We start from the raw sequence: 71,399 nt of genomic DNA, 5'->3' as shown, positions 1-71,399 counted from the left end.
TATCCCCAGTTTATTCCTAATCCGTTTTTCACCCCATGGCTTCCCTATACAATTCCATTTCCCTACAATTCCTCTCCGATGCTGAGGGGGGGATGAAAAGAGGGAGGGAAGAAATTAAACCCTCTCCTGCCTCAGTTTCCCCACAAAGCATGCCTGGAGAGTTCTGTCTCCCTTCTGTCAGCCCTAAGATGTTCCAGAGAATCTGTTTGGACATTTAAAGACTCAGGAGGGTGGCTTGTTTTGTCTTGAAACTGTTCTTGTTATCCAGTCATTTTCATTCTCCTTTTATTAAAATACAACGGGTGAGATGTTGGGGTCCCTCCCCCCTGCCATGGAGCCCTGGGAGATGGGCCCTGGGGGGGAGACACAGGGTTTCCCTTCCCCTGGTCAGCTTCATTCCCCATTGGTTGGTTTGGGTTCCCTGGTGTGGCCAAGGACCCTCGGGTCCCGTGACTGCAGAGTTCCTGGGCAGAGTCCCGGCCATGCGGCAGGAGAAATAAACATCTCTGAAACATCTGCCACGAATCTGTCTATAAATATTTCCTTTCCACGTGACTCCTGGTTTGAAATATGCTTGTTGCAGTAATCCCTGCTGCAACAGTAGATCAGGCTGTGAAAATAGAGGTGTCCCAGATAGACTTGGATTGGAAACATGAAGGAGAGTTGTTCTTAGCTCGATGGGCCCATGATGCCTCAGGCCATCAGGGCAGAGATGCCACCTATAGGTGGGCACGAGACCAAGGGGTGGATATAACCATGGACAGTATCTCCCAGGTTATCCATGATTGTGAGACATGCACTGTGATCAAGCAGGCCAAGCGGGTGAAGCCCCTGTGGTATGGTGGGCGATGGTCCAAATACAAGTATGGGGAGGCCTGGCAGATTGATTATATCACACTGCCTCAAACATGCCAAGGTAAGCGCTATGTGCTCACAATGGTAGAAGCCACCACAGGATGGCTGGAGACTTACCCTGTGCGTCACGCTACTGCCCAGAACACCATCCTGGACCTTGAAAAGCAAGTCCTTTGGAGGCATGGCACCCCTGAGAGAATTGAATCTGACAATGGGACTCATTTCAAGAACAGCCTTATAAACACCTGGGCTAGAGAACATGGCATTGAGTGTGTGTACCACATCCCTTACCATGCACCAGCAGCTGGGAAGGTTGAGCGGTGTAATGGATTGTTGAAAACCACCTTGAAGGCACTGGGTGGGGGGACTTTCAAAAACTGGGAGGTGCATTTAGCAAGAGCCAGCTGGTTAGTTAACACCCAAGGCTCCACCAGCTGAGCAGGCCCCGCCCAGTCCAAACCCCTACAAACAACAGACAGGGATAAGGTTCCAGTGGTACACATGAGAGGTATGCTTGGAAAAACTGTTAATTAAAAGGTTAATTCTGCCTCGAGCAAAGACAAACCCATCCGTGGGGTTGTCTTTGCTCAGGGACCAGGTTGCACCCGGTGGGTGATGCAAATGGATGGAGAGACTCGATGCATACCTCAAGGCGACCTTGGTTTAGGGTGAACTGCCCATAGCTCTGTACTTGTATCAGTATCAGCATGTATATATGTATATAATTCGGGTGATGCATGTATTTATATGGTTAAAAGGGTTAAACTTCATGTAACATGTTAGTATGGGAAAAATTCAGGGAAGATAATGTTGGGGTTTTAGTTCGCCTCCTGTTTTTTTTCTTTTTCTCTTAAAGGAATTTTCCCCATACATGTTGCCAGGGGGACTAATTTCTGGGTGCTTAAGGAAAACAAAGGACTTGGCCACAGAGGGAGGGGTGCATCTCTTTCACCTGGGTCTCTGGGCAGTCAGTTCCCAGCATTTGGACAGAGAGAGAGGCTGCTTCTTCGGCTGCCTTCCTTCTACCAAAGAAACCCCGGGATCCCAAGCCCACCTTCCCTGCCCCACTGGGAGCTGGGCTGCGGCCATCCCGCCCCCGCCGTTGCTTTGAGCCTTCACTACTCTCTAGCCCTGCCGCACCCTGCCTGCCGAGACCTCTGGCGGGTTCCCACCGCAGCTCCTGCGTTTGGATACATCTCGTCTGCCACCCGGGATTTGTGCTCGTCCCTGCTGTTCCAGCCTGCTGTTCCTGAGGGTCCGGCTGGACACCAGGATCGGCTGCCCAGGGGTTTGTGAAGCCTTTGTCCCATCCCTCCCCAGGATCCCTGGCCACCAGTGCCGCGTGCTCCCCAAGCTCACTCCGGAGCGCCCCCTGCAGCCACGGGGAAACCATCGCACCTGCCCTGCTCACCGGGAGCTGCCAGCGCCCCTGCCGGCTGCGACCAGAACTGCACCCAAGGGTAAAGGGCAAGACAGCTGAGAAGGCTGGCACTGGGTTTGTGATTGTTTGCTGTTACTGCCATAGTTATTGTTGTTTGCTTGACTTGTTATACACATATAGATACATAACAGTAAAGAACTGTTATTTCTATTTCCCATATCTTTGCCTGAAAGCCCCGTGATTTCAAAATTATAATAACTCGGAGGGGAGGGGGGTTGCATCTGCCATTCCAATGGAGGCTCCTGCCTTCCTTAGCAGACACCTGTCTTTCAAACCAAGACAGCATGGGAGGTGGAGGTATAAGCCATATCGGACCGCTGTTATTCCTTTATCTGTCACTCCTTTTTTGTCTCTTCCCTCTGGGGATACTGACAAAGCCATGCCATAGGTGTTACCGAAAGCTGTATGTGGAAAAACTCCAAGGTTTCTTTTTCATCGCGCATACCCATGTCAACAGTCACTGTTATAACCCATCCAAATTAGGAAACTGTATACAAAATGGGAAAAAATACTGGATTGTAGAAAATTTAGGAACAAGTGGTAGCAGGTAGGGAAGTTAATGTCCAAAAGGGGAAAGATGGGTTTGTTTCACATATATTTTTGGGAGTAAAGTCTCAAGCTTAGTTAAAGAACAACTGGTAAACAAGAAGGCAAAGCTAGCACAGCAATCTAACTCTATATCAACCCCAATTCAAGACATGTATGTGAAACTCAACAATTAGAAAATGAAAAAGATATCTCAAAATTTGGAAAAAAACTGTTTGTGGAATTAGGGAAAAGGATAAGTAAAGAGCTTAATGTAACCAACTGTTGGGTCTGTGAAGGGCCTCTGATGAGAGAGGAATGGCCATGGAAAGGCAGTAGCATAAGCCCAATAAAACTCCTTAAGTGGAATCGGCCAAGGATAAGGGGAGAAAACATACCAGAAGGGTAGGTACTGAGTTCAACAATGATAGGAGAGGAGTGTCTCTGGTGTACCAGGAACAATTTCCTTAATGAAGTAGGAAATATTCCATGTAAGAGATATAAAGTCAGTAATGGAACTTTTACATGGTGGGTCCCTGAGAAACCAGCTCTGTATTGGACTCAGAGAAAAACAAAGGAAGAGAATTGTAAGTACAGTAATAAGATCAAGTTCTTTCAATGCAATGATACAAACAAAACCCTTATTTTGGGATCCCAGACATATCAAAATTTTGGGAAAATATAAATCAGCAAAAATTTGATTACTGGAGGGCACCAGATGGCCTATTTTGGATATGTGGAAAAAGGGCATATGCAAAGCTGCCCTCTCGGTGGAAAGGGAGTTGTACCCTGGGAATCATACACCCAGGATTCTTTCTTTTACCAGAGTCGGATGGAGATCAATTAAGAATACCAGTGTATGAGGATCTAAAAAGAAATAAAAGAGAATTGATTGGAGGATCTCAAAAATGGGGAGACGAGGAATGGCCCGTTGAGGGCATAATTGAAACATATGGGCCAGCCACCTGGGCACAAGATGGGAGTTGGGGATATCGAACCCCAATTTACATGCTGAATCGGATTATAAGACTCCAAGCAGTTGTAGAAATAATAACGAACCAAACTGGTCTGGCATTGGAATTACTAGCTAGCCAACAAAGTCAAACAGGAGCTGCAGTGTATGAAAATAGGTTGGCTTTAGACTATCTATTGTCTGAAGAAGGAGGTGTTTATGGAAAATTTAATACATCAGATTGTTGTTTGAAGATAGGTGACCATGGGGATACCATCCTAGATATAGCCAAAAATATCAGAAAAGTAGCCCATGTACCGGTCCAAAAGTGGGAATCCGCACTAAAACTTAGCTGGTGGGATAATGTATTGGGAATAAAATGGGGGAAGAAGCTAGGCTTCTTCCTTTTATGTGCCACCGCAGGCTTGATAGTTCTCCTTTGCTTGGTCCCCTGTTTCATTCAATTAATATCTACCGTAGTCCAAGGCATGCAAATAGTACCCATGCCTGTGGAACCAAAATTGGCTACATCTGGAACAGCACAAAAGATCATGGTGTTGAAGAAGCAAAATGATATCAAAGACCCTTTTGAAGAAGCAAGATTGATTTGTGAAAAAAATGAGCAAATAATAAAGGCTAGAAAACAAGGAATACTGCTCAAGCCAAATGATCTGTATAAAAAGGAAAAGTGAGGTATTGTTATGAATGTATTGTGATGTTGGCTTTTCGTATGTTACATAATGTTAGAAAAACTTTACCTAGGTTCTGTAATGTAATACATGATATAGAATGTCTATTGTTTATGTAGTCAATTTAGAAAAGATAGGCAGAGAAAGTCTTCACATTCCTGGAGTATCTTATCAGAGAAGAAGAAAAATCAGAAACCAAAGAGAGAAGAATTTATGGAGGGAGCAGAGCCAAGGGAATGGAGCCAAGGAGGAAGATAAGGCTGATGGGATGATACACAGAAACTCCAAAAATTTATGAATCATGCATGATTGTGATGAATATGCAATAAGAGATGTACTTTTAAAGATGATCTTTTGGATGTATAGGGGTTCCTTTGGCTCTCTGCCAAAGCACCCAGCCGTAGTACCCTTTTTGCTATTGTCTCCTAATTGTCCTCTTTTACTAAACATTTTTAAAATTTTACAAAGAGTGAACCATGTTTATCACAGATTTATTAGTATCTGTACAGGGAACTGGCAGAAACTCAACATAAGCCTAGGCAGAACTCTTTAGTGGGGCTTACTACTACTTAGCCCAAACTGCAGCAATTATTAACCATAAGACTAGTAATAAAATAAGCTTATTTATGGGTTTGTAGCTCAATGCTGGCATGGTCTTAGCAATTTCAAGGCTGAACTGGCTTAAGAAAGAAGCATTTGGAAATCTAAGAGCTTTATAGTGTCTTACTGTTCATAGAGCTGCCAGTAAGCACTGTGGAAATCCTCACTGGGCAGACCTCCCTCCTCAAGTAGCACTGGTGTCACCAAATCTGTTCTCTTGACATCCTCCTGCTGGGAAAACCTGTCTTTGTTTACCTATCAGTCTGTGTTTTCAAGGGCATGTTTGCCCTTTCATCCAGGACATAGTGTATTCCCTCCCCATTCGGAGAGTGGGTTCCTCAGATCGTCAGTGATGCCACAAACTATTTGAGGCTACTATGCCCACCCACTTCCCTGACTTCCAGCCCAGCAATGCTGCTTTAAGCAAACTAAGCTTCCTACCCACCTCTATGCCAAAGTTTGCCAAGGCTGTAGCAGACATCAGCTCCAGCCTCCTATTGAACTCAGAGATACAGGACCATTCCCAGCACCCATCTCCACCTCAGCAGCACCCCCAGATGTGTGTGGTTTGCATCAGGGCCCCCAGTACATCCTTCCAAGATGTTCACAATGGAGGACTGGTCTTAGTGAGATTTTTTCACAAAGAAGGGAAGGAAACAACTAGGCAATTTCATACAGCTAAGCAGGTAAGTTTTGGTTTCATTATACTGCAATGTATCACATGCATGAGGATTCAGAAGTATTGAATTCAAATGCACAGTGTAAATCACATCACTTACACTGCATTAGTATGCTGATTCCAATAGAACTGCACAAAAACTAACCCAGTTTGAAAGAAAAAAAAAGAATGCAAGTGTTCTTGCACAACCATAAATCAAACCAGCTCTCTGCTATTCTTCCCAGCAAAGAGTTGCAGTGTGGACAGATGGTACTGCCACCAATAAATACTAATAAAAGGACAACCCCAGCACCCTAAACTAATTTTAAGCTGTTGCGAATGAAGACATGGGCCCTCTTGCTTCTGAAGAGAATCAAGTTTATTACCATCATGCAAGGCCTTATATATTGTATGACTACGCTAGGCTTTTATACTGTGCAAAAAATACTCTGTCTAAAATTATACTTGTTAGCATTCTTTGTTAACTAAACAAACACACAACTGGCTGCATGCCACTTCCTGCATTGCTGTCCTCGCATTCCTCTGACCAACCAGCACTCTGATCAAGTGTTGTCCACACAAAGCTTACATGACTTGTTTTTGTCTTCATGCCAGCTGTACATTTCCCAAAATGCTTTTCGTGAATTGTCAGAGAGCAAAAGTGAACAACGTGAGCAAAGGCCTTCTACATATTCTATGAGATTTTCTTGTCTCCCACATTAAGCCATCTGTATGAAATTAAGAGCGCTATCCACATTTCAACTTTTCCAGTATATTAGCACACCCAAAGTAATTGGGAATCACCATGATGATAAATATAACAAATATGAAGAGTTGCATACTTGCACCCTGACATTTCAGATGAGCTTTTGCCACAGGGGACTGAGGCAGCAGTGTAATGCAAGAGATGTAAAGTCCTGAAATTGTCAGCAGCAAAAAAACTGGTCTGAGAGGGAACAAGCTCCACCATAAAGGAAAGGATAGTCTAGAAGTGCTTTTTTTTTTTCATGCTTGATAAAACACAGAAGAGAAATATACTTGTCGCGGACCGCGCAGCTTGTCAGCGCCAGAGCAGGAGGTGTCGCGACCTTCCTAAAAGCGTCTCCTTAGCAAAGCCGCTCAGCAGGACCACCACACACACACACGTGCGTACACGCACACATGCATGGATAGCTCCAGTAAACAGATCGATGACAAAGAGCCAGGAAGGATCTTCGTATGGGGTTCCACGGGAGGAGGTTTATTGCAGCCACACTGTGAAGGGTTCCAGGGACAAAGAACAATGGAGGGTCCAGCTTTAAGTACGGGAGCAGATTGAGCATCAGGGACCAATGATCTGAGGGCACAGGGGCAGTACACAGGTGGGACTAGGGTAACGGAACCAACAGGGAAACTCTGGGGGAGTGGCGATGGGGCAAGAGCCAATGGGGGGAATCTGGAGTGGAAAACCTTCTAGGGCAGGAACATATAAGGTAACAAGAGGCAGGGAGGCCAACGGGCCAACCAGGCAAGCAGAACTGGGGAACATTAACATAGCAGAGCAAAGCTTCCTGGGGGAAGCTTCTTCTGTTCACCGTAACTTGGGGAGGATCTTTCGGTACTAGGCACTGTCCCACCAGTGGACTCTCTTTGTCCCTTGTTTTCTCGGCTCACCAACTGTCACATATACTTATTTGCCATATGTATATATGCTGGATATAACTAATTAACTACAAATGTAAGTATCTAAAATTTAAGTCTGGTTCACTTTAAAATGGTAGTTTGTTTCTTTTAAACAATGCAACAGTTTTTTGTTTCCATACACTAGAAGTGGGTCCAAAGAAATAAATGGCTGTGCTTATTGTTTTCCTCAGTGAAGGAGAAAGGCAACTTGGTCAAGAGAACAAGCAACAGTTGTATTAGCCATGATATAATATTTTCCTCTGAAACAGCAATAATAAATAATTTGTTGTGCTAGTGTATTCTTCCCCTGGTTAGTGAAGCTCTCTTGACCAAATTACAGTCTGTCAAGCAGTGTATTAAATAATCAAGAGTATATACTGCCAGTAATAAATGTCAGATGAATGTGCAGAGGTTCTTTCCTTTTAAATCAAGCAACAATACACTCAGACATCTTTTTAGTGATTATGAAACAGCCTTATTAAATGAAGTGCAGTACATTTTCCCCCTTCTGTATCGTGTTTTTGTTTGCCTCCCTCTCTGCTACTGGGTATTTTATTCTCCCCGAAACAGGGTCAGCCAGGTTCTTTTTCTGAGTGGTTGCAATTAATTCAGGTGGTTCGAGTGATGCTTTGCCAAGCGTGTTGCCAAGCTCTTGTCAATACTAAATTTCTCCTGGTTTCACACTGTCCATCCCCTCTGCTTTGTTAGTTTGCAGAGATCACATATGAAGAGCCTGCGAACAAAGATCTGTAAATCCCTGTGCACTCCTCAACTTTGGGCAACAGCAGCTAGTTCAACTGCTCAGCAAATCCTGATTTATAGGGAGCAATTCCTTCCCTTTCACACCTTCCAACTGAATATAGATCACAAAGTTGTTCACCCATCAAAGAACATTTTCTTTCTTAAATGTGAAGCTTCATGTATATTGACTTTGCAAGTGCTCACAGCGCCAGTTTGTACTTGCTAGGGAATTTCCTTATTTCCTGTCACTTTGTTCATTGTCTTTGTCCATGCTCCAATGTTTAGTGATTTTGTATTACCTTCTCCCCGAGACAACAGAACAGAGCAGTCAAAGGTCAGAGCAAAATACTGCAGACAACTCCAGCCATGTCACAAAACATTTGCACTCATGTTCCTTTCTAGCATGTGGGTTTAATTGAGATGAAAATATTTCTATACTGATAAATGAGAGTAAGTTTGCTTATCCCACAGTCTTCCTAAAGGAAATAACAGCCATGAAAACTGTGAAGCATCACTATGTGTGGATCCAGTTAAGGCCATATGGAGGGCACAAAGCAGTGAAGCTTCCACCATACACAGGTCTTGGTTATTTATACCTCAGAGAATTTTGTTGAATTTAGAAAAGGAAGATGAAGAAAAAAGAACCCTTGTTTTTTATTACAGGTTTCATAACAAACAGCAGCAATAACAGTGAAGTGCTGGGTTTCCTTGACATTAAGCAAAGGGCAGGAGAGGGGAAGTGGTGGCTACAAAGATATTTTAAAGAACCCTGTGCCCTTTGTTTCTCCAGAGTTGTTTTTTGGCAACCTCTGATGAAGCAGGTACCTGTCCAAGCTAAAATTGTGTTCCCAGCCCATTATATTGGTGATGAATCATAATTGCTTATTAAGGTGCTGCAGGCACTCTTTCTAAGAAATAGACGTAATTTTTACAATACTTCAAGCATTCAGGGACTTTTAAATAAACAACATAAATGACCATTTTAGTGAATATGGGAGCGCTATACCTCTGTTTGGGGATTAAGGAAACAGAAGTGATTCAAATAAACCTTAGGGAAGTGAGGAGGAAGCCAACCTGAGGAATTAATGTCACTTCTATTGAACAGGCAGGCAGACTGTGAAATCCCATCTGAGGAGCAGGAAAGATGCATTTTTTCTGCTTTATTGCTTTCAAATTCTGCAAGAGTAAACCAGCTGTGCTTAAAGTGACTCTGAGCAAGTGTAAGTGTGGCATGCTGTGCTGGATGAAATATAGAAGCCATGAATTCTTCCTTACTTTGTGTCAGGTCGACAGGTTTTTTTGTATTTGTTTTCTTTAGAGTGTCTTCAGTTGAAGGACTTTATTTTAAAAATCATTTATAAAATGTCAAGATTTTTGATTCTGTGAGACCAATTCCTTGATCTGTGTTGACTCAATAACAAGCAGTTTTGAACAATGATATTATAGTTACATGGACTGTACTGCTGATGGAGGCATAAAACAGTAGAGCCAGCCTTTCTGAGGAAGAATTTTAATGTATTGTCCAGGCTTGGATTTCAAAGCTGTGCTTTACCTTAACAACTAACTCTAAGACAATAAACAAAGAAAAATAAATAGAACCCTTAAACTTGACTAGAACTGCTGCTTGTCATGTTCTGAATTTGTTTCATGTATGCATTGCATTAGGCATCCACTGGCACACCATTTCCTGCACCATGCCCTGCTGTAAACAAATGCAGAACACACTGTTTTCTTCCACCAGTGAATAACACCTCAGTCAACAGCTTATTTGCCTTTGGCTTTTATTTTAGACTCCCTTTAATTCATGTTCTTCTTTATATACTTCCTACATGCTCTGAATATGGACTAAAGGTTTTTCTCCTGAAATATAACTGAACCAAGAACTCCAACTAATATTCCTGCTTCTTTAGAAAGAGATGGCCTGCCCAAATATAATTTCTAGCTTAAGGAAAAACTACTTCATTGATTATAACCCCCTGCAATAACTCCTTTTTAATACGTAAACCTTTGCAACTTCAAATTGTTTCTGAAAAAAGCCTGCCTAATAATTCATAGAAATGAAGGCATTCAGCCTGCAAAATTATTCCAGAAATTCAAGGGCTGCAGCCTCAGTCTCTGCTCTGTTTATTTGTTCTGAGGTAGCACTACCACAGGGATTTCCAAAGTACCTTCAAGGAATTACATTCAAGAAAATACACTGCCTTTTCAGTATCGGAACTAAAACCAAATGTTATCTACTGGATGTTTACAGACATGTTGAAGGTTCTGCATTCTCCCACTTGTAACGCTGCATCCAGCTCTGGGATCCCCAGCACAGGAAGGACATGCATTTGTGGGGAGAGCCCAGAGAAGGGACACAAAGGTGATTTGCAGGATGGAAATCCTCTGCTATGAGGAGAGGCTGAGGGAATTGGGATCACTTAGCCTGGAGAGGAGGAAGCTCTGGTGCGACCTAATTGTGGCCTTTCAGAAAGGGCCTAATTTATAAGGAGAGGTCTAATAAATAAGGCCTTATAAATAAGGAGGAATGTGGAGAGCAATGGTTTACAAGGTTATGGAGTGACAGGACAAGGGGGGATGGATTCAAACTGAAAAAGGGCAAGTTGAGACCAGATATTGGGAAGAAATTCTTTACTATGAGGGTGGTGAGGCTCTGGCACAGGTTGCTCAGAGAAGCTGTGGATGCCCCATCCCAGGCAGTATTCATGGGTAGGTTGGATGGGGCTTGGAGCATCCCGGTCTAGTGGAAGGTGTCTGTGTCCATGGCAGGGTGGTTTTACCAGATGACCTTTGAAAGGAATAAGATAGATTTGTCTTTACAAACAAACTGTAGGTCTGCTGATAGGTAAAAGCTAGATACTGAGAGGTCAAAGAAACAATGGGAGGAATTCCACTGATTGATGAAAGGAGTGAGAGGCATTTGTCCTTACAAACAAACTGTGGGTTTGCTGATAGGTAAAGATAGATATTGAGAGACAAAAGAAGCAATGGGCAGAACCATAAATTCCATAGGAAAAGAAGAAGGGGGGTATACATAAGAAGGGGGTCTGTATTAAGCTATTCTGGAAGTCTGTACCTCTCAAGTACCTCAGCCAGTGGGGAAAGAGAGAGGGAAATGAGGCCGGGAAATTAGGATAAAAAGGGGTCTGCATCCTCTAACAATTTGAGAGACCCCAGGGGAATGCCCCATGGCGTCTCCCTTTATTCGAATAAAGTAACAGGACTCCTCTGTCTTCTTTTTGGACATAAACCTCTGGTGTTTGTGGATTAATTTTCTTTACAACTTTAAGGTCCTTCCAACCCAAACCATTCCATGCTTTCCCAAGTTGCTACTCTAGGTGCTGTGAAGAGACAAAAAAACCCAAAAACAAGACCAAAAAGAAAACAAACAAACAAAATAGACCTTATCGCTCTATTAGGACAGGACAGAGCCAAAGCCTGGGGCAAGAAATTCCCATTTCGGCCCGTTTCAAGCCTCGCTGTGATTTCCGTGAAGCCGACAACAAATATTTATCCCTTTTTATCCCTATCTTGCTTTTTTCCCGTTTTATTCCTTTCATACCGCTGCTCTCGGGCCGCGCGCACTCACTACTCCCCATCGGCGCAATCGGCGTTCGGCTCATCGACTGCTCTGGGAGCGGCTTTGCCGCTTGCGCTGCGTCTCTGCTGGGCGGGACGGGTTGGCTGCTATCGAGACCGGAGAACGGACAGGAGAGGGGAGGTGAGGGTTTCTGGGATCCGGGATCCAGGATCTAGGATCCAGGCCATCGCAAGGGGGGCTGGCTCGGGGTTCCCTGTCTGGAGTTTCTGTCCCGCCGTTGCAGCCCTCGCCCGCCCGGAGAGGGCAGGAGCGGGGCGGGTGTGCGGCCTACGGGCGAGCATACAGAGAGACAAGCCGGCCCCCGGGCTCGCGGTGCCGCTGCCCGGGGCTGCGAGGTGTCGCCGGCGTTGGCAGCTGCCGCAGCCGGGGGTCGGAGCGCCCCGGCCGCCGCTAATGCCTCCCCTGTGTGCTCTGCCCGCAGGCAGGTTCGCAGGTGCCGCCGAGAATGGACATCAGGCCGAACCACACCATCTACATCAACAACATCAATGACAAGATCAAGAAGGAAGGTACGGGTGGCTGCCGGTTGCCTCTGGAACTGGGAGGTTGTCCAGTGGGGCCTGGTCATGCACTTGCACACGGCACTTGTCTTACAACGGGACTCCCAGGCCTATGAAGTGCCGAGCAGGAGGTGGTCATGAGCCGAGCTCCCGGCTAACGCTTTCTTGTAATGAAACAGTAGCTAAAGCAAACAAATGCACCTCCCACTAGATCAGGTTGCTCAGATCTCCCTACAGCCCAGTCTTGAACACTTTCAGGGATGAGGAGTCCACAAGCTCTCTGGGCAACCTGTTCCAGTGCCTCACCACCCTGATAGTAAAGAATATTTTCCCAATATCAGATCTAAGCCTCGTCTCAGTTTGAAGCCGTTTCCCCTTGTCCTGTCACTCCAAGCCCTTCTAAATAGTCCCTTTCCATCTTGTATGCTCCCTTCAGGTATTGGAAGGCCACAGTTAGGTCACCCCTAAGCCTTCTCTTTTCCAGGCTGAACAACCCCAAATCTCTCAGCCTTTCCTCATAGGAGAGGTGTTCCATTCCTCTAATCAACTTGGTGGCCTCCTGGACTTGCACCAACAGGACCATGTCCTTCCTGTGCTGGGCACCCCAGATCTGGATGCAGCATTGCAGGTGGGGTCTCACCTGAGTGGGGCCAAGGGGCAGAATCCCATACCTCATCTGCTGCCCACCCTGCTTTGGATGCAGCCGAGAACAGGGTTGGTTTCTGGGCTGTGAGTACACATGTCCAGCTCATGTCAAGCCCTTTCTCCACCAGCACCCCAAGTCCTTCTCCCCAGTGCTGCTCTCCATCTGTCCATCCCCCAGCCTGGACTGATTGATACTGGGGGTTGCCCTGACCCAGGTGTAGCACCTTGCATTTGGTCTTGTTAAATCTCGTAGGACTCCCGTGGGTTAATGGTAGGGTGTGAAATTATCTGTTAAGATTACAAATTACTTTCTACTTAATACAGGTCTTAATAATTTTAGGAAAAGTGTTTTGATAGAAAACCTTTTTTTAAATAAAAAAAAATAGCACACTATGGTTAGTCAGGAGCAGGTGGTGAAAGTGACAGTGGACTGGTATTATCAAGTTATTATCAACAGCAATGAAGAAGAGGCAGCATTCTTACATTGCTAAAATAGTCCAAATGTAAGGTTTGTGTGTTAGAATGATTGCACAGTACAAATTATTTATTTAGCTTAATTTGGATAGGACTAAGGTTTAATTTGGCATGTATTGAGGTGATTGTAAATAATTAAAGCAAATCCATTGCAGCTGTAAGGTGCAGTAGAACCATACAAAAATCACTTGGCTCCAGAATATTCGAAAATACTTTACATGAGTGAGAAAGTTGATTAAACAGTTACAACAAAAATTTCCAACTTTAATTAGCCTTTAGGTAGTTACTATTTTGCTGCATTCTTGTTTTACGTCATATCTTTACTGCTGCTTGTTTCAGTTTGGATTTTCCGATCAGCCTGAGATGGCTGTCATACATCATACTTGATTGTGTGAGGGTGTGTGTATATATACATACATGAAAATACATTTTTACATACTCTTATGCAATTGTTACTCCCTCAGAATGGTAGAATGGATGACACTACAACTTCTTCACTACCTGAATCCTTGAGATGTGAAACCAAATGTTGCACACCAGCTTACAAAACCTGGACAAATAAACTTGTACTGATGCAACAGTTTTGACAAACTCATGTACTCACTGTGTGAGCTAAAGTTCATAAAAAACACTGTTCCCAAAGGACAGCAGACTCGGTAGAAGTGGAAATTTGCATGCAACCTGTTATAATCTCTTTTCTCCTTTGGTCTCCAGAGCTGAAGAGGTCCCTGTACGCATTATTCTCACAGTTCGGTCATGTTGTCGACATTGTGGCTTTAAAGACCATGAAGATGAGAGGACAGGCATTTGTTATATTTAAAGAACTTGGATCATCTACCAATGCTTTGAGACAGCTACAAGGCTTTCCATTTTATGGGAAACCAATGGTAAGTTATTTTGTTACCTTTGTAAAGAAGAAAAATACCCTGATGGTATGATACAGTGTTTTGGTACTTGCACCTTGGGAATGAACTGTTCTATGTAGTTGTTACCAAACGATTATACAGTCATGTCACATCCGGATGAGTATCTGCATTTGTGCGAGGTGGAGGGATGCTGAAGAGATTGCAGTTACAACACACACACACTTTGAACTTAACATTTAGATTTCCTAACTGGGGGCTTTTTGTTTTTCTATGCTGGATTAGAGTTTTTAAGATCTTAAATACTTTCATTTTACTCATTATGTCTTCCATTGAACTAGTTAAATTAATTCTGTAATATTATTGAAATTAGATGTTTTCAGTCAATTTATGTAGAGTAACATTAACTACTCTTAGATTTGTAATGAATAGCTAGAATATGATGCTTCCTTTTTGGGGTAACAGTGAGGAGGGTGAGATCTCCACAGTTTACTTTCCAGATTATTTTTTTTTTAAATGATGGCCAGTTCTTCTTGACTGTAGATCACCAAACCAAGTAACTGCATTTCAGTATAACTTCAGTGAAACAAATACAATGCTGGTTGATAGAACATGATTTAGTAATGTACTTCATAACATGCAGAATAGCACAATTGACCTGCTTTGTTCTTGCCTGCTTGGATAATTAGGTATCTCTTAATTCTGCAACTGTTGGTGATGTGTAACAATACATGCAAATGGCCCACAACTTCACCAATGGATGAGTACATTACTACTGGCTCTTAGCTCATGGCTTTGAGCACTGAAGAGAGCAGTTGTGCTGCTGAGCCATAAGCTATTTGCCTTAGCACCTTCAGATTCTCTAATTAAATCCTTAACACAGAATTTTGCAAGCTCAGTCCTACCATTTATCCTTAAGGAGTTTTGTGCTCAGTAGAATTCAATAAGAAATAAAAAGATTAAGGCTTTATAAGCTTTCAAATGTACTTCCCCCTCTGAACATTGACTGCAGTCTGTATACTCTAAGCACTAAACAAAAGCATTAAAAGAAATCTTAAGCTGCTGTGTAGTTTTGTATTGAGGTAGTCTCTGATAGGAAAAACATTAGGTTTGTGTGCATAAACAATAATGTTGTGCACCAGTATAGTTATGCCTGCATCTGCTTAACTTTCTGTTTTGGGGGGCCTTTGTCAAAGGACCAGCAGCATTTATGCAATCTTGTTGAGATTAAGATTGCATTTTCTGTTTAAGAAGTTTGAGTTTTGCTGAGCTCACATTTCTGCAGACATCTGAGAAATCACTGACAAATTTTAACTCCCCTTAAAATGGGATTGAAAACTTATAGTTTTAATAGAAGCTAGATCTAATTTTTTCAAATGTCCTCTGTGTATCTCAAATGTATCTCTGTGTACGTGTTACCTTAACAGATGTTAAAAAGATGTTGTTAGATAAATGGAGTTCTGATTTCAATAAGCTAAAATTAGTAATTTACATGTTAGGGGTTTTTTTTAGACCTCTGTAATTGTGTCAGAATTAACTATGAGAATTGGTTACTCTATAACTGTACCTACACTTTATAACAATGTTTTTAATATAAAAAGTTCCTGCAAAAAAAAAGTGTAAATACACAGTTAATGAAAGTGGTGCAAAATGTTCAGTATTATTAACTGCAGAATATACTCCGTTTTTCTTTTTTCTTTTAAAAAGCGTATTCAGTATGCAAAAACAGACTCTGATATAATCTCTAAAATGCGTGGGACTTTTGCTGATAAGGAAAAAAGGAAGGAAAAGAAGAAAGCCAAAACTCTGGAGCAGTCAGCAAACCAACCAAATAAAAAGGTTATCCAGGTATGCTGGCTCTCTGTTTAGAGGGGAAAAAAATTAAAACCAAACCAAAAAACAAACAAACAAAACAAGCCCCCACAAAAGATATTCTAAATAACTGCTTTATTAGGACTTACTGTTGTCTTTTGTTAATTTTCAATTCCCTAAATTGGGGTCTGTCGATTATCTAGAACTCAAGCATTTGCTAGAAGTTGAAGGAGAGGGGGCTGGTTATGTAGTCCTTGCTGTTCCTTTTTTCTTCCTCCTTTGCCATTACCAGATGAAAATAAAGATGTAGGGCAAAGGTACAACAAACCAAGGTAGAAACTAGCCTCTTTTTAGAAAAGGAAAAAAAAGGAGAGTGTGGTTACCTTTAGCACTGGCTTCAAGTGTTCAACCAGCTTTTCTCTTCAGTGTTTTAATCCCATGTTACCCAATAACGACAGAAGAATGGTAAATGGGAATAAGATAATTCGTTTCCATTAGATATTAGATGGTCGATGTTAGATTAACAGGAGTTGGTCTGGAATTTATCTCCACTAAGGGTTGGCCCACCTGAACTAACAACATTTAGTAGTTTTTGTACTGAAGTATAGCAGAAGACATCAAGGTACCTGACCAGTTCCCCCCAGTTTATATACTGGACAGGATGTTCTGTACTATGGAATATCCCTTCGGCCAGTTCTGGTCAGCTGTCCTGGCTCCCTTCTGGCTTCTTGTGCACCTGCTCGCTAGTAGAGCGTGGGAAACTGCCAAGTCCTTGATTGAAACAAGCGCTACTTAGCAACAACCAAAACATCAGTTTGTTATCAGTGTTACTCTCATACTAAATTCAAAACACACTGTACTAAGAAGAAAATTAATTCTATCCCAGGTGAAACCAGGGTACGTGTCTAGGCCTTCATTTTCAAAACCTCTTCCTCCCTGTCTGTTAAATCAAATCCTGTAATGTGGAGAACTACTTGACTCAGCCACAGATTGATCAGATAGTAGTGATGTTATTTCTTTTGATTGCCTGGTTTTGGAGCTAAGCAAAATTCACACACTTTGTTCCCTTTGGGAGGTATCTCATAGGCAGCAAATGTTCCTTGGATTGTAGCTCAAAAAAACCCTTAATATATGTCTTGAGTTGTAGAGAAACGTAGTGATGTGTGCCTGTCTGTTGCTAATGGAACACCTTTGTAAAACTGTTCTGTACTTATTTGCTAGGGAGCAACACAGAATTCAGCCAATGCCCCAGGGACTACACCACAGAATCAGGTAATGCTTTTTTATTTTTATAAGTAAAAGCATGAACGTTTACTCTCTATGAACAATCATTTGTTGCACATGGAAGCTTGAGGATGTATTTTACAGCTTTGTTTTTGTCCTATGAGAGATTTGTCTAATAGCTACGTCACAGTAAACAAAACAAATGTGTCATACGTGAAATCCCTATTTGTGCTTGGTCTTTCCATATTAAGTGTTTTAATTAATTAATTTTGAGTTAATTAATTTAAATTTAATGTTACAATTAACCCATCAGCCCAGGTACAAAAATCGAGTTCCATTATCAGTGTTTTCATTTGTTTAAAGTAGTTTATTAATAGAGTTGCACCCTTCCCAGTTAAAATTTTCCCAGTTAAAAATCACAAACTTGCCCCTTCTCAAACTTCAAACCACCTATACACCATAAGAGTTACCTTTCCTGTATTTACTGTATACTTTTACAAGTGTTTTGAGATGTGTTGGACTTGCATTGATTCCAAGGCCAAAACCCCACCCAGTCTTAATAGCCAGCTGCTATTTTTAGCTACAGAGCCATTACTCTGCAGGCAAGTTCCATGGCAACCTGAATACCTGAGTTTTAATGAAGGTATTGTATTCCCCTTATCTCAACTACTACCACCCCCCCCTGACAACGATGAGCCATTGGTGGACGGAGATGATACATCAAAGGGAAAGCACCAATCGCTTTGGACCGAAGGGGCGGGCTGTGGGTGGAGCAAAAACTATAAAAAGGACGAAGTGGAGAGCTGGGCTCTCTTTTCCTCTCTTGCTCTCACCAGACTAGCTGTGGGAGACATCGGTGCTGGGCATTAAAAGCCTTACCCCTTTTAAGGGGCTTTTAGTAATTTTTTTAAAGTCAGCCCAGCGCTGCAAGTTCTTTTTCTCTATCTGAGGGGTAGTGCTGTCTCAGCCAGAAGATCTCAAATCCCTGCACTCCTGGGGCATACCATCTACTGAGCCATAGGATCCCAAATTTTTATATTTTTCTAATTTCTGTAATTTTTCAATTTTTCTGTTTTCAATAAATTAATCTTTTTAAGAGTTGTCTCATTTCTCACAAAAATGCCTCTTTTACTATATCTGGTTGATAGGAAATGAGAACCTGCAGTTTCTTATTACTTTAGAGAAAACAGCACTATTACCAAATCATACTGGATTCTTAAATTCGGACTGTGTTTAGTATCAGTTGAAGGATTCTTAATTTTTTTCTTTGTTAATAAATTCCCTTTAACTTATTTTTTCTAGTAGCAGATAAGGAGAAGGAAGACAACACAAGATGCCAAAATATCTGCCTAAAAGCTTTATTTCAGGAGTTTGGGGGTTCTCTGCTCACTTTCTCTTTTTTCTCACAAGTGTCCTATTTTTCAAAGGATTGTGTGGAGATAGATGTAGGAACAACTCACTACACTTCATTCAGCTTGTCTGCTCAGTGACCTTCTAAATGATTCATGTTAGAAGTGAAAGTGGTAAAGAGCCAGGATCTGCAGGAGAGCAAGTACCATAGAAGAGTATCTTTGCCTGTCCTGCATCTTTTTTGAGTACTGTCATTGCATACGTAATCAACAGAGGAAAAGGTCTTGCTCCCTGGATTTTCAGACACAATATGTGTATGTCAGTTTGCATCAAAGCACAACACTGAGTGTTTGGGCATTTCTTTGAACTTCAGAAGTTTATTTTCTAATGGCAGTACCTGGAATATTTCCATCAGTAGAAGGAAATTGTTCTGCTGAGGCTTTAACTTACTTGGCACTGCTTTGAGGATGTTTGAACCTGAGGTGTCTGGTTTATTTTTACTTGTATAATGTACTCGATGACTTGAAGATTCCAGTATCAGCAAATGACTACTGAGCCTTGTCTGTGGTGGGTGGCTACAAATTTATATTAGCAGGCAAATCTGTTAAAAGACTAAAGCTCTAAACTATTAATTTTCCTGGTTTTTGCTTTCCTCTTTTTTGCCGTTTCTTCTTTGTTTCTGTTTCGTGAGTTCTTTTACTCAGAGTTTGAATTAAAAGGCAGGAGACTGAGAATTCTTGTTTGGACTTAGTTGTTTATTATATCTTATCTATAATACAGCTGCACCAGGTGTGCTTTCAAGTTAACAAGGTGGAAAATGGCCGTGAGTTCTAACTTCCAAGGCTTTTTAAGGTCTAAATTAACCAATTATGAAATACCAAGTAACTTTGTTTTTATTTATAATTCAATTACTAACTTTTCATGTCCTGCAGTGCGGGACTTTTGACCCAATAGCATAACCCCTAGATGTGTGAAGAAGAAGGAGAAAGGAGAAAGAAAGATCCACACCCAAATTCCTCCATATTGTAACCTATATCCCCTAAACCTAATTTTCTACATCTCTACATATTCCAGCCAGTGATACAAGTTTTAATTACACAGCAACAACCTCAGTGTCATCACACAATTTAGGGAGCTTTTCCCAAGGTCAAATACAGTGTGCTTCTGAGGATCACTGCTTGTCAGCACTGAAAGGCTGAAATTCTCAGAACCCAGGGTTCCAACACTAAATCTAAAGGGGTTTCTAATTAAGAAATTTGAATTGAGCTCTGTAATAAAACCGTGTGGGTTTTGTGAATTTTGGTTGTCCAGAGATATTCAGTATTTGGGTGGTACTGCAGGTGAACAGGGCTTGGCTTCCCACTGCTTTCCAGAAGGATGTGAGTCTTTCATACATTCTACCACTGCCATACAGGTGTATTGGACAGCACTGCAGCCACTACTTAGGCACCTGGGTGCGGAGAGTACGGTAGTGTCAGCTCTTGACAAGTTAACTGTGACATCTAAAACAGTATGGTATTGTGATTTTTGTGGAAGTAAGAACCACTCCAAATTAATATATCCATATAAAAGACCCAGGGGGCTCTGTCTGCATATTGATAAAGGTGTGCTGAAGCCCAGATAGAATGTTACGAGCAAAATGAAAGAAATGTGTCTTGGTTCAAATAATCATGCAGGAAGATGCAAAGGAACTGTATGCATCTATGTATAGTCTTCTGAGCTTTGATCTTCTCATGTTGCAGGTGCCTGATAACCCACCAAACTACATCCTTTTCCTTAATAATTTGCCTGAGGAAACAAATGAGATGATGCTGTCCATGTTATTTAATCAGTAAGTTTTGAATAGAAATTATTTCTCCTTTGAATTCTTCCGTAACCTGCATGTGTTTTCTCAGTTGGCAAGCTGACTTTTTAGAAATAATAGTTTCTTCTGAAGGTATTTCAGTTGTTTGTCTTACTGCCAAGGTTACAGATGTCAGTTCTGATGACTTGGTTCAGGAAGTAAATTGGATCTTTTTCATAGCTGGTTTTGATTGTGCAATTTATCTGCTATCAATCTGCACTGGATTTAAGCTGGCGACTGTAATACTAAAGTCTTTAGGACAGCAGGAGCAGTTTTAAAACTAGTTAGATTGCTCCTGTATGTGTACAGGACTGATTAAATTGCTTCCACATGATATTCCTTAATTGAGGCATAGTTCTAAGGATAGAACATGTAAAACCCTTCAGTTTCAATTTTTCGTTAGTAATAACTGTTGCAATAGTAGATGCTTCTGATAAAAAGCTACTGAAGAGAGATGTATTATCAAGCTAATAAGTATGTTTTTACTCTCACTTTATTTTAAAGGTTTCCTGGATTCAAAGAAGTACGCTTAGTGCCAGGGCGCCATGACATTGCATTCGTGGAGTTTGAAAATGAGAATCAAGCAGGGGCTGCTCGAGATGCTCTCCAAGGATTCAAGATCACTCCATCTCATGCCATGAAAATCACTTATGCGAAGAAATAACCATATGCTCCTGTAAAGGAGTTCTGTGGATAGGTGTTGGGTTTTTTTAAACACCAGTAACTCTCATCAGCTAGCATGTTTGCTGTTCTCTGCAGAAAATATAAGACTCGAATAGAATTGCCACAATGACCAGGGCACACGATGTAGGATTTCCACAGATCGCCTGGATAGTAACTTTTTCTGTTGAAATACTAATTTTTATAAAATAAAATATAAATATGCTGTTTTCAAGCCATGTTTTTTCCTCAAGTCTGTCTCATTATTCATTAGGCTTGCAGGGCTTTATTCAGTTTAAGAACTTTTAAGGTTATCCTTATTTCTCAGAAATGAGTGCTAAAAATAGCTGTCTTTCCAGAGCAAAAAGTATGATCAGGAATGCTAAATGCCAGCCTATTCAGAATAAATACAGCATTCAACCTCATTATCAAGGGGACAGCTGTTTTTCACTTAGGAAATACAGCTTATCATTAGTGGGTTTTTTCCCCAGGTATAGATAGAAATTGATGACGGTTTGGCAGCGGAGTTGTTCAACTTGGTTTTTTCTTGGTGTCTGGCAGTAGAAGCAAGCCCTGAGAGGAAACATAAAAGTTTCTGGGTTTTAGCCAGGCTTTTTCAAAATACCTGTCCTAATGCTTCTTAGGATTAGGGTTTGTTTTACTTTCTTTTTTCTCATTTGTTAAAAACTGTCTAGGTTTTGTGTGAAATGAAGTACACGGGATGCAGTGAAGTAATCAGATACAGTATTGTGAATTGTAACTGTTCTAAATATTTTGGAATAAGTTACTTTAAAAAGTTGTAGTTTTTAGTATCTGCAACATAACCCACCTTTTTTTGCACAAGACCTGGAAAATTGAAAGTTCACCTGCTCCCAGAGCACATTGCAACATGATGCGTCTTTCACAGTCATCTCAATTACTGTCCTATCTCCATTTATGTATTTTTTCATTCTTTTTGGTGATTTTGTGTATGTGTGATTTCACAAGTATTCTAATACTTGCAAATTAAAATTGTTTCAATGTGCCTGTAAGAGCAAAAATGACAGTCGCTCCATCATGAACCTTTTATTTTTCTTGCTGCGGTCATAATTTCATAGGTAATAATTATGCTGTCATTGCATCCCACTAGTTTGTGTGCACATGACTACCATTGCTCTTCACCTTTTTTCCTTTAAAGGGTTTGGACCCGTCTGTGAAGGAAGTTGGACACAACATACGGGAGGTTGGAGGAAGGAGTAATCGGCAGGAAGGCTAGAATGTGGTGAAGTCAGCTATGATGGGAAGGTGATGCTAGAAGTTGCATGATGCACTTTCTTTGAAAGAGTGGGGGATTTTTGATGACAGCTGACAATTTCTGTGGTTCTGTTTGGGAACTGAAAGCTGGTACAGCAAGCAGCTCTTCAGGCCTCCTCATGAATTGGGAAACACTGGTTGACAGGAGTGCAATGTGGGAATTTCCACATTTGCCCTTGGTTATTTCCACATGCTGATCCAGACCCAGCCTGCTGTAGCCTGACAGCTGTGCTGTGAATTGCTGTGGTGTGTGTTCCTTTTGTTCATGTGCCTGCATCTATTTTAATTAAAATACTCCCTACAAGTCTAATGTATGCTAGGACAAGATTTGTGGGATTTAAATGAATTCTAGGTATTGTCTCCAGGGTGTAAAGAGGACCTTTTAAGTCAGCCTGTGGCACTGTTTAGTGTCTTGGACCTGCAAACCCTCAGTCGAGGTCAGCTAGGTAAAGAAAAGGGAAATGATTGCTGTCCTGGCATGACCTCTGTGTTTTGCTCTGACTGCATCTCCCTGTGGAAGGGATCTTGCCTGTACAAGTACACAGTGCTTGAATTCTTAGATTTCAAATTCTAATTGCTGACTTGCAAAGCCTTTTTCCTGCCTTGCAGCTCCCTAATTGTTTGTTTACATTGCATCCATCTGCTATCGTCCCAGTAGGTCCTTTCTGTAGACAGGAACAGGGGAATCTCTGCCACTGAGGGTTTTTGGTCCAGGGCAGATTGTGCTTGCCAGTGAGCATTTGGGAAAATTAAGGACAGGAGGATTAAGAAGGATGTAATATCATTTGCTTCCTACCAGGGTCTGACTTAATTTTCATTCTCAGACTTTGCCTGAAGCACGATTAAGGCTATGGACAACTCTAGGAGGGCTTAGCATGTTTAAGTAATACAGTTGCTGATTGAAATGTTAATACAGAATGGCTTTGGGAGGGGATTCAGCTTCATAAGTCAGCCCTGAGGTTTTCCCCCTGCCTACGGCTCTTCTGGTGGGATGGAATGTCACCACAGCCCCTTCCTATTAGCTCGGTGTGTTTGTCCAGGTGTCTGCCTCTTCCATAAAAGATGGGGATTGCTGGACCTCGCCCACACTCAGTAAGTGCTGCAGCAAAGAAAAATGACACAAAGTGTTTATTTGATGATTTTACTTTTGTGTCTCAGATTAATGTGTCCTCTTGCAACTGGAATTTTTATGGAGAAGCTTATCAGCAAGAAGCTGTGTGCTGCTGATGACTGTGTCTGTAAGTAAATTTGTTTTAACTTTGAGGACAAAACAGTCTCAAAAATAATGGTGGAGGTGCAGGGAAAACTACTTTGCTTATTTAGCTCTGTCATATATTTGTCTTGTCAAGTGGCTGTGTAGAATGTCACATGCAGTTTTACTGAAAAATGGGACACAGCCCTCGTCTGCACCGCAGCCACAGCCGAGGGTTTTGTAAAGGGACATTTTTCACTTAAGTGAAAATTGTAGAGAGGGATTATAACTTTTCACTGATGAAATGGCATCTTAAGCTGTTATTTTGCTTACTGGAGAATAGAAAAATGCACAGAACAAATTCTTGAAGACTTTTACTGTTTCAAGATAACCTACTTTTATATGTATACATACAAGGTCATGTGTATTTATATTTCTGTAAAAGTATGTATGCATTTAAATTCATCCACCTCATTCTTCTGTTGCCTTTTTTTTTTCCCTCCCAGACACCATTTCCCTTGCCAGAGCAGAAGAGGATTATATTGCTTCAGACTGCAGGTTCATTAATATTAAGAAGGGACAGTTGATTTATGTTGATTCAAAACTAATGAATGAAAAAGACTCTGGAGAATTCTGGGCTGCAAGTATAAGAGTTGATTCTTGTGTATATGAACAAACTGGAAGTAGATTAACGCACTACTGTCAAGACATGGATGCAAATGCTGAGCTCTTGTGGGGCTTAAAGCAGCAACTTAGTTTTAAAAGTGAATGTTTAAACTGGTTGAGGAGACTTGAAGGGCTTTAATATTTTTCTTTTTTAAAATGAAATATCTTCAATAGCTATATGGTAATTATGAACTGAACCTTTACAGAAGGGCTCAACAGTTAATTTCTGTGGCTGTTTATGAAAATGGTGGAGGAGAAAGCTTTTATCTCAGGGGCCATTAAAGTCTTAAATTTAAGGGAAGCAAAGATAAAGATCAGCTGTGTTTACAAAAAACATCCAGATAAACTATAAGCAGTATTCATTTACTCAAAAAATGTATGCCTAGATCAGAACTTCTGTCAATGCTTAGTTTCACGTGCCAGCTGATTAGAACCTAGGAAATGGAAAACCAGACTAAGAACACTACTGGTAACTCCTTTTGACTAAGTGATAAACCAGCTCAAACCAGATGAGGAGTGTTTTAAGGTATCTAATTATACATCTCCTTGCTTGAAGGTTTATGGAGAACAGTATGAAGACCATATGGGGACAGTTGGTTATTTCCCTAGCAGTTTGGTCTCAGAACAACATGTCTATCAAGAAGCAAGTAAGACCACTCCTACAAGGGTAAGAAATTGACAAAAGCCCAGATGGCTGTGGAAACCATGTTTTTACTAGAAAATGGACATATCATGAACCAGCCATAAAATAGAAAACCCAGAGCATGTAAGACAGAAGGATCCGAGCACGTACACAGGGGAAGAATCCATAGGGAGGTTGTGAGAAAGGAACAAGCAACAAAGCATAATCCTGAGAAAAGGGAAGAAAAGGGTAAGAAAATGCAAACTGAAGGACAGTTGTGACATACACAACAGATGATGTGACACACATACAAGAACCAATCGTAAAGCATAAAGTAGCGTGTGAAAATAGGCCTTAACCTATATGCACAATCTTGTCTAGGGAAAGCAAGAATTGTATATTAGGGACAGTAGTTAATCAATAAAATGGCTTCTGCTTGATTCACACTGAATCATGTAGAGTCCATTGTTTCTCTCTGCAGATGGTGACCCCGAATGTGATACTTCAAAAAGAAGTGGAGGAGACGCCTGGACAGAGAAGACCGGCTGGAGATTCTGGCGCAGCTGGGCTGTGAGCCAGGGGAGCAAGGGAGCTCTGGGATTTATCAAGAGACGTTGCAATGGGATACCCTTGAGGTAAACAGCCGGTGCAGCTATGGGGCAGAAGGTTTCTGCAGAAGAAGGGGCCATAGTCAGGTTACTGTTAAAAATACTCTCTATGAGAGGGGTGAAATATGAGGAGTCCACATTGAGACGATTGTTGCTATGGTGCCAACAAAACGGCTATGCACCCGAGCCAAATACAGCTTTTAATCTAGAAACTTGGAAGGGAGTAGGTGACTGCCTGTGGGACGCTGTTAGCAACGGGGATAAGGAAACCCGTTCTTTGGCTACAGTGTGGAAATTAGTTTATGTGACCTTGCAAGATACAAAAGCAGAGCGGGCAGCTGCTTTCATATGAGGCCACACAGGGCATTTGCGGCAGCCCCGATAGCACGCCCTGTTATCACGGCTTTTGAACCTCCCTTACCGTATCCAAGTGTCCCTGAGGAGGTACCTGCTGTGCCTACAGCCTCAACACAATCTTAGCCACCTCCGGCGGCACCTATGGAAGTTGACACTGAGTATCTGCCTCTGCCACCTATCCCTCCGGGGGGAGACTTTTCTTTTCCACCTCTGCCACCTTGTGCTGTTCCCGCACCACCGCTGCCTGCAGCAGACTGGGGTCTCGAGATACTCTGGAAGATAGAAGAGCAGGAGCGTGCACGGCCGACAGCAATTACGGAACAGCAATTACGAGAACAACAGAACGCGGAGTGGGAGAGACCATATGGGAAAATGACATAAGAAACATCAGACAGGAGGAAAGACTTAAGCAAGTAACTCAGGGTTTGGGGGGAGAGTCAGACTGGGATTGTTTGCAGCAGATTCGATGTAAGGAAATGGAAACAGAAGAGTTACAGAAGAGAGAGGGAAAACAGAGAGAGGGTGGTGGATCAGGGCCAAGTGATGGGTCAGGGCCAAGCTATTTTGAGAAATGCTGGAAAGGAGTTATACAGCATGCCATAATAGAGGGAGAATTTATTCCTGGGGCTTTTCCAGTAGTGTTGGGAGGCAGAGATCCTGGCAGGGGCCAGAAACCTAACCACTGGACACCTTTTGTTTGGGAGGTGATTAAAGAAGCTAGAAAATCAGTTTGTGATTATGGGTTGCAAAATCCTTTCACACAGTCATTGATAACATCTTTGGGTCCAATATTCTTTGCCCTTATGATTGTCAACAATTAATGCAATTATTAATTACAGGGATGCCATATATATTGTGGAAGTCTAAGTGGACTGATTTATGTCAACAAGCTGCTGTAGCTAACTTATACAGGGATGATGGTGATCCTTTGAAATATGCATCTGTAGAAATGCTAACAGGAACGGGCACGTTTATTGATGCTCAAGTACAGAGCCGAATGAATGTACAGATTTTACGTCAGTCAGCCCATGCAGCTTGAGAGGCTCTGAGGCAAATGCCTGAGGATGGCAAAATAGTGCTACCTTTTACTAAAGTAGCACAAGGACCAACCGAAACATACATGTCCTTTTTGGATAGATTGTGAGAAAGTATTCAAAAGTCCGGCATTCCCGAAGCAGCAAGGGATTCTGTACTTATGTCTCTAGCAGTTCAAAATGCTAATTCGGCATGCAGAAGAATTCTGATGGCACTCCCTTGCACTGCTTCAATAGTAGATATGATGGAGGTGTGTGAAAAAGTCGGGACGCCAGCAGAAAATGCTATTTTAATGGCTGAAGCATTTGCCGTGACTGTAAAGCTGCTTGTAAAACAAGGTCAGGGAGATAAAAGACCGCATTGTTTTAAATGTGGGAAACAAGGACTATTCCTAAAAAGAGTGGCAAGTGGCATTTGTTACATGATTTAAGGGAAGTAAATAAGGTAATGGAAGACGCGGGAGTACTTCAGCCAGGATTACCGTCCCCCAGTATGATTCCAAAACATTGGGAAATACTGATAATTGATTTAAAAGATTGTTTTTTCACCATTCCATTGCATCCAGAAGATTGTGAAAATTTTGCTTTTTCTGTTCCCTCTGTTAACAAGCAAGAGCCCTACAAGAGATATGAATGGACCGTTTTGCCACAAAGTATGCAAAATTCCCCTACTATGTGCCAATTTTTTGTGGCCTGGGCATTGACACCATTCAGGCAACAGCATCCAGAATTAATTGTTTATCATTATATGGATGATCTTTTGATTGCAGGAATGCAATTGGACAGAGAACAAATTATTATAGAATTAGAACAATAGTTGAAAATGAAAGGATTGGTTATTGCACCAGAAAAAAATACAACAGATGCCACCATGGAAATATTTGGGTTCAATAATAGATCAAACCACAGTGAGGCTACAGAAAATCGAGTTAAACCCTACTATTAAAATCCTTAACTATTTTTTAATAGTAGGTGATATTAATTGGGTGTGGACAATATGTCGTATCACCAATTCAGATTTACAAACTCTGTTACATGTATTGTCAGGAGGAGGGGGTGTTAATGCTCCTCAAAACTTAACTGAAGCAGCACAAAAGGCTCTTGAAAATATTGGGAAAAAAATTGTACAAGGCTATACATCCCACTGGATCCAGATTTGAATATTGCAGTAGCTATATTTAGCCAAAAATATGTGTTTGCAGTTATTTTCAATGGGCCCAACAGACAGATCTGTTGTGTATATTGGAATGGATCTTTTTGCCAGCACAACCAAAGAAAACTATAATGACACCTGTGGAATTATTAGCTCATATTATAATGAAAAGCCAAAACTGGGTAATAGAAATATCTGGTTTAGAGCCTGCAGAAATTATTGTGCCAACAACTAGAGTATATTTAAATTGGATGCTAAGACATAGCAGAGACTTGCAAATTGCTACTTTGGAGTTTACAGTGTTTATAAACTCAGTGTTTATACGCCAGGACATAAAATGCTCACATTTGTAACAAATACTGAGATAATTTCAAAATCCCTTTGTTCTTCTAAGCCGGTTCATAGAATAACGATTTTCCCTGATGCCAGTGGCAAAACTGGGAAGGCTACTTACGTTTGGAGAGAGAAAGGTCAGTGGAAACAGGAAGTTTTACATGAAACAAACAGCCACTCAGTACTTAGAGTTATTGGCAGTAGCAGTAGTATTTGAAAAATGGAATGATCAGCCAATTAATGTTGTATGTGATTCACTTTATTGGTAGGAGTAACTTGTCGCTTAGAACGTGCATTGTTAAAGGAATTGAATAACCATGACCTATATTTGCTTTTTCACTGCTTGCTTTTTCACCACTTGCTTTTTGCTTTATCAAAAAGACACTGTGTTTATTTTGTTACTCATATTCGTAGTTATTCTAAGTTACAGTGTAGCCTAGCCGAAGGCAATGCATGAGCAGATTATTTAGTTTGTCCTGCCTGGGCTGCTCCTGCAGGAAATAAATTTCAAGAAGCAGCGCAGTTGCATCAATTTTTTCATCAATCAGCAAAGGTCCTGCACCAGCAATTTCACATTTCCTGGACTGATACACAAGCTATTGTGGCGTCTTGCAGTGATTGTCAACAACTTCATCAGCCATTGGGGACAGCAGTTAATCCGAGAGGACTTGGAGCCTTGAAATTATGGCAAATGGATGTAACGCATTTTCCAGAGTTTGGCTGATTTAAATTTATTCATGTGTCTGTTGACTGTTTTTCTTTTGCAGTATGGGCCACTATACAAACAGGAGAAACCACGAAACATGTTCTAAAACATTTACGCACAGCTATTGCTGCCCTTGGGATTCCACATACCTTGAAAACTGATAATGGCCTGGGTTATACCGGTCATAATTTTGCCACCTTTTGCAATTTATGGGGTATTGTTCCTATCACTGGGACTCCACATTCTCCCACAGGGCAAGCTATTGTGGAATGCACCCATCATACCCTGAAGCAATTGCTTCACAAACAAAAAGGGGGAGAATTGTCCCTTTCGCCTCAAGCCCGCTTGGAAAAAGCTGTCTATGTAATGAATTATCTACATATCCCAGGTGATAGTCTTGTTCCTCCTGCGGTAAAACATGGGCCAGGACTAAAAGGGGACTTAAATGAAACTCCACGCGATAGTGGGAAAGTATGGGTAAAAAATGGGGCTACAGGGCAATGGGAAGGACCAATGCAATTACTAACTTGGGGAAGGGAGTATGCATGTGTTTCCACAGACACGGGATTATACTGGGTGCCTGCAAAGTGGGTGAAACCATGGCTGGAGAAAGACAGCAACCCCAACCTGTGTGCTGATGCTGAAAATTGAGGTCTCACGTCAGCTACACCTCAAATGTCCTGATTCAGACTGTGGAAATTTTAAACCGTGGGTATTGCGTGTATGCTTAACTTGTGATGCAAGATGGTATTGCAGTAGTATTGATCTTGTTATGAAAAATTGTAAAGAAACACATACTGCAGAGGAACGTAAAGTAGGAGTAGAACAAGTTTTGTGTTGGAACAAGATTCCTGTGCCAAAAGAGGCTAAAGATTGGTGGGTACCTGAAAATGACTGGTCATGGTTTTTAACGCATTGGAAGGAGAGAATGCAGGAAAAATGGGGCCCAGTGGGAAAATTTCAGTCATCACATTTTTACTGTTAACCCTTATGACAGCAGTCAAAGCACATGATATTCTGGAAGTAGTGCCGTGACACAATGTGTCAGTTATTTTTGCTGTTACTAAGCAGGGTTCCTTTTGTCTGTCTATGGCTATGCCAGCTGATCCATTCATACTTGCTTGATAAGCATACCTGACTTTAACCCTGAACGATTTAAGGGCTATATAAATAGACCAATTCCTGCTACTTGTAATGCTACAATGCTTAATGCTACATTATCAGCTCACAAGAAGCAGGAGCCATAGCTAATTGTACTAAAGACTTGCTTTTGGCACTTAATGCAACTTCAATAGAGCCCCAAGAACTTACAGTGTTAGTCTCAATGGGAAAGAACTGCAGTTGTGTTGAATTTGGTAATGTTTACAGTGTTCTGGCGTGTCTTAATAGAACCAGACAGCAAAACCTGGAAATAAATTATGGCTATTTCCAAAACATCTCACCCAAAGCACCAGAATACCATCAATGTGTTCCAAATCAAACTAACTCAGAAAATAGGGTACCAGCAGAATGAGTATTTATTTTGCCCACGCCAATTTGTGCATGAAGTAAACAATCCATCTGCTGCTCTTTGGAATAATGATACAGCTAAACGGCTACCACCTGGCATATTTTTAATATGTGGAGATCGAGCATGGCGAGAGATACAGTCACGAGTGACAGGGGGACCATGTTTTTTGGGAAAACTTATTTTGTTTAAGCCTTCCAAGATAGACCTACTAAATCACACTGTATGGAACTTTACAAAGAACCACAACAATCACGACAAAGTGTGTCTCAGTTAGGTCCTGAATGTAATGAAAAGATTCAGTTTTGGTCAACACCATCATGAGTTATTACTTCCTTATTAACACCAGGTGTCGCTGCAGCCAGAGCCTTATGTAACTTTAAAAAGCTGGCTTGCTGGATGGCCAGACAATTAAACATCGCATTGAATATTATCACTGACATGTTAGTTGATGCAGACAGTGTAAGGCATGCATTATTACAGAATAGGGCTGCTATTGATTTTTTGCTGCTAGTGCAAGGACATGGTTGTGAGGACTTTGAGGGAATGTGTTGTATGAATTTATCTGATCATTCTGTATCCATCCATAGAAGGCTTAAGGAAACACAGGAAAACATGAAAAAGATCATGACAGGACATGGACTAGACAGGTGGTTGGAAGGATTTGGCTTACTAGGTGGTTGAAAGATATTATCAAACAATTGTGGGCATGTTTATTTGTTTATTGATTGTTTTGCCATGTTTAATCACTTGTATTTCTAGAATGGTGCAGAAATCAATGCATAGCATATGGCTGGTTCAAGGAAAGAAAGGGGGAAATGCGGAAACCATGTTTTTACTAGAAAATGGACATATCGTGAACCAGCCATAAAATAGAAAACCCAGAGCATGTAAAACAGAAGGACTTGAGCACATACACAGGGGAAGAGTCCATAGGGAGGTTGTGAGAAAGGAACAAGCAGCGTTGGGGAGGATGTGAACAAAGAACAAGCAATGAAGCATAATCCTGAGAAAAAGGAAGAAAAGGATAAGAACATGCAAACTGAAGGACAGTTGTGACATACACAACAGATGATGTGACACACATACAAGAGCCAATCATAAAGCATAAAGTAGCATGTGAAAATAGGCCTTAACCAATAATAAATATACATGATCGTGTCTAGGGAAATCAAGAATTGTATATTAGGGACAGTAGTTAATCAATAAAATGGCTTCTGCTTGATTCACATTGAATCATGTAGAGTCCATTGTTTCTCTCCGCAGGTGGCTATTATGGCTGGTGAAGGGGTCAGTGGCTCTGACCTAGGAAGGGGTGACCAGTCCAGAAAGACGGTCCCGAAAGGAATCGCCTTCCCGAGGCCCGGTGTCTTCCCTCAGCTGCTAGCTAGGAGGGCCCATGCAGAGACTGTCACCTCTTTACTGATTGTCAGCTCGTGATTTCAGCTCAGCTCTGCAGGGCAGCCTCCAGGCCAAGCCAGACCAGAGGGAGATGAGAGGCTCGAGTAGCTGGTTCCGCACAAAGGTAGCTTTATTGGTCCGTACTCCAGCGAAGGAGAGCTAGGGGCAAGAATCTGTATCTCGCAGGGGCAGAGGGCTTGCTTTTATAGGGACACAGGGGATGGGTGCCAGGGGGTAAAGGCCAATGGGTTACAAGGGATCTGCATAGGGTCTCCTAGAGGATTCTGGGTCTGACTTTTCTCGCCATGACTACAGAAGTGGTTGTCTTTCCAGGGAGTCCTGCTGGGCGATTATGCAATCTTCTTATCTCAGCAGACATCCCTCCAGGGCAGGGGCTGGGCATACCCCACAGGTGGCTACATAATTATACTTGGCTATGTAATGCTAATTTGCTGTAAAAATAAATCATTATTGTTGCAGTCGATTGTAGCATATCAGAGATGCTTAGGAATCCAATCTTTGGGCCTTTATACAGGCAAATAACCTCAATAAAATCCCTAACATAACCTCTGATACAGCAGACATTGTAAATATTGCAATAAAGGCTTGATCCTTTTGATTTGAATAGTATTCCTTTAAGGTCACATAAGTTCTACCCAAAGCTTTCTTTTTTAGATATTGCAGCCTGGATACTGTGCCATAAACTTCAGTAATGTTACTTCAGTAACTAGTGCACCTTCTATTAATTGTATATATAGATGGACACTGTCATACAGAACTTGTGATTACTATGAGACCATGCTTGCTTTCCCATTACAAAGCTAATGGTGTGTCAAAAAACTGAGTTTAAAGGGTTTTGGAAACACATTAGTATTCTGTGAGTAAGCAGGCTGCATTTCTGAAAGGATGATTGTCCCTGATAATGCACAGTAGTGCATTTTACTCAAAAAAAATTGTATTTTTACAAAATATCTGAAACACTTCACAGAGGAGTAGAAGAGGAGGATCCTTTCTCAGAGGCCAGTATGGTTTGGCTTACAACTAATAGTTACGGGTAGCTTATTAAGTGTTATTGAGTGTTAGGTTTAAAGTACTTGCCTTCATCTATCCTCAATATTTTTAGCTATAGGTTGTTTTGCAGCATATGGCAAAATACAATTAGTGTGTCAATCTTGAAATCATATCTGGTGTCTACAATCCTAGGTCCATTATTACATGGGTTTCATTAACACAGAGGAAATAATTGAAAGGAAGAACTTTGTGTCATGTTAATGGTTGCAAGGATTTGCAGCAGACAAGCTTTATTTGGGCAACGCATCTTGGTTAAGTGATTGCTTTTCTTGACATTGCATTAGGTTATTCTGAATTTGGCCCAGGAGCATTGCAGCAATTAGTTAGCCAAAGAGCATGAAAGAACTACTACAATATGCATTCAAGCTCTTTTCTCAGTAATATGACAGCCAGTCTGCTGCATGACAAACTGAACTGGAAGCAGAGGTAGGCTAAAGGGATGTCTCAGCCTGAAGACTGACTTGGGGGACATTGCCAGGCTGCAATGCTGAGCTTTTATTGGGAAGTCAGTGACACATTCTGTAAAAACAGTGACACAGACTTCCAGTCCTTTTACCCTTCCTTCACCTTCTTGCTATGCAGGAACACTGCAATGAAAACAAAGGGTGATACAGAGACGTCTACTGATCTCAGCTTATTTTGCAAATGTGACTTTAAGGATAAGACTCTTCATTCACATTTAAAATAGTCTATAGCACATCTTGACCCATCTGTGTGTGGGTGTGCTGCCTGCTTCAGAAATATCCCTTAAAGGAGCTGTTTCATATAGTGCTAGTGTTGCACCACCAGCCTTCCACCACCAGCCTTCCACCTTCAAATCAAAATCCAGTCTCTTGCCCAAAGCTCTGTAACCTTCTCCCAAACCGCTGGCAATGTTTTTGCCTTGTTTTCACAGCCTTGCACCTGCAAAGCCCAATATTGATGTAAGATGGCCTCTCTTTGGAAGGGATTGCCATTTAAATCAGGAGATCTGATGATGCCCAAAGCTGAACAATGAATCAGCGTGGAGGACAAACAGCACTGTGTGAAGGAATGTCCGATAGGGAACTCAATGGGGAAAAGCACCTGCTGCACTGGAGAGAAGCCTGAAAGAGAGCAGTAACGTGGGGTCCTCTGTGTTTTCAACACTCCTTTTATTTCAGGGTTTTTTCCTCCCAAAAAGGTAACTTTCACTGTTGGAATGATCTGCATTCTGGTCATCATTTGAAGGTTGCCTTGGAGGTTGCGTGTTGTGCTTCTGGTGCCACAGGTCAGGACGAACGCATCTTGCAGGTAGCCATCGTACCCCAGTATCTGTGGAAACGCAAGCATACCCATGACCTCAAGCAATGAGCTCATGAGGGACTTCCCACTTCTTAGTGAGGAGGTCCTGTACCCAGACTTTCACTCGAGGCAGGTGCGTCTCGCCTGCAGACTGCAATGAAAGAAAATTATTCAAAATAACAGGATTGTTTGAATCTGGTGGCACTGTAAGGTGATTAATTGTATGTAACACTTTTTCTAGTCTGTGGGGTTTATCCATACATTCCCCCTTTTGTTTCTCCAGAACACGCTTCAAAGTACCATGAGTGTCCTGGGTTGCAGTGTATTCTATTACCATCCTCATGAGCTGTTGAAATCAGGTGGGGCAGTGTTTCCTTGCCTCCTCCCCCCAGACTATCTTTCTCCTAATGGCCCATCATTGTCCAGCCGCATGTCTCAGAGATAACTCCCTCTGGACTATCTTCTGTTAATGAGCCTAATCAACACTTGGCCTCATGACTCATTACCCCATTGTGAGATGCTCCACCCAGGGGGAGGAACCAAGCATCCCATTGTGGATATAATCTGAGACTGAACACCAGAGACAACCCCTCCCACTGGATTTCCAGAGGACAGGAGCTACATAGCCACCGCTGGACCTTGAGGAGTAGCAGACTCTTTTTCTACAGGATCGCCACTTCAGGAGGACTGCAGCCACCATTCTACCAGACTGCTACCACCACCCTGACTAACAGGGTGCCAGGTTGTATCCTAACTCTGTCAGTTTAACCCAGTGTTATCCGCTTTTATTTCTTTTTTCTTTCCCCCTCCTTTTATTTCCCTATTAAATTGTTATTCTGACTTGGTGTCTCCCACTAGTTTGTTTTCAAACTAGTACAATGAGCGTGTTCAACAATGGCTTGGCAAGTAGGAGAATGCAGAATACCCAAAGTATGATTTACACCCCATAGGTGCAGAAACTGCAGCGTCTTCTGAGAGATACAGGCAGGGCCATTCTCAGTTTTCATGGAAGAAGATACCCCCAAAATCGCGAAAGAGTTTCCAATGGGCGATGACATCGCGGCCTTTCTCCCCAGCACGAGCAGACGCCCACACAGCTGAGGAGAATGTGTCAATAGACACATGCACATACTTAAGTCTGCCAAATTCAGGATCTGCCAAATTCAGGAATGTGTGTTACATCCATCTGCCAAAGCTGCAAGGCCTGTAGGCCTCTGATGGCAGAGGTGCAGCAAGTCTGTGACAGTCAGTGCAAGCACTGACAATGTCCCGAGCCTCAGCTGGTGTCAAATGAAACTGCTTCTGCAGGGTATGCGCACTTTGATGAAAGAAATTATGTGATGCTTTAGCTTGTGCAATTTTGTCAGGCTGAGGCGCTACCCAGGCAGGGTTAGCCAGCACATCAGCCCTAGCATTACCTTCTGTTATGAAACCTGACAAATTAGCGTGGCTTCGAATGTGCAAAATGTAATGCGGACGCACTTGAGCTTCAGTTGCACTCCACAAGGTCTCCAATAGTGAAAACAGAGCCACTTTATTCACTTCCTTCAAAAGCGAACAATCTAAGCACTGAGTTATGTCTGCTACATAAGCAAAATCAGTGACCAAATTCAAAGGAACCTGAGAAAACCACTGAAAAGCCACGGCAACAGCCCTTAGTTCAACCAGCTGGGCTGAGCCTGACTCATGGCCTTCCAGCACCTGCCACTCAGATTCTTCCCCTTTTTTTTTTTTCCTCAATGTTCTAAGTTGACTGTTGCTACGGCGTGCACATCCACGCCGGCCGTGTGTGGGTGCCGGCTCTAAGCTGGCTGAGTAGGCCTGTCTCAGAGGAGCTATGCCCTGAGGAAATATTTGACTCGCCTTTGCATTCCTGGTCAATTTCCCTAAACGTATCAGAGATTGACCATTGGCATGATAGATAGACTGGCAGTAGTCTGAAGAATGACTTGGCCTGCCACATCTTTTGCATCTGAGACTGAACACCAGAGACAATCCTTCCCACTGGATTTCCAGAGGACAGGAGCTACATAGCCACCGCTGGACCTTCTGAGGAGGAGCAGACCCTTTTTCTACAGGATCGCCACTTCGGGAGGACTGCAGCCACCATTCTACCAGACTGCTACCACCACCCTGACTAACAACTCGCCTGTTCTCCTTGTTTCTCTTCCTTTGTTTAAGCTGTTTCTGCGTGCTCTCAACCTTAGGTCTCTTTTTTGATCCACCAGAATTTAATTGAAGAGGTCTTAGAACTGCTGCTAAAGCAGATTTATGCTCTCCAGATCCCACCTTAGCACAGGCATCAACCATTTGTGTTATTATATATATTGTTATATATAACTATGTGGGTTCTCCAGGCAAAGCATCTATGATCCTTCTACACTTATCATTAGCATTATCTCTTGCTAGCTGTCTGCACAACAGCTGCCTCATGGTCTCATCTTCAACCTGCTTTTCCAAGGCTACAGCAATCTTTTCCAAAAAAGATAAAAAGTTCTCTTTCTGCCCCCGAGATATTTTTACATATCGTCATAGGAGCAGCTGTATCTAAGCTCTTTATAAGAACTGCCATGCCAACCTTTTGAATCTGTTCCAGGATTTGAGAATGCCAGGTAGCCTGAACATCAGGGTCCCAATAGTTATTGAGTCCCATAAAAGCATCCACAGGAACTAGATGCCTGGGATCAGTTTGAAGCAATTCCATATTCCCAGCTACAGCCTTCTCAGCCATCTTTCTCCAATTGGCTTCAAAAACTGAATCTTGTACAGGTTGAAATAACGTCTGACCTAAATGCTTAATATCATATGGAGAAGAGCATATCAGTATTCAATACTCTAAGAATCTGCATGACCTCAGGAGAACTTAATCCATACTGAGCAACCTTAGTTTGCAAGTCCTGAATCACTTTCTAAGCAAAACACTCATGTTTGTCAGTCCGACCAGAGTTAGGCAGAGCTTTCTGCACCGGAAAAGCCCGGACAATTCCATCTGTATCATCACTACATTGCTGTATTGTTACATCGCCTTGATCTGCCTGCACACTACTCTGGGACAAGGTAGCAGGTCGCTCAGATGCCTTTTGCCCGCCAGGCATCCCAGTTCTTTCTAGCAACTCCCGGTGTCCCTCCTGCAATGCAGCCCTTTTAACCTGTTCCCAGAACCGTTGCGGATCTCTAGGATGGACAGTTACTTTACAGTCTGGACAATTGCGGACTTGGCGCGTTGAACGCTGCTTGCACCTGAGCGCCGCCCCGGAGTCCTGCCGCAGAGCAGGCGTTTCCATGGTAACGCTCCTTGCATCATTCTCCACGGGTGTGCTGGATGATCTCCCAGGAGACTGGCGTACCAACTCTGAGCCAGCGGGCGGAGTGGTGACGTCAGCGGCTAGGGCTGCAGAGGGCGGAGCAGCGGAGGCTGGAACAGCGGCTAAGGCAGCGGAGGCTGGAGCAGCGGCAGCCAGGACCTCGGGGGGTGGAGCAGCAGGGGCCGGAACAGCGGCTGAGGCACCTCGCGCGGGCTCCGAATCCTCCAGCCCCGCGCCCGGCTCCGCAGACGAGCCGAGCTCCGGCGGCTCGACTGGCCCCGGCAGCGCAGCCAATCCCGGCTGCGGGCCCGCCGGCTCCGCAGTCTGACGTGCGCCCAGAACGGCCGGTGCTGCCCGTAGCTCCGCGGACGAGCCCGGCGCCAGCGACTCGACTGGTCCCAGCTCCGGCGGCGCGGCCGCTGGCCCCGCGGTCAACAGCGCGGCCGGAACGGCCGGCGCCGCCCGTAGCTCCGCAGGCCCCGCTGCCGTTTCTGGCGGGGACCCAGACGTTGCAAGCTGTTGCAACACTTCCTGCTGCACATCGAGCCGTTGTAGTATCTTATGCAAAACTGCCAAGATTTGTTCCCCGAGAAAGTCTGATATCGGGAAGCATGGCCACTGCTGCGTCCTCCCCTGAGCTGAAAAATCCCCATCACTTATATTAGCTCCTGCGGTCTGTATGACAGACTCGAATGCGGACAGTACCGTGCTTTCTTTGGAGGATTTATGCTCCATGTCTATTTCCGCGCAGCCCCGGGGGGCGGGCCGGGCCAGTCGCGGTCTGGCACGAACCTTCTGAGAGGCTGCGGTTGCAGTACACGCCAGCCGGTCACCAGATGTCGCTGTTGCCCCCAGGGACGGCGAGAATCACCACACGGAGTTCCAGGATAAAACGGGATTATTTAATTAATTATCACCTCGTTTATATAACTTGGTTCGCAATAAAGAAATGACATTATTGGCTGCTTGACTATACACCTCCCAGAGTGATTGGCTGAATGCTATGACGCCTATTTCAAAATATTTTCTTCGGTAAACCAAAACAAGACCGTGCAGGTGCAAGATAGAGTTAGTTTACAAAACCGTCTTTCACTGTGTCTCAGCTAAAGCATGAGAAAGGAAAACTTCACAAAATGCTTCAGCAGCTGGAAAATTCCTCTGCTCCTGCTTTTTAGCATCCACAACAATGGGCTGAACATAATATGCTGTGTGTACATCAGAGTGGTGGTGTTGGATTGCCTGCCTTCCCTCAGTCGCTTAAAATTGGCCATTCACTGGCTGAGTACTTTTGTTACCAGGAAGCAGGTGCTCTGCAGCAGCTCCTGCTCTCCTGCTTGCTATGTGGGATATACTGGATATACTGCTCTGATGTAAATGAGCAACACAGTGTCATAATTCCCTGCTGCAGAATCCAGATCTATGTAGTCAGATAAGATAATAGCAGGAAGGAAGCAATATGCTCTGGAAGTCTTTTCCCTGCCAGAAGTTTTCAAGCAGAATACTGGCATTTTCTAGTCAGCAGTTCTCCAAGTGTACTGCATAGCCTCAGTCTAAGTCATCCTTTTCATGTGGGATTATGAATTGTTTAAGGATAAAGGGTTACATATGACTAACCAATCCAGGTATTGGATTGTAGGAATAAAAAAAAAAAAAAAAAAAAAAGGGAGATAAAGGAATTCTTTGAAATTAAGAGAGAAGGAGGTATGGTCTAATTAATTTTAAGAATTCAAGGCAGGAACAAATTATCTGAGCTATGCAAAAGGAGTCAAAAGACAAAAGACCTTTTGCTTTTCCAGAATCCTTTGAATATATTATGGTGTACTTTGCGTATATTATAGCATATTCTGTGTATAGCATATTCATTTACCTCTGGAGGGTGATAAAAGAATGTTAATCCTTCGGTAATCTGAAAACATCTTTCCTCTTAACTCTCTTTTTCAGGATATTGATTTCTTTTGTGACTAGCACTGAGAGCAGGCAATCTCTTTCCTGCTACCAGGGAAAGCTGACAGGAGGAAACCTGGGCACCCTCTCTGAACACACAGAACTTCCTGTAATAGATGTTTCTGAAACACGTAACCTTTCTTCAAAACAAGAAAATTTTATAGGGAGTGATTTGGGATGAGGACACAGTCCCACACAGAATTTGTTATTTAGAAATTTTTTATCTGCATACACTTTGTTACTTGTTAATAAAGCTGATAGCCTTTGAATTGCTCTAAGTCTCTGCGGTATAAATATGCTATGTATGGGATTAGATGCATGATCTTGATGTGCATTTTCCTGCCATATCCTTAGACCATGTATTAGCTATTAAAAATGCCTTCCTTGGATGAGCCATCTGTTACTCACTGGGATAAATCTTTTAGTTGCCAGAGTTGTCTAGCAGTCACAAAAACACCAGCAACTAAATATGGGCTTTAGCAGTGTGTGGAAAAGAGCCTCTCACCTGTTGTGTGTGTTGGTACAGGTTATTTTCAAGCTGAAGCCATGGCTCTGAGCCAGGGGGAAAACAATCACTTGAGTTGGAAGGGACCTTTAAAGCTCATCTAGTCCAAACCCCCTGGAAAGACCAGCGACATCTTCAACTAGAGGAGGTTGCTCAGCATTCTGTCCAACCTGACCCTGAATGTTTCCAGGGATGGGGTATCCACCCCCTCTTTGGCCAACCTGGGCCAGATTTTCACTGCCCTCATTGTAAAAAACTTCCTTATTGTTGCAGCGGCAGCTTGTGGTGCTGGATGGTGAGGGTGCTGCGACCTTCCAAAAGCGTCCTCCAAGGCAGGACCACCACACACTCACAAACATGTACACACACACACGCACAGATAGCTCCAGAAAATGGGTCGACGGCAAAGATGTCTTCTTGTGGGGTTCCATGGGAGGAGTTTAATGCACCCATACGCATGAAGGGTTCCAGGGACAAAGACAAATAACATAGCAGGGTCCGGGTTTATCTAAAGGAGCAGAGCAAGCATCAGGGGCCAATGATCTAAGCACATGGGGGCGGGGTTAGGGTAAGGGAATCAATAGGAGAACTCTGAGGGAGTGGTGATGGGGCAAGGGCCAATGGGGGAACAGGGAGTGGAGAACCTTCTAGGGCACGGACTTATAAAGGGGCAGGGAGGCCAATGGGCCAACCAGGGAAGCAGAATGGGGGTACATTAACATAGCAAAAAAAAGCATCCTGGGGGGAAGCCTTTTTGTCTCCCTAACCTGGGGAGGATCTTTGGTACTAGGGACTGCCCCACCAATGGACACCCTTTGCCTCTAGTACTGCAGGCCCACTGGCCTCCACACCCTATGTCTAATCTAAATCAATCTATGTTTTGCCCCATCACAACAGGCCCTGCTAAAAAGTTTGTCCCCATCTTTCTTATAAGCCTCTTTCAAGTACTGAAGGGCTGCTATAAGGTCTTCATGTATCCATTTTAGATAGGTTGTGTGGTGGGAATGCACCCTAAACCTGGACACACATTGGAAGCTGCGAGTACCAAGATAGCACCTGTGGCAGTACGTGTTTGCAAACAGCCGCCAAAATACATTAAATTTCCCTGTGGCTATGAATAAAAATTGTGAGGTGAGATTTAGCACTTGGTATGGGAAAATGCGAGTTTTTCCTTGAAGCATCGTCTCATATAATTGCTTACAGATATTAACATATCCAGTTCTACATGGATATGGAAGATGCAGCTCTGTACTTCACAAGAAGAAGCTTTATATACATATCTCCACAAAGATACCATCCTTTCCTCTTCACTTACAGTGCAGGAGCTCCAGGCCAGAACTGGACATTCTGTGGTATAAAATAAGACCACTGTTTATAGTCCTTGGCATTGCACACAATCCTTAACCCAAGTCCTTCTAAAAAAAAACTTGCAGACATAGCTGGTTTCATCTCCTGTTTGCTCTTTAACCAGCTTGTATGAGCTTGTACACATGGATACTATATGTGGACAGCAAAACAAATAAGAGGAGAATACTTTCAATGCAGGATGCATACACCAGAGCAGATACACATGTATCATCCTTTTCAATGTAGCACAGAGGGCAACATGTGGAATCTCACAGAAAAGCAGCCTGCTAGTAGTTCTTTGGCAGCCATTGTGACAGAATGTGGACAGTGTGTTTTTATTCATCTCTGCGTTTTCCCTGGCTGCCACCAGAGACCCTGTTCACAATGATTGCTTTTGTACAGAGAAATAACTCAGCAAGCTTGAAGAGGGCATCAGAGTCTGTCTTTGCTACTTGAAAATCTAATTCTGAGGAAGGTAGGATAAGGACTGACTTTGTGGTATTCATAAAGCATCTGGCTGTGAAGGAACGTTGTAGTGACAAAGCTTCTTGTCTCCTGAATTCAGTCTCTAATGGTAAACTGTTGGACAGTTTCCAATCCAGTGAAGCTTTATATCACCTTTTGTCTGCACAGTGTCACAGGTACTTATGTAAAAACTGTCATCACACAAGCACCGATGTCATATGCTACAGTCTGAAGTCTGGTATGATAGACTAGATAAACTTCTAGCTTCATTATGTGACTTTTGGGCAGGATCATTTTTTTAAGTTGTATAGAGAATTTTAACTTCATCCGTTAGTCAGCCGAGATGTTATACAAGGAATAAAGCAAATCTTGATGTCTATGTCTGTGGCATATCTGAGGGCAATCTCTTACTATGTAAATGCTCTACTGAGAAGGCATGTGGGTAGATTCTCTTTGCACAAGGGATGGTGTGTGTACTCAAAAGAGTGGAGATGTTGAGTCTGACATGGTCTTCTCACTCTAGAGAAGATATACTATGTGCCTCAATTATTATTTATTCACTCGAATCTCAGCACTTTGGTTTTTTCAGAATTATTAACTTAAAATTCCCATTGCTAATGCTGATTACTACAAGAGAAAAATGAGATCCTCCTGCGTTTAGAGAAAAGTCTCAGTTTCCACTCTTTACAAATGTAGGGAAGTAAGCCAATTTTAGCAGCACTAATATTAAAAAACAATCCTGGACTTGTATGGTGAAGTCTGGGATTAGTGGGGAAGGGAGAAATGGCAGGGGAGCACAGGATGTCTGTAGGGAGCTTTTGAGTGCTTGCAGTTGACAGCACTACTAATGTGAAATTGACAGTTAAAGATCAATAGCTTTGATGCTGAACTCGGATCTGCTTCCTGAATTTCACATTCTTAGGTGAAGCTCACTTCCAGAAGAACACAGCTAGACATTCAGACCCCTCAGTGTTCATGCTATACCTGGCTGAAATAAACAGGAACTGACTTTCAGAAGAGAGGAGAATCAATATTATGAGTCATTGAAGGGTGCTTTTGATTTTCTAGAATCTTTGCAGTTTCTTTATGGAAATCACAGCAGTTTCACCAATATTGTTTCAGTAATATGTACACTAGATAAGATCTCATAGTCCGTTTCGGTTCATTTTGTCGCAGCAAAGGGGAAATATATGCACAGCTGGATGTGTATGTCAGGTTTGCATTTAAACAAGGTTGTGTAGCACTCTTCATGTGGCCTCAAAATGCACTCCTAACTCATGGCATCTATTTGGCTGAAGTCCGTATTAAGTTTTCAGCCTTAGGCGGGGATTCAGAAGCTTTTAAAACAGCCTTTTGTGTACTTTTCAGCAAGGATGTCTCTGAAGCCTTTCCACTGTCACGGTACACTGGGAGCAGCAATGTTGGATGAGTGCAGGGTGACATCCAGTGGCTGGTTTTTGCCTGGGTCTGGGAAGGACTGGTTAGTACATCACAAGGACGCTCCAGCTGGGAGGGCCCTTGGGGGTCTCCTGCCCAAATCCAACCAAATCCACATCAGAGTCCTCACAGATTTGCCGTCTTGAAAATCTCCAAGAACTACAGGTAATTTGTTCCTTATTTTATTCCCATAGTGAAAATTATTTTCTTTAGAATCTGTTTGTGTTTTTTAGGGTTTTTTTTCAATTTATGTCCCTTTTCCTCCACAGAACACCTCAGTAAAGAGCCCAGATCCATCTTCTCAATAAACCCTTTGTAGTTTCTGGGAGGCTGCTTTGTGTCCCCCTGGAATTCTTTCTTTCCCAGGCTCAAGAAGTGCAGCTTGTGCAGCCTCTACCAGTTGGAGTTTCTGGACCCTCCCCACCCCCTGTTTCTTTAACAAGCTCCAGTTGCGTAACAGCAGACCAGGTTTCGGAGTTGGCTTGTTGGAGAGTATGGAATGTGTACTCTGCTATTCTCGCTCACCCAGACTACTTTTTTTGAGCAGGCTATTGTAAGAAGATGCCTGTCTGATACAAATCTGAGACCTCTCATAACCTTGAAATTTAGGATGCCTTAGTATGAAATAGCCAAATAAGGAATATAATAACTGGAGAATATAATTGCTAACTTTGGGGCTTGTGTTGATTTTTATAAAGAACTTGCTATTTAATTATTCCTGGTTTATATTTATTTACTGGAAATACCTGATTTAAGCAGAAATATAGTTGGTTTTTCTTTCCTCTTCTCTTGCAACAGTAAGATGCCTTCTTTTCTCTTGGCTGACCTGTCTGCATGGTTTTTTCCCTTATGGTCTCCCACGCCCACTTGGTTTTCTTGAACTTGTAGGGCTGTGCCATCAACCCCAGAGGTGGAACAAAATGGCTTTCAGGTTTAGAAATGGCTGCTCCTTTCAGGGGTGGATGATGAAAACTGCTTTGGGATGGATGAATAGTGTTATGTCAATACAAACCTCAAGGAGCCAGCGTGAGACTGATTGTTCTTTCTGCTCAGACTGAAATTACATTGCCTATGACAAGCAGAAGCTCAAAATATATGGTATTGGGTAAAAAGGACTGTTTAGTAAATACTATTGAATATTTGTATACATGTAATACTCGAGTTCCTCAGCATCATTTAAACAAGGATGTGAATGTCTCTGAAGTGTGTAAAATGTAGAAGAATACTTAGTTTGGAGCAAGCACAAAAACTGTAAAACTTGTCTTAGATGATATTATGGTCAGAATGCAACTTAAGGACAGGTCTCCTGTCTGTATTGTAAAGCTGATTTTCATATCTGCTATAGCAAAGCACTGCCTATGGTCAGGACCTCAAACTGTGGCAGTGGTGTTAAGATTTGTCAAAGAGAGATTTTTTTTTTTAGACAGTGTTGGAGGTTAGGATTTTTTTCTTTTTTTTCCCTTTCTCCCAGGGAATTTCTTCCCATCTGTTCCCTAAAAGATAATAATGACTGGTACTTGAGAGAGACAAAACAAGTGGCCAAGGTGGGGGAAAGGGGTGCAGATGGCCGCAGCCTCTTAGCCGGGGGCTTTTCTCTTGGGAAGGGCAGAGATACCACAAGATTTTTGGCTGGGAGGTCAGGGGGCTAGGCTCAGCTCCTGGCTCGCTCTCTTGCTCTCAGGATCGGAAGGTAATGGTCAAGCTGCTGCCACCGTGGAGTCCGGCCTGGCACTGCTTCTTCTTTACCATGGGTGAGCCTCTGCTCCTAAGAGCAGCCGGTGCACTGGGACCTTATTAAATTGATCATACTGGAAAGGACCCTCACCATCTACTCAGGTACCTCAGGGGAAAACACGGGACCCTGACCCCCTTGCCCTTCTGGAGGGCGCATCTCCCCTGCTACGTGCAGCAGCTGCTACAGAGAAGCCTGGCTGCTGCTGCCCAGCCTCACTATTTTCTGCCACTGCCTCGGGACTTTTTCACTACACTCTAACCCAATGCCCCATGTCCGCCCAACCCCCACAGCTCTTGCTAAGGCTGCAGAGTTTTCTGTCACATTTTGCTTGCCATCCCGGGGTGTACCAGCCTCTGCCGTTCCAGTCACCGCTCTGGCCACAGCCCATTTCACCACCCAGAGAGGCACTGAGACCGACTACTCCTGTGGGTTTGTAAAGAAAGCCCCTTTTCTCTCTCTCCCGCCAGCACGCCTGCCATTACCCAAGCGCAAAGAGACAGCTGAGCTCGCGCCACAGCGCCCCCTGCAGCCGCGGGGGAATCATTGCACCCGCCCTGCCTAACCTGGATCCACCGTCGCCCCTGCCGGCTGTGACTGTGACTGCACCGAAGGGGAAAGGGCCTGAGGCCGAAAGAAGGCTGCTGTTGGGTTCCTGGTTTTGTTTGTTGTTGCTGCTGTTGGGGTTGTTTGTTTGCCTTGTTATACATATATGTATTAGTAAAGAACTGTTACTCATTTTCCCATATCTTTGCCTGAAAGCCCCATAATTTCAAAGTCTTAATAATTTGGAGGAAAGGGGGTCGTGCCTTCCTGGCAGACACCTGTCTTTTAGACCAAGACAGATGGGAAATTCCAAAAAACTTATATTGGGTTCCACTACTGTATTTTTGCCACAGAGTGTGTAAAATTGCTTAAAGGGTGGACTAGGTCTGGGGGTGTATTCAGCTCTATTCAGAGTTTTTTCTCCCATATGGCACACCCTTGGAACAGCAGTGTGAAGCAAAGAGCTGCCAGTCCATCTGTTAGTGGCGGCATTGGATATAGCCCACACCAGTGAGTATTCTGTTACAAATCTACTGTTTTCAGTGATTTTGTTTTTGTTGTTGTTATTTTTTGGTTGTTGGGTTTTTTTGGGGGGGTTAGGTTTTTTTGGGGTTTTTTGTTGTTGAAGACTGCTTAAATCCCAGGAAGGCTTTCTGAAAGCCAGAGGTGAAAATTGCTCTGCGTTTACAATAGCCCAAGGGGCTGGGCATTCAGCTGTGATAAAGGGAAATACTGTTTCTAATTTCTTGTAGTTTAAACTCTGGCTAAGTGCATCCTGCTTGTCCTCACTTCTGAAGGGTAACCTTCACCAATAGCTGCTGCTGGGGCAGCTATTGGTGACAGAAGGGGATGGGTCTCAGTTCTGGTGCAGAACAGAGAAATTCTTCAGTAGAAAGATTCATAGGAGAAAAACTCTTTGTTGCTTCAGACTTTGTTGGGGAGGATGAAAGTTTGGTAAGAAAGTTTCACAGGTATGTAGGCTTGGCAGAAAGATCTCTGAATGTACAAACTGGGGATGAGGGAGAAATGGAAGTAAGTTTTGATATAGCATAAAAGATATTTATTTTGCTGAAACAGTGATCGATGAGTAACTGAGAAGGCAAAGGTTGGAGATGAGTTGGAAGGAGATTTTTAGGAGTAGGACAAAGGTATGTGACTACAAACAAAGACATGTTTTTCACCAAGTAAATAAGTCTCAAGAAGAGCATAAGTAAATAGAAAACATGTCTTTACCAAAAAGAGAGATATGGCAGGCAAACAAGAAATGTTGATGTAGCAAGAAGAAGAAAGGTCTGAGAATTTTCCACTGTAAGCTTAAATTGTAACTTACTCTTGTGATTGGATAATAATGACTATAATATGGTGATGGTAGTAGCTATGATAGGCTATATAGGCAAATGTAAAGGTATTGTGTATGGTGCTTATTGGTTGTTACGTGTTAAGATACTCTGCAAAGAAAAGTATAAAATGCTTTGTAACTTGAACAGAAGGGGGCTTCAGGTATGCCTACAGCTGGAGTTGGCAGCTGTAGGGCTGGCTCTGGATACCCACTCCCTGAAATGCTGTAACTTCGCCTATGCAATAAACAGCTTTCAAGAGAGCTGCCTGAAGTCCAGACACCCTTCATGAAACTTTCTCCTATAAGACTTCTAGAAGATTTTTAAAGTCTGAGTGAAATATGAGTTCTCCGTTCCAATGAATGGCATCTTGTAGGTGTGTTCCGGTTTGGCCAAATTTAGAAATATATCCTCTGAGAGAAGGCACAACCACCCCTCCCCCACCAGGTTCGAGAAAAAATAAATTTTCCTCAAAGGAAAGTGAAGGAGATAAAACTATTTATTTAACAAACACACAGGTATGGAAAATAATGCTAAATAATACAATCTTTCGCTGTGGAGGAAAACCTGGGAAAGTGTTAGAGTCCTCCCTTTGGTCTCCTCGGAGCTGGGGCTTGGGCCAGGGCCAGGCCCTCTGTGCCCGGTGGAAAGTCCTCCCGATGTGGTCTGATGTTAAAGCAATCAAGCAGTCCAGTAGAAAAGGGGAAAAATCCGAAATTCCAGGGAAGGAAAAATTCAACTCTCAGTCTCTCTTTGGAGAAAAAGCAGCTGAACCACTGGCCAAAAAACAAACTGTCCTGGGGGCAGCCAGCCAGGTGTTTCCTCCCTCCCCTGACGCAGCTGGAAACAAATTGCTATCTGTGTGTGACCTTGAACAAGCTGCAAACTGCTTTGAAAAAGTTTTGCTCAGTTTTTTCCTTCCCCCTCTCAGGCTCAGTTTAGAGGCATAGAAAGGCACAAAAATTAATTTCTGGGCATAGGCAGCGATATAGGATACACATCATAAGGTCACCCCAAGACAAGGTGGTGTAGTTGGCAAGAGTCATGGGTTTGCAAGCATAGTCCTGGAAGTGATGTTCTTGCAAAGGGGTGCTTACAGCTTCCTCTATGACCTGACAGAACCTATCAGCTGGCCAGTTTGAATATGGACAATTCTTTAAGCCACTTAAAGTTGTGACTGCCTCTGTGATCCATACTTAAGAATAGGAAACTCCTAGGCAGAGCCTCTCTGTCTTGTTTCCGGTACTGGGACAGGTGGCTGCGGGCCCCGTGTGCAGACCAGCGGGTCCGGCCCAGGCCCTGCTTGGGCCAGGCCGGGCCTGGCCACGGCCATCCTGGAGCCAATGGGCCCTGTTCCACCCCTTCCTCCCCCTCTCCCCCCCCCCAACAGCTCTGCTGTGGGCAGTGGGAGCAGCTCGGCTTCCCCCCTCCCCCCCCCCCCCTTCCCCCACTGCGGCCAAGATTCAGCTAAAGCTGCACCGATGTCCAGCAGAGGTCATGTGACCGACAGTGATAAGCAACATTCCAGCTGCAAGGCCTAGGTGAGATTAACCCTTTTAGTGCTGTGAAGAGCTGAAAACCTGAGGGAAGAGAAAGAGGAGATGCTTAAAGCTGAAATTCTGTTGTAAAGCTATGATGTATCAGAATACCCGTTGTAATTTCATGAAGATATGGGGAGTGGAGTGTTCAACTCATACCTGTGATGAGATAGGCAGATGCTGAAGCAGCTGTAATTTCATGAGAAGTTTGAACAGGGAGAGATGGAAGTGATGAGGACTTTTGCTCCAAATGGGAAAGGAGAAAACCTCAGTTCCTAGAGATGCTCCCAGAGATAGTCCTAAAGATGAAGATGAGGGAGACCCTTTGCTCCCAGGGAAGGAGAAGGGCCTCTGTTCTTAGAGATGAAATGCTCCCAGAGATGGGTGAAGAGAACTTTTGTTTCTGAATGGCTCAACCTTAAAATTGTACCCCAAAAAACTTCAAGAGTGGACCCTTGAAAGCAGTTGTGGGAAAGGTGCAAGTTGGAGGAAGGGACTCGCATGCGAGCAGAGAGACTCCTCTTCCTAAATGGACTGAACAAAGTTATTTGGAAGTGGGCAGCTGTCTCGTTGTGATAATGTTTTCATAGCATGACCAAGAGAGACTCCTCTTCCTAAATGGACTGAACAAAGTTGTTATGGAAGTGATAAACAGACTGAACATCTCAAGGGTTGTCTTTTTACATTGTCAGTGGGAGAAGGGAGAAAGGTGGGGGAGTAGAAGAGTTCTGAAGGTGTGGTATGTTTTTTTCTTCTTTTAGGTCTGTTAATAAACTTGTTTATATTCTTTCAAGTTTGGTGCCTGCTTTGCATTTCTCCTAATTCTTATCTCACAGAAGATAAACAGTAATGAGTATTTAGGACCAAATCACTACACAAGGCATTCTTGTTTTCTCTTTGGAGAGAGTAACACAGCTTTGTGTAATCAAAATGCAACTAGCTTGATGCCTGGGACGTTCTTTAGAGAGATTACAGCACTTTATGCTACAAAGGCTAAAATTTCTAGCACTGGTCATGTAGAGTCAGTCTAGTTTAATATACTGTACAGCACGTGTTGATGATAATGCCAGTCAAACCCTTAATTTACTTGTATCTTATTTGACATGCAAATAGATCTTCCCAATGTTCCACACTCTGCTTTGAAAACTCTACAAGGAGATGTAATAGAAAAAATATAAGCTGCCTGCATTAAGGAAATCTGTAAATATCCTCATCCTCAATTTTGTATTACTTCTTAAAAATAATAATTGCCAGTGATTCAAAAGACAAGACAGTTCTGAAAGGGACAATGTAATCTTCCTGGGGAAAGTTTAGAATAAGAGACTGTATGTCTTTTATGTAGTATGTAAAACAATAAGAAAAGGAGAAGCTGCAAAGTCACTATGATGTCTTTAATGTGTCATCCCACTTACACTGTATAACAGGGAAAAATACAGAGTTGTCAAATCTTCTTAATTTGGGCTGTATCCCCTTATCAGGACAGTGCAAGTGGAGAGGTTAAGAAATGCATAGAGATTCATAGACCTTCCCCCAGTAGCAGAGATCTGTAATTATATTCCAGTTCTGTTCTAGACCTGTTTCTCATGTCTTCTACTAGATCTGACATCTTACTACGTTGCCATTCCCACTCAGCATGTAAGTCATTTAAAAAAAATTAGTATTTTAGCCTGGGTTTTGTGGAGATGCTGAATGTTAGAACCCGGGCTTAGTTTTCAGGGCACATAGGATGTTTGGCTCCAAAGATGTGAAAGGAATGTTTCAAAAATTGGGTCATGATAATACATGTCACAGTGTGAGAAATGCTCTCAAAGATCACTGATATACCTCAAAGAACAAAACCATTGTAAATGTAGAAATTTACTAACAGCTAGTGTTACATCATATCAATGGGGATGAAAGAACTGTGCAGAAGGCGAAGCCCAAGCCTAGCAATGGCTTTTACTTCTACAGCCCTTCTCCATGAGAGCAAGCTGCTGGAGACTGGCATCGGAGGCGTGATGTGAGGAAAATGCGGTCGTCTGTCTCAGAGGAAAGCTGCAGAGCCGCAGTGCGATGTGCCCTTTGTGAAGCCTGCTCAGAGACAGGGTGCCTTTCAGAAGGCCTTCTGCTTTGACGCCAGCTTCTGGGTGAGCTGCAGCTGAAGGCAGCAAGAACATGCTCAGCTGACTCGGATGGTCAACGAGCTTTGGCAGCACTTTCTGCAATTCAGCACGCTGCACACACAAGCCCGGTGCTCTGAGGCTTCCTTCTTTGCCTTTCGTTGTCTGGGCAGAAGAGAAGCCGAGCGAGACCATTGCGCTTTGCTGCTTTTCAGTGTGCTGTGCACGGTTTTTCCCCAACTTGAGCTACCGGGAGACCGCTTCGGTTTCGCGGCATCCACACTGCCCATGGTAGCTCTCGCTCAACAAAACATGCCAGGGGAGAAGCACTTGCTGGATGAGTCTTTCAATGTGCAGGACTTTGAAAACACAGCAGCGCAATTGGGGCCACGAGAAGGGGTGATGAAGAACGCGGTTTTGTCCTGGCCCATTTTTCTGTGCGAGACGCCTGTCAGGATCTTCGGTCCTTGCGAGAGAGTCATGTGTGCGCAGTGGTGCTTCGAGCTGAGAAGGACCGGGCAGACAGCACAGCCACAGTGGGGGGCGCTTTTGCACCTTGTAAAAGGCAAGAGGACTGCTGCTGGAAGGTGTGAGTCCCCACTGCCAATAGTGTCAGGAGCAAAGTCTTTGCAAGCTTGTTGTCCTGGCGCAGCTCTCTGCGGGAGACGTAGCCGAGAAGCTTCCCGCTTAGCTTGGGATCGCAAGAGGGGCGGAATGTGCTGCTACATAGCGCTGAGAAGGAGAGGTGCAGGGCCCAGGCGTCTTTGGGCAGAAGCAGTGCGCTGGAGCACTTGGCTGCCGGCACAGCGTTCCATGCGAGAAGCAGACCTCTGTTCGCCTCCGGGAGAACGAAGGTACGGCGTGCTCGAAAAGGCGAAGGACAAAGCCGCAGAGCACCGGGCTGCCATGCATGTCCTAGGGGCTTGCAAGGGTGGCTGCCGCTCTTCTGCCTGCTGAATTGGCGTTCTAGCATTCGGAAGGAGGACGTTCAAGGGCACTTGCTTGTGCCACTGCCTCTTCCTCTTGCAGCTCTAGGTGGAAGCAATTGTGCTTCCCCTCAGTGTCCAAGTGCCAGAGAACATGATGGTAGGATGCAGTGGGGAGGGGAAGTACAGAGTGCACCGGTGAGCTTGATGTTGCTGACGTGCTTAGAGGCATAGAGTAGGCAGTTCAGGAAGTCTGTACCTCCTGAGTACCTCAGCCAGTGGGGTGCTATGGCCAGGAAGTTAGCATAAAATGGGAGCTGTGTCCCACAATCATTTGAGAGACTCCATGGGAAAAGCCCCATGGCCTTTCCCTGTAGTTGAAGAATGTTACAGGATGCCTTTGTCTCCTTTTTGGTGGATGAAGAAACTCAGAAAGCAACACTTTGCCAGAACTCTCCAAGATCCCCCTTTGCTCTCAGTGACTCAATCACTGCTCGGGACGCTGTCTTTTCTACCAAGAGGAGTTTGAGATATACTTCAAAGTAGTGTGGCAGAGAAAAAAGTCAATAATTGGTTTACAAGGGATGGCAAACATTAGATACCAGATGCTTTGGCCCTGCCAATATTAAAACAACTCCATGAAGACAGTCCTTGCACTTCCTGAGGATTGGCAGAAGCCTTCCTCAAGATGTATGTTGCTGGGGGTCTTTTTAGACTGGCAAAACGAGCTGTTGAAGGTTGATTGATCTGTGCTAAAGCAAACAGCCAAGTTACAAAGTAACTTGCCAGGGGAGGGAGGCCTTGGGCTGCATGTCCCTTCCAAAGATGCCAGGTGGATTTTCCTGAGATGCCCCAAGTGGGAAGGCTTCATATCTTCTGGTAATCGTATGTCAGCTAGCAAGGTGGCCAGAAGCATTTCCAACTGCTTCAGCAACGACAGAATCAGTTATTAAGGCATTTTTGGAACAAATCATTCCAAGATACAGCATTGTAGAAGCAATAGACTCAGATAGGGGAACTCGTTTTGCAGGAAAGATCCTTCAAGGGGTTTTGGCTTCTTTAGGAATACAATGGAACCTCCATAGGCCCTGGCACCCCCAGAGCTCGGCTCAGGTCGAAAACAATGAATAGAGAAATAAACAACATTTGAAGCTGGTAATAGAAACCAAGATGCCATGGATAGGCCTTCGGACATTGGCTTTGGTGAGAATAAGGCGCAACCCAGAAGAGAGATTCAGTTATCCCCCTTTCAGTTGTTGTTTGGAGTTACCCTGGTAAGACTCAACCTAGTGGGGGGGTAGAGGCAAGTGATGTATATTTAAAACCATATGTGGCCAAGATACTGCTTCTTGTGGAACCCCTTCAACAGGAAGCTCAGCTGGCACTGACCCCACCTTTGGACTTTGCTGCTTATAATATCCAGCCAGGAGATTGAGTCCTAGTTAAGGAGTAGAAAGAAGCATCAGTGGTGGTAAAGTGGCATGGCCCATTCTAAGTGTCAGTGACGACAGATACTGCCGTCAAGACAGTGGAACACAGGTGGACCCATCACACTCGCGTCAAGGTCTCTGAAGCCTGAGAGATTTGTACATCTCAGCTGGAGGAGAAGGCCGGGAGGCCGTGACTGACACTCTGCAGGGGTGGGCCAGAGAAGTAGCCAGTGCTTTGACATCGGAGGAAGCCCCACAGTCCTATCCTCAGACCATCTGCTGAAATAGTCTGTATGGGCATCCCTCCTCTAGAATCTCCACTCACTGGGGGGCTAATACTTGCGGCCATTGTTTTAGGTTAAGTGGTTTCTGTGTCTTGAATTGCCACAGGTGGTGCAGAAGACAACGGGAAAATTAGACTAGCTAATTAGATCACATTATTAAAATATCTTCCTTAATAGTTCTACTTTTATATGGTCAGCTAAGTTTAGGCCAGGAGTGGGAGAATCAATTGGCAGCCTTAGGAGAAGAAGTAGCAAAAGCTTTTAACCTTAGCAATTGCTGGCTCTGTGGAGGGCCAGGAGGATCTGAAGAGTGGCGGTTGGCTAGCCCAGCTGAACCTAAATGGTGGGTCAACATGAGGGCCATAATGGGATGGGATTTTGGACCAAAGAAGGAAGTTCACAGCCACTTCATTCTTCTCCAACAGGCACTTATTGCCTAAATAGGACAGGGCATGTCTATGTAGGAAAAGGCATTTATGAATTGACTTCCCCTCTGGGTTTAAACAATTGGGTTTGGACCTATTATTACCCTCCTTTCAATTGCTCCAAATATCAAGGCAAATGCAATCAAATACCTGTTCAGCTCACTAATGGTAGCTGCGTAAGGTGTTCTTACCACACTTACCAAAAATATTTGGAAGCCTGTAAAGAAATGGGGAGGGACAAGGAGTTTTTTTGATCACCTATATTTAAGCTGTCCCCACGAAAATTCCACAACACATGTGGTTCGTGATTATCAGTGGGAATGGCAACACCGGATTGGAACTCAAACCCTCTTAAGTGAGTTCTGCTCCAAATCCAACCAAACAGCTTGCAGATGTAAATGAAGATGGGAACCCTGTGTGGGAACTTGGAAATGCAAATGCTGTGACCCCTTATGGTGGGGCAACTATTGTTGGAGGACCGTTAGGCCTGGGAATCCTGCTGTATTTTGACCCACCAATTGATGACAAAGGCCCCTTTGCTAATGGAACACAGGCTTTGAAAAGACATTATTGGCTTTGTGGCCAACATGCTTAGCTCAGGTTACCTCCAAACTGGTCAGGGATAACTTAGTATATGGGGTATATTAGACTGCTGCTCTTTTTGCTACCACAAGTTCAGGGAAATCGCTTAGGAATCAAAATCTGTGATGATTTAATTAGAGAAAAGCAGTCAGCTGATGCAGCCCTGGCTGGAGGGAGCACCCCAAAACGGGGAAAAGATGAATGGTCACCAGAACGAGTTACGCAACACGATGGACCAGCCGCTTGGAAACCCAAGGAAGTAATCCCAGATGCCTGGGAACCCATTTATCATTTGAATGGGATAATTAGGTTACAAGCTGTCTCGGAAATAATAACTAATCAGCCAGCCACAGCTCTTGACCTTCTTGCTGACCAAGCCACTTAAATGAGGAAAGCGGTATTTCAACATTGGATGGTATTAGATTATCTGTTAGCAGGAGAAGGAGGAGTTTGTGGGAAATTAAATGACTTGAGCTGTTGTTTGCAAGCAGATGACAGCGGAAAAGTGGTCAAACAAATAACAAAGGAAATAAAGTCAGCTCATGGACCTGTCCAAGTGTTGAAAGGATGGTAATGGGACATGTTTTCATGGTTAACTGGCCAGCTATGGGCTAAATGAATACCATTTCTCCTCTTATATGCTATAGCAACTCTAATCTTTTGAGCATGCGTGACACCACGCTGGGTGCAGCTCTTTCAGCAGGTGGTCAAGGGGATGCCGCTAGCAGCCATGCCTACCTGATCCAGAAATGACTACAAAAGGACAGAAAAGGATGTCACTGCAAATAATAGCAAAAGCCAAGAAGACTCAAGGAGAAAAAATTAAATCAATGGTAATTAAGGTTTGTAAAGACAAATACAGATCAAATAAAAAGAGGAGGGATTAAAAGGAAGGAGATGGATGAGTCTTTACAAACAGACCGTGTGAATTGGCCTGTAGACAAGGCTAGGAACTTATGGGGAGTGAAGTAACAGAAGAAACTATTAGTTCTCTAGAACTGTTACTAATCATCAGAGACTGTTGATTAATCCAGGGCGTGTTAAATTCCTGAACCTAGAGCAAGGCAACAAAGACTTAATAGAATTAGGAATGGTTTCTTTTTCTTCCTTTTCGATGCCAAAAGGGGGGGTGCATATTAGAGGGGGACATAGAGTAGGCAGTTCTGGAAGTCTGTATCTCCCGAATACCTCAGCCAGTGGGGAAAAGGAAGAGGGTGCTGTGGCTGGGAACTTGGCATCAAAAGGGGGCTGCATCCCGCAACCGTTTGACAGACCCCAGGGGAAAAGCCCCATGGACTCTCCCTGTAGTCGAAGAATGTTGCAGGACTCCTCTGTCTCCTTTTCGGACATCAACCTCAGGCATCGCGGATTAATTTTCCCTAACGGCAGCGGCCTGCTGCGTGCTCTCCGTGCTCCTCCCCAGCCCCCCGGCAGGTGTAAAATAGTTCCCGGCGGCTCCCACCACGCGTTACAGACGGCTGCGCGGCCCCGGGGCTGCCCGCAGTGCTCCCCTGCCCCGCCAGGGCTGCCCGCGGGCTGCGGAGCCACCTCGCCACCGGCGCGGCCAGGGCCGGGGCCCTTCTCGACAGCAGCCGAGGGGCTGCGGAGCGGGCGGCTGCGGGACGATCAGCCATTTTATGCCGCGCGGTGCTGCCGCCTCCATCTAGTGCTCCATCGCGCCGCCGGCCGACCCCGCCTGGCGCGTTCACGCTCGGCCGCGCTCGCCGCCCGCCCAGCCTCGCCGGAAGCTCTCCGGCCCGGGCCGTGCCCCGGCTCCGCCTGCGGTTCGGCAGGGCCCGGCCGCACGCGTGCTGCGTGGCTCGGAGCACCCGCGTTGCGCCGCAGGCGACGGGGAAGGCGGGCCGGGACCATCGTTGTAGTGCGAGGAGAGGAGCGCCCGGGCGGGGCGGCGAGTGGCGCGGCGGTGAGCGCTTCTGCTTCCTGTCGCTCGGCGGCCGCCCACGGCAGGTGCCGTGTGACCCCGCGGAGCCGCGGGGCCGGCCGGGCGGTGCGCAGCCGGGCTTTCGGCCAGCGGCGGCCGCAGCGAGAGGCTGCTGGCACTGCCTGTGCCGGTGAAGAGAGCGGGGATCCGAGGCCGGCCTTCCCATGGCGACGAGGGGTGGCCACCTTTGCCGCGCTCCCCTCCCTGCAGCACGTGGCCGATTCCGGCGAACCCGGGGTCCCCGCAGCGGCGCGGGCGGGAGGCAGTGGGGAGCGCGCTCGGTGCCGTGCTGGCCGCTCCCGCCCAGCACCGCGCTCCGCCGAGGCGTTCGCCCGCCCGTCCTGGGTAGGACGTAAGGGACGCTGAACTTGGAGCTTAGCTGTCAGTGGGAGCAACTCCCCTCCATTGGCGACCTCATTTTCCCGCCCTCCGATTCAGCTACCTCTTGGTAGATGCGGTGGTGCTGAAGAGGGGCAGCAGCTTGGCACAGGTGCTGGCATAGATGGTGCGAGAGCTCCACGCAAGGAGCTTGGAGTGGCATGTGTGAGGGTAGGAGGGTACGGCACCCATAGCTGAAGGCAAAAAAGGTCAGGGCATGTCATCAGCCGCAGTCGTGCTAAGTTGTTCGTCTTTGCAAACTGCTTGCCGAGTTGTTCCTTTCTTGGGTAATGGGGGTTTGTATCAACCAGAGCTGCATGTGGTCAGTATTTGCAGAGAAGGACTGTTGTTGAAGTGAGTGTAGCAGTTTCTATGGCATTCTGCAAAAAAGTGACAGGTCTCTCTGTGTTCCCCAGCTCTTAACAGAAGTTAAGAAACCCCTGAAAAGAGGTTTTGCAAAACTTCAGGGTTTTTTTCCTACTGCTACTGTAGAGACAACCATAGTCACCTTGTCTTTCCAAAAGTGAAGGTTACATATTTTTGTCCAAGAGCATCAAGTGCTTTTGATCAGCATTTGTGTGCATGCATTAGCCTTGTTCTTGTTCTTCCTTGGAGAGCTTTTACAATACTCAGATGATCTGTGTAGGCTACAGACTGCAGTGGTGGACTTCAAGGCTTCCAGCAGAAGGGAGATGCTGTCCACGTTTTGGATTCTCCTTAGTCTGAACCTTCAGTGTCCAAGGCTTCACTTTTCAAGCAGTTGGAAGAGCTCCAAATTAAGACATGAACAGGTCTTAATCGACCTTGTCACCGCCTCAGTTAGTCAAGTAATCCTGTGCATTGGATTTAATTGACTAGTGCAACAAGTGCTAAAAATATGTAGAGTATCTCCTTGATTACCCTCCCAGAAGGGTTTGAATGGAGAACAAAGAGTTCCCAAGACAAATATTTGGTGTGCGAGAAGTAGAATTTAGGAGTTGATTGCAGAGCACTGCATGCCCAAATTTCTAAGGAGGATCCATCTTTTTATGTCCCATCTATGCTTGTTCTCATTTGAAATCGTGAACATTCTGCAGGTTGGTTTTGTTAGGGTTGTGGCTGGGGAAGGGGCGGTGGTGAGGGAGGGGTGGGTGTTGTTTCTGTTTTTTTTTTATTTCCAGAATAGTGTACAAAGAACTTGTGCCCAAAACCAGCAGTATGAAACAATGCAGGTGTAAAAGAAAGTCACAGAAATGTGATGAGCGGGAAAGACTCCACTACTAGAATAAGTAGTAAAGTAGGTATATTTACTCCAGCGCTGGGACGCATGGGGGATAATTCCTCCAAAGTCATGCATGCCGACAGCTGCATTCAGCTTGGTATTTATCGGGTTACAAGTTCCATATTCATTGAGTTTCCCAATACGCCTATACGTATTCATTGCCTAGCCCCTCCTAGCCTCGCTTCGTATTACAATGAGCCCGAAAGTCATTTACATCTGCGTTGTGCTTGCGCAGTGTTGTCTGGTGGTCCTGGGCAGGGGTCTCTGAGATGAATTAGGAGTCTTCCTCAGATGAAGTAAAGGGTCTTCCTTATCCTGAACTTTTCACCTTCCTTCCCTGCGCATGCTCTTTATGCCCCTGAGCTAAGTCCAAACTTCGAGACTGGTTTGAGTTAGCTTTAGGTTAAAAACAGGATCTTTGGTCAAGATTCCTTCCCTTTATCAATAATCTCATATCTTCTCATCCTGCTTTGGTGGGCACAATATGTGTTGAGCAAGCTGTATGCATTGCTTCTAACAAACCAATTCTTAGTAAATCATTTAATCTCTGCTTCCTCATCCCCCTGATTCAGTCCCCCCTTTTCTAAAGAGGTAGTAAAGTCTTTTACAAATACATACATTATTTTCCTAATGATTACTTATGGTAAGCATCCTTTAATGCTTTTCCATGGGCATTTGACAAAGTAGTTAAAACCGATAACCTTTTTAGTACTCTATAGTTCCAAATACGCAGCATGATAGACATACGCAAGGCAGGCACTAACCAAGGTTAATAAGACAATTATGGGGTTACATAACATATTTAGGATACCAGTTGCGGTAGGTGACCACCCGAAAATCGTGTCCCACCAGTTATGACTTGCATCTTGTTTCACTCTTTGCAAGATTCTGCTGATTTCTTGTGTGTCATGGTGGATGGTGACTAAGGTCTTTTCCCTGTTTGTTCAGATTTCTTCTAAAATTTCAATTAGGTCCTGATGTTTCACTAATTGCTTTACTAATGTTAGGTCCATCCCAATAGGTGTGGGTAGCAATTTATGGTATATGGTGTAGTTAGACCTTATCAACTGATGAGACACAACTGGTGCTAAATACGAAAAGTCACACCCAACAATCTTGGTAAAATTACAAATACAAAAATTCGAGTGGTTCCTGGCAGCTACATTTATACTACTGTCATCTATCGTCGTAAAAGTGCAGATAGTTCTTAAGCACACACAGCCTTGGCCAATATATACAAGTACAGGTTTTGGTGAAGTGTCTGGGTGGATCTCGAAGTGACAAATGCCTTGTTCTGCATCAAGACATATGTCTTCAGCATCAAGTGTATTACTTTCATAGATAAATCCTTGTTGTCCCCTTGTGATGCAAGATTCTAAATTTACTGTTTGCCATTTTTCTCCTACCATCCAGGCCCATACTCTGTGTTCAGAGGGGTAAAAAACTGTCCCGTCACAGTTTAGTCCCAATGCAACAATAGGATGAATTACATAAACTGTGGCATTACATATAGTGAGCACAAAGGCAGTCGCTGTATTAGTCATTGGGTCATAGGTGAAATTTACCAAGGTCCACCAGGATCGGAGCTTTCTTTCTAATTTAGTAGCATTATTCCAAACAGCTCCTTGGATTTTGATAGGGAAAACACCTTCATTACCTTCTCTTATAATTAAGGAAGCTGTTGACTGCATCCATAATTGAGCTTGTATGTAGCTAAGGGCTAATGATATATTGTCCTGAGCTATGCCAAGTGTGTTTAATATCAGTTCGTGGTCCAGGTCGCTGATTTTTGCAAGGTCTGGGAGTATTTTGAGACTTGCCACTGACTGTTTCCTAATGCTAACAGGGAGGATTGTAGGGGCTGTTTTAATTTGGTCAGGTCACTGGTTGCCGTGGCCAATTTATTCATCAGTCTCTCTGAATCGATTCCATTTGTAGCTCCCAGTCCTGTTCCCAGGATGCCAGTCAGGTCTCTCCGCATTCTGCCTTTGAGGGGGGGGTTTGCTTCTGCAGCCAGGCTGTCCACCCTTCAAAGGATGTTTGTATTAAAGGGGAGCAGGCTGGTTGGATCTCAGAAATATCAATTTGTATTAGTAGTTCTACACGCTTAAGAGACCATTCTGGATTAAACAGCAGTAATTGCTGGCCTGTGTTCCTCACTACATAAGGGCCAATCTCATAAATCCTTGGTTCAGGTTTAAGTGATGTGACCTGGGTTTGGATCCGATTGCCAGCGTAGGTTGTAGTAGGCCTAGCCATGGCACTTATCTGGAATTTGAATGAGAGCCCATTACTGTCCTGGCCCCAAAGACAATCTACTTCAACGGTCTGTACTAATGTAAAATTATACCAACAATCTGCTTCACTTGAATGACTACGGATTTTATTATGTTTGTCTGTAGGAGTAGTTGAGACACTAATTTGGGTTGCTTTTTTATGAGTAGTTCCATTAATCATTCGGCATCCTATTTTGATTTCTTCTCCTACAGTTCCCTGAAGCTGCCAAGTTTTTTGTTGTTTTTCCCATTCTTGCTTTGTATACACTTGGTTTCCGTGCATGACCACAGTTAGCAGGTTTAAAACCTTTAAATCAGAATATTTCCCCACAAGTCCAGTAAACCGCATAAAGGCTTGGGACCATATGTCTTCTCTCCTATGAATAACTTCCCAACTGGAGGTTACAATTATGACTGTAAAAAACCCCAATTTTCTGAGTTATACTTGTGTGCCACCCTAACATTTTCATTTTGTTCAGGTAAACTTCAATTTCAGTTCATCATCACCAGGGGTCACTTTTAAAGGGGCCTCTGGAGCCTTCTTTACTCAGGTATGGTGAATCCAGTTCTCTGATCTTAATTGCGGTGTAAGTGGTGAGAAGTACCTGAAATGGTCCTTCCCACTGTGGTTCCAGAGTCTTTTCTATAAGAGACTTGACATATACATGATCTCTAGGCTGAATGTTGTAGATACAAAAATGCTGCTAGCAAGGATTTTCTTGCTATTTTCTAAGTCCGTGAGAGACTTTTCTCTCACGCAGAAGAGGTAGCAGGGAATGTAAACCACCAAGCCACCTACAACCTTGAAAAGTCTTGTTTATGGTATAGTAGAAAAATATTTTGACAGTGGATGTTTTAGGATTTTAGCCAATCACCCCCAAGGGGTGGCTGATCCTTTGTCCAATTAGACTATGAAGAAAAAAGTCTATAAAAGAGTTTGTAAAATTAAAATAATTAAATAAATCAATCTTGCTGCACAATTCCTGCCTGCTGAATCTTCTCCCCCTTCTCCTCCCTATGGCTGCGGGACACGGTGATATACCCTAGGGCCCAGGCCTGTGGTAATATTTGGTGCTGCCCGACATGATCTGCACTCTCTGACGTGTCCTGCTGCTGCGAGCCAAGCCGAATTTCTCTAGAGGTACGCTGTTCCCCTTCCCCCCCGGGACCGGGAAGTCCGACAGGACTGAGAAATGGCGAACAGCGGCTCACAAACCGACGCTGTCATACTGGTCTGGAAAGGTGTGTTTAGTATAATGCACACCTCCATTCCTGAAAACTCAGTTCGGGAATTATTAGATTGGGCTACTTTAAAAGGGATTTCCATGGACAGAGATACTGCCCTGGACTTTTCCTTATGGCAGGAACTTGGCTGTGCTGTCCGACACGAGCTCCCGACTGGGGAGCCAGCAGCATTAGAATTATACAAAACCTGGCGTTCGTTATTTTTTCGGCTGACAGATCTTGAACAAGTTTTTAGTAGGGGTCACTGTGCATAAGGGCGCACAGTATCCTACACTGCCTTTGCAGTGGTTGATTAACACACCAATCCGAGTCAGACTCACTCTGCTTAGTTAGTTGAATTAAGAGCTGTTATCATGGCTTTTCAATGATTCTCACAGGAACCTTTGAATTTGGTTACTGAAGCCGACTAGCAAAAGCTTTGTATACAATTAATCACCTTACAGTACCACAAAATTCAAATAATCCTGTTATTCTGAATCATTTTCTCTCATTGCAGTCTGCAGGCAAGACACAACTGCCCTGGGCAAAAGTCTGGGTACAGAATTTACTCACTAACCAGTGGGAAGGCCCTCATGAGCTTATCATTTGGGGTCATGGGTATGCTTGCGTTTCCACAGATACTGGGGTACGGTGGCTACCTTCAAAATGCATTCGCCCTGACCTATGGAACCAGAGGCAGAACAGGCAACCTCCAAATGATGACCAGAACGCCAACCATCCAAATGGCAACCAGAATGTAGATCATCAGCCTAATGACTCTTCTGATGATGACGACCAAGATGTCGACCATCAGGCAGATGGTCCTTCTACAAGCAGAGACTGGGATGGTCCTTCCACAAGCAGAGACTGAACTTTAAATTTCTTGTTATGGAGTCAGATAGTTAAAGCCTTAAGGACATATTTAGAATTAATAACTGATGTAGATTTCTATTTAGGATTAATCGTAGAGTTGTTATCAAACAAAAAGGGGGAATTGTAGGTACAAAAATGCTGCTAGCAAGGATTTTCTTGTTATTTTCTAAGTCCGTGAGAGACTTTTCTCTCTCACAGAAGAGGTAGCAGAGTATGTAAACAACCAAGCCACCTGCAACCTTGAAAAATCTTGTTTATGGTATAGTAGAAAAATATTTTGACAATGGATGTTTTAGGATTTTAGCCAATCACCCCAAGGGGTGGCTGATCCTTTGTCCAATTAGACTATGAAGAAAAAAGTCTATAAAAGAGTTTGTAAAATAATTAAATAAATGAATCTTGCTGCACAATTCCTGCCTGCTGGATCTTCTCTCCTCCTCCTCCCTATGGCTGCGGGACATGGTGATATACCCTAGGGCCCAGGCCTGCGGTAATAGAATGTCATGTACAGGACCGTCCAAGCCTCGACTTCAGGCTCCAGCCACGTGTTTTCCAATTTCTCTAAGCTGTTTATCTAAAGCAATCATATAGGTGGCTAGCGTCTCTTCCCCTATTTGGGTAGATATGCCTTTCTGTACGCCATATGGTCTCCCATAAAGTATTTCGAAGGGACTTAGCGTTTCTTTAATTCTAGGTTTGGTCCAAATTTGTAACAATGCAAGTGGAAGAGATTGGGGCCAGGGTAAGCTAGCTTCTTGCCCTAATCTCACAATTTGCTGTTTAATCAAATGATTCATTTTCTCTACTTGACCACTCAACTGGGGGTGGTATGGAGTGTGGAGTTCCCAATCTATGCCTAAATGTTGGCTAGTTTGTTGTACTACCCTTGAAATAAAATGTGGTCCCCTATCTGAGGACACTGTGGCTGGAACTCCGAAGCACAGTATTATTTCTTGTAGTAACGCTTTGGTTACTTCTTGAGCCTTAGCGGTTCTTGTAGGAAAAGCTTCTGGCCATCCTGAAAAAGTATCTGTCAGCACTAGCAAATATCAATACCCCCCTTTTCTCGGAAGTTCCATAAAATCAATCTGCCACTGCTGCCCAGGCCCATGGCCTCTCCCAGTTTGGCCCATTTTTGGTTTGGGGGTATTTTTGGGATTAGTCTGGAGGCAAAGGGTACACTGTCGGGTTACCTGCCCAACAGTTTTGTATAAGTTTCTAGCTATAATTTTCCCAATTATGTAGTTATATAAGGCATTTGTTCCCCAATGTGTTTTCCGGTGCTCCTCTCTTACTAGTGACCATAGCAAAGGAGAGGGAATAACCACTTTTCCTTCTGCAGTGATAGCCCATCCCTCTTGGTTGAATGTTCCCCTTTCATCTTTAATCAATTTCTTGTCCTTTTTATTATATGTTGGCTTACCCTCTAGGGAAAGTTGTCCATCTGGGATCAAGGCTCCAGTTGTTGTTACCTCACCTTTTGCTGCTTCTTTTGCCTCTCTCTCCGCCAGTTCATTTCCTTCTTCCAATTCTGAGCTCACCTTTTGATGTGCCTTAATGTGCATGATTGCTACCTTCTCAGGTAGCTGGACTGCTTCTAACAACCGCATTATTTCCTGTGCATGTTTGATGCTCTTTCCGTGCGAATTTAACAGTCCTCTTTCTTTCCAAATGGCCCCGTGTACGTGTACGACTCCAAAGGCATACCTTGAGTCTGTATAAATGTTTATTTTCTTTCCTTTTGCTATCTCTAAGGCACGGGTTAGGGCGATTATTTCAGCCTTTTGTGCAGAAGTATTTGTTGGCAGGGGTCCGGATTCTATCACCTCCCGGCAGGTGGTAACTGCATACCCAGCATGCCGCTTTCCACTGATGACGTAGCTGCTCCCATCAGTAAACCAGGTCTCTGCGTTGTCTAAAGGGGGTATCCTTTAGATCCAGGCGGCTGGAGTAGGTGGCTGTAGGTACAAAAATGCTGTTAGTGAGGATCTTCTTGTTATTTTCTAAGTCCGTGAGAGACTTCTCTCTCTCACAGAAGAGGTAGCAGGGAATGTAAACAACCAAGCCACCTGCAACCTTGGAAAGTCTTGTTTATGGTATAGTAGAAAATATTTTGATAATGGATGTTTTAGGATTTTGGCCATTCACCCCCAAGGGGTGGCTGATCCTTTGTCCAATTAGACTATGAAGAAAAAAGTCTATAAAAGAGTTCGTAAAATAATTAAATAAATCAATCTTGCTGCACAATTCCTGCCTGCTGGATCTTCTCCTCCTCCTCTTCCCTATGGCTGCGGGACACGGTGATATACCGTAGGAACCAGGCCTGCGGTAATATTTGGTGCTGCCCAACGTGATTTGCACTCTCCAACGTGTCCTGCTGCTGCGAGCCAAGCCGAATTCCTGTAGAGGTACGCTGTTCCTTTTCCCCCCCGGGACCGGGAGGTCCGACAGAACTGAGAAATGGCGAACAGCGGCTCACAAACCGACGCTGTCGTACTGGTCTGGAAAGGTGTCTTTAGCATATTGCGCACCTCCATTCCTGAAAACTCAGTTCGGGAATTATTAGACTGGGCTACTTTAAAAGGGATTTCCATGGACAGAGATACTGCCTTGGACTTTTCCTTATGGCAAGAGCTCGGATGCACTGTCCGACACAAGCTCCTGACTGGGGAGCCGGCAGCGTTAGAATTATACAAAACCTGGTGTTCGTTATTTATTCTGCTGACAGCCCTTGACTGTGATAGCAGGGCTGGATCGCCTGTCTCGGTGATGAGTGACGGAGGAATGTCCGAGGGGGGCCCCGCTGACTGGGCTTCCGGGGCAAGTGATGGTGGATTTGGAATAACCCCCCTGGCTCCACAGGCAGAGCCTGCACCGGCTCACCCTGCACAGTCGCAGGACTCCGCAGCCCCCAGGAACCCCACGCCGCCAGAGGCGGGGGGGTCAGGGCAGAGGCAGGGCACGCAGCCTGCCTTGCCATTTGGCTGGACGGCGGCCACGGCTTATCCAGGGCCGCAAATCAGCGGCTTAGAAACTTGGACGCCCAGAGCGGCTCCTAGTTCACTTCCCTATGCACCTGGATCTAACTTAGCGGGCGTTGCGCCGGGCGTGCCCCTCCCGGGACTGCCTGGCTATGGTCCGCTGCCCTCCCTGGAGCTGGACTGTTCTGCGCAGTCGCAGAACCGAACCATGGACCTTTTTATGCAGCATTTGCCCTTTCTGTCAGAGCTACGAAACCTATCCCGTAGGATGGAGGACTTGCTCAGCCTGTTAGAGCGGGGAATGCCTGAGCCCGTGCTGCAAGCGGCGCCAGCGCCGGCCGTGCCGTCCGTGCCGCCCGCGCCCCCCCCGCCAGAAGCGGGAGACACAGCTCCGAGCCAAGAAACGGCGCGGCCGGCAGCGAAACCAGGAACAGCGCTGCCGCGGGAAAACCCGGAAGCGGCGGCGGCTGCTGAGCGGCGGGCAGAGGCGGCGGCGCCGGGAGCATCCGCAGAGAACGGACCAGCAGCGGCGCCGAGCGCGTCCGCGGTGCGCCGGCCAGAGATGGCGGCGCCGAGCGTGCCTGGAGAGCGCGAAACAGCAGCGGAAGTGGCGACCGCGCTGAACGCGGCTGCTGTGCGAGAGACGAGCGTGGTGCCAGCCGCGGCACCGGGCGCAGCCGTAGCCCCACAATCGGCTGCAGCTTCAGTACCGACTCGGTCAGAACTGGCCGAGACGGCCTCCCGTAAAGAGACTGCTATAAAAACTGCCGCGCAGCCAGCTGCAGTCTGTCCTGTCTGTTCTGGCTCTGGTGAACTTAGCCAAAGTGCCCTTCCTCCCCGTACATTTCTGTTTACTCCCAGCACCCGAAAGTTGCCTTTGCCTGATGATTCCTCATCAGGCAGTGAGGCAGATGAGGTTCTGGCCCCAGGTCGTCAGGCGGCTGTAGCCACGCAGCGAAGAAAAAGGCTGCGCCGGTCTCACCCCTGGACCTTTCCGGACTGCACGGTAACAGTGCGTCCAACGCATTATAATCGCTTTCTAGAGTCTCTTAAGGTGCAAGCATTGGGGGAGGGTGACTGGAGGTTATTAGAACTCCTTGGAATGCCAAATAGATCTGAGGATTCTGGGGGTAACCGGGGAGCTGTTACACTCCATCCGCATGCTGTGCCAGAAGTTCAGGACGGTACTGGTTCCCCAAAAGAGATCCAAGCTTTCCCAGTGTATAAGGCTCTCCCAGATTCAGGGGAGCATGACAAGCATGAGGTAATTGCTTGGAAAGTTGCCCAGGACCTCCAATCCAAGGTGGCACAATATGGACTAGGTTCTGCTGAGGTTATGCAGATAATAAGGGTGATAAATACAGATTTGCTTTCTCCATTTGGTATCAGACACTTAGGTCAAATTCTATTTCAACCTGTACAATTTACAGTTTTTGAGAAAAGCTGGAGAAAGCTGGCTGGCAAGACTGCATTAGCAAATTTGCAGCTCCCTGCTGCTGATCCTAGACAGACAGCAGGAGTGGATGCTTTGATGGGGACTGGTCCCTTCTCTGATCCCAGTCTACAGGCTACCTTGTCCTCTAGCGTCCTGCAGCAAGCACAACAGGTCGGAATGGCTGCCCTGTTGAAAACCATAGAGTTGTCAGCACCCAGAAAGCGATATACTGAAATAGTTCAAGGCAAATCAGAGTCATTCCTTTCTTTTGTAGAGAAAGTCGCTGCTTCTCTCGAGAAGCAGGTTGAGGATGACGGGTTAAGACAGATGTTGTTAAGGCAGTTAGTGAGAGATAACGCAAACGAGGAGTGCAGAAAAATCATAGATGCCTTACCATGGGATCCTGAGGTAACAGACATGGTCGAAGCCTGCACTAAGGTGGGATCTGGGAACCAGAGAAGGTCTGCTTTGGCTGCGTTCCTGCAGCCTGTTCACACATCTGCTGGTCGTGAACCTAAGCAACCAAAACAGGTGAAGAAACGGAAGCGGCCTAAGCCGAACCAAAAAGAGAACACACCGATCCCCCAGTGCAAAAGGTGTGGCAGGCCAGGGCATTGCATGGGCTACTGTAGATCCCGGACTCATGCCGATGGTCAGCCGTTGTCGGGAAACTTCCGCCGGGGTGCAAGGAGGGGGAATTGCTCTCCGATGCAGTCGCTCTCCCAGAGAGTGGCACAGGTACAGGCACAGGCCTACCCAGCCACCCTAGAGACGGCACCCACGGATCAGACGGGTCTGACGTCCACACTGCAGCCGCAGTCATCTTAGACTCTAGCGGTATTTATAAGGTTCCCTTGGACGCATATGGACCCTTAGCCCAGGGATCCAGTGTGATGCTGGTGGGAAAACCTGACGTTGCCCATCAAGGAATCTTAGTGCACTCAGGAGTTATTGATGCTGAATTTAAAGGTCAGATTTGCTCTATGGTCTCCACGCAAAAACCCCCTGTAACTATTCCTGAAAAGACCTGCATGGCTAAATTAGTGCCTTTTAAGTCTTGTGTCCCCAGGATAGAACAACAAACTCACGAAGATAACGGCAGTGGATCTACGGGACTTCCGCAGGCCTTCTGGACTGCAGACATCTCTGACCAAAGGCCACAGATGACATGTACCCTGATCCTGCCGAACGCCCGTCCACCCCAGACTCAGCTTCGAGGTTTGATTGATACAGGTGCTGATGTAACTATCATCTCCTTCTCTGCATGGCCTCCCTCATGGCCTTTAGCCCCGGTGGGATCGGCCATCGCAGGATTAGGAGGATCCACACAGAGCTATTTAAGCGAACGGCCTGGGATGGTGAAGGATTCAGAGGGGCACACAGCTACAATTAGGCCTTATGTTGCTACCACTTCCCTTAACCTTTGGGGGCGGGATGTGTTGGCAGCTTGGGGCGTACGGATTGGGACAAATTTTTAGCAGGGTCACTGTGCGTAAGGGCGCACAGTATCCTACACTGCCCTTGAGGTGGTTGATTAACTTACCAATCCGAGTCAGACTCTGCTCAGTTAGTTGAATTAAGGGCTGTTACCATGGCTTTTCAGCGATTCTCACAGGAACCTTTGAATTTGGTTACTGACTCTGCTTATGTAGCAGATATCACCCAACGCTTAGATTGCTCACTTCTGAAGGAGGTGAACAATGCGGCTCTGTTTTCACTGTTGCAAACCTTGTGGTCTGCAATTCAGGCTCGAGTGCACCCGTATTACGTTCTGCACATTCGAAGCCACACCAATTTACCAGAGTTTCTAACAGAAGGCAATGCCAGGGCTGACATGCTGGCCAACCCTGCGTGGGTAGGGCCTCAGCCTGACAAAATTGCACAAGCCAAGGCATCGCACGGTTTCTTCCATCAAAGTGCACATACCCTGCAGAAGCAGTTTCATTTAATGCCAGCCGAGGCGCACGACATTGTCAGCGCTTGTGCTGACTGTCACGGACTCACTGCGCCTTTGCCAGCGGGGGTAAACCCCAGAGGGCTAAAAGCCTTGCAGATTTGGCAAACGGATGTAACCCACATCCCAGAATTTGGTCGGCTGAAATATGTGCACGTGTCTATTGACACTTTCTCCTCGGCTATGTGGGCTACTGCTCACACTGGAGAGAAGGGCCGTGATGTCATTGCCCATTGGAAATTGGCTTTCACATTCCTGGGCGTGCCAGCTTCTGTGAAAACCAATAATGGTCCTGCCTACACCTCGGAGAAGACGCGGCAGTTCTTACACCTATGGGGTGTAGACCATACCTTTCGTATCCCACATTCTCCTACTGGCCAAGCCATTGTCGAACGTGCTCATGGTACCTTGAAGCGTGTTTTGGACAAACAGAAAAGGGGAATGCATGGAGAAACCCCACAGAGCCGACTAGCAAAAGCTTTGTATACAATTAATCACCTTACAGTACCACAAAATTCAAATAATCCTGTTATTCTGAATCATTTTCTCTCATTGCAGTCTGCAGGTGACATACAACTGCCTCGGGCAAAAGTCTGGGTACAGAATTTACTCACTAACCAGTGGGAAGGCCCTCATGAGCTTATCGTTTGGGGTCATGGGTATGCTTGCGTTTCCACAGATACTGGGGTACGGTGGCTACCTTCAAAATGCGTTCGCCCTGACCTATGGAACCAGAGGCAGAACAGGCAACCTCCAAATGATGACCAGAACGCCAACCATCCAAATGGCAACCAGAATGTAGATCATCAGCCTAATGACTCTTCTGATGATGACGACCAGGATGTCGACCATCAGGCAGATGGTCCTTCTACAAGCAGAGACTGGGATGGTCCTTCCACAAGCAGAGACTGAACTTTAAATTTCTTGTTATGGAGTCAGATAGTTAAAGCCTTAAGGACATATTTAGAATTAATAACTGATGTAGATTTCTATTTAGGATTAATCGTAGGGTTGTTATCTTATAAAACAAAAAGGGGGAATTGTAGGTACAAAAATGCTGTTAGTGAGGATCTTCTTGTTATTTTCTAAGTCCATGAGAGACTTTTCTCTCTCACAGAAGAGGTAGCAGAGTATGTAAACAACCAAGCCACCTGCAACCTTGGAAAGTCTTGCTTATGGTATAGTAGAAAATATTTTGATAATGGATGTTTTAGGATTTTGGCCATTCACCCCCAAGGGGTGGCTGATCCTTTGTCCAATTAGACTATGAAGAAAAAAGTCTATAAAAAGAATTTGTAAAATAATTAAATAAATCAATCTTGCTGCACAATTCCTGCCTGCTGGATCTTCTCCTCCTCCTCCTCCCTATGGCTGCGGGACACGGTGATATACCGTAGGAACCAGGCCTGCGGTAATAGGTGGCTTTGATAGTTTCCAGGCAATCATGGCGTACCGGTTCCCCTTGATTTCCACTGAGAAAGGAAGCTGGGTTGACAATGTTAGTTACCACTATTTCTACATCATCTTGTTCCACCATGATGGCTTGAAATTTCAGGAACCTTTGTGGGGAGAGCCAGTGCCTGCCTTTCACTTCCAGCACCACAGACACCGTGTGGGATACCAGCACAGTCATTTTCTGACCCAAGGTGAATTTGCGTGCTTCTTGGATGTTTAGCACGACTGCTGCAACAGCTCTGAGGCACCCAGGCCATCCTTTGGCTGCTGCATCTAGCTGCTTAGAGAAATAGGCAACTGCCCATCGGTATGGGCCCAGGTCCTGTGCTAGTATTCCCAGGGTGATCCCTTGTTTCTCATGGGAAAATAGAAAGAATGGCTTACTCACACCTGGAAGTCCTAGAGCTGGAGCTGACATGAGGGCATTTTTTAGCTGGCTGAAGGCCTGCGTGGCCTTTGTACACTGGAGATCTCTGCTTTCCTTTGTAATGAGCTCATATAGTGGTTTCACGAGCAGCCCTCAATTGTAAATCCACTGTCTGCACCATCCTGCCATCCCCAGAAAAGTCCGTAACTCTTTCACTGTCTGGGGTTTCGGGGTTTGGCATATCGCTTCTGTACTAGTTTGAGAACAAACCAGTGGGAGGCACCAAAGAATAACAATTTAATGGAAATTAAAGAAAAGGAAGAAAAAAGTAAAAGAAAAACACTGTCAAACTGACAGAGTCAAGGTACAACCTGACACCCTGTTAGGTAGGGTGGTGGTAGCAGTCTGGTAGAATGGTGGCTGCAGTCCTCTGAAGCAGTGATCCTGTAGTAAAAGAGTCTGCTCTTCCTCAGAAAGTCCAATGGTGGCTGTGTAGCTCCTGTCCTCTGGAAATCCAGTGGGAAGGGTTGTCTCTGGTGGTCAGAGTCCCAGATTATATCCACGATGGGATGCTTGGTTCCTCCCTCTGGGTGGAGCATCTCACAATGGGGTAATGAGTCATGAGGCAAAGTGTTGATCAGGCTCATTAACAGAAGATAGTCCGGAGGGAGTTATCTCTGAGTCAGGCGGCAGGACAATGATGGGCAATTAACAGAAAGATAGTCTGGGGGGAGGAGGCAAGGAAACACTGCCCCACCTGGTTTCAACAGCTCATGAGGATGGTAATAGAATACACTGCAACCCAGGACAGCTTCTTTGCAATCTTGCCCTAAAGTTCACTGCCCAGCACTAACTTCATAGCCCAGATAGATCACTTTCTGTTTCACCACCTGAGCCTTTTTCTTAGATACCCTGTACCCTTGGAATCCCAGAAAGTTTAAGAGGCTTACCGTCCAGGCTATGCAAGCTTCCTCTGTTCGGGTAGCTATTAAAAGGTCATCCACGTACGGCAATAGCTTCCCTTCTCCTGGTGGGGCTTCCCAGGACTCC

The 71,399-nt window shown here is 44.5% G+C and overlaps 2 protein-coding genes across 3 annotated transcripts; one reads left to right on the top strand and one right to left on the bottom strand.

Annotated features, from left to right (window-relative positions):
- Positions 1-11,740: 11,740 nt before the first annotated feature.
- Positions 11,741-22,140, top strand: SNRPB2 (small nuclear ribonucleoprotein polypeptide B2). Of its 2 annotated transcripts, XM_032103631.1 has the most exons (7): positions 11,741-11,844; positions 12,146-12,233; positions 14,058-14,230; positions 15,914-16,054; positions 17,240-17,290; positions 20,335-20,423; positions 20,940-22,140. In XM_032103631.1, the coding sequence occupies exons 2-7, from the start codon at positions 12,170-12,172 to the stop codon at positions 21,097-21,099; spliced, it is 678 nt and encodes a 225-aa protein (XP_031959522.1). In that variant the 5' UTR covers positions 11,741-11,844; positions 12,146-12,169; the 3' UTR covers positions 21,100-22,140. The 2 variants fall into 2 exon arrangements, with proteins under 2 accessions (XP_031959522.1, XP_031959523.1); XM_032103632.1 differs by lacking the exon at positions 15,914-16,054.
- A 12,012-nt stretch (positions 22,141-34,152) lies between these two features.
- Positions 34,153-38,341, bottom strand: LOC116441710 (transcription initiation factor TFIID subunit 4-like). Its single transcript, XM_032103931.1, has 2 exons — positions 37,542-38,341; positions 34,153-34,331 (listed from the first exon to the last, which is right to left on the bottom strand). Exons 1-2 carry the CDS (start codon positions 38,339-38,341, stop codon positions 34,289-34,291), a joined length of 843 nt encoding a protein of 280 aa, XP_031959822.1. The 3' UTR covers positions 34,153-34,288.
- Positions 38,342-71,399: the final 33,058 nt, after the last annotated feature.

The sequence above is a fragment of the Corvus moneduloides genome, chromosome 3, assembly GCF_009650955.1.
Source record: "Corvus moneduloides isolate bCorMon1 chromosome 3, bCorMon1.pri, whole genome shotgun sequence".
In the NCBI taxonomy this organism is placed as follows: Eukaryota; Metazoa; Chordata; class Aves; order Passeriformes; family Corvidae; genus Corvus; species Corvus moneduloides.
The sequence above is the reverse complement of the archived record's forward strand: the minus strand, read 5'-3'. Positions and strand labels throughout refer to the sequence as shown.

What these genes read in the sequence shown, in the direction of transcription:
- SNRPB2 (XM_032103631.1), top strand. Translation starts at nt 12,170, where the DNA reads ATGGACATCAGGCCGAACCACACCATCTACATCAACAACATCAATGAC. An exon ending in TGACAAGATCAAGAAGGAAG is followed by an intron (nt 12,234 to 14,057) that starts GTACGGGTGGCT and finishes TTTGGTCTCCAG; the next exon opens with AGCTGAAGAGGTCCCTGTAC. An exon ending in CAAATAAAAAGGTTATCCAG is followed by an intron (nt 16,055 to 17,239) that starts GTATGCTGGCTC and finishes CTTATTTGCTAG; the next exon opens with GGAGCAACACAGAATTCAGC.
- LOC116441710 (XM_032103931.1), bottom strand. Translation starts at nt 38,341, where the DNA reads ATGGAGCATAAATCCTCCAAAGAAAGCACGGTACTGTCCGCATTCGAG. An exon ending in GACTCCGGGGCGGCGCTCAG is followed by an intron (nt 34,332 to 37,541) that starts GTGCAAGCAGCG and finishes GCGTTTCCACAG; the next exon opens with ATACTGGGGTACGATGGCTA.